Source organism: Pagrus pagrus, assembly GCF_965226575.1.
Source record: "Pagrus pagrus genome assembly, contig: HAP1_SCAFFOLD_62, whole genome shotgun sequence".
NCBI lineage: Eukaryota > Metazoa > Chordata > Actinopteri > Spariformes > Sparidae > Pagrus > Pagrus pagrus.
Genome location: NW_028175401.1, coordinates 239008 through 311096, shown reverse-complemented (window position 1 = coordinate 311096; position 72089 = coordinate 239008). Strand labels below are relative to the sequence as shown.

At 41.9% G+C, this 72089-nt stretch overlaps 1 protein-coding gene and 2 long non-coding RNA genes across 6 annotated transcripts; 1 reads left to right on the top strand and 2 right to left on the bottom strand.

Annotated features, from left to right (window-relative positions):
* Positions 1-25627: 25627 nt before the first annotated feature.
* On the bottom strand, positions 25628-29421 carry LOC311253894. The gene is made up of 3 exons (XR_014622022.1): positions 29350-29421; positions 27767-27910; positions 25628-25785 (listed from the first exon to the last, which is right to left on the bottom strand). It is a non-coding gene; the product is annotated as an uncharacterized lncRNA (long non-coding RNA).
* Positions 28608-57515, top strand: LOC311253893 (uncharacterized protein). Of its 4 annotated transcripts, XM_084384361.1 has the most exons (4): positions 52193-53533; positions 54685-54830; positions 54953-56007; positions 56370-57515. In XM_084384361.1, exons 3-4 carry the CDS (start codon positions 55912-55914, stop codon positions 56895-56897), a joined length of 624 nt encoding a protein of 207 aa, XP_084240487.1. In that variant the 5' UTR covers positions 52193-53533; positions 54685-54830; positions 54953-55911; the 3' UTR covers positions 56898-57515. The 4 variants fall into 4 exon arrangements, 3 of the variants coding, with proteins under 3 accessions (XP_084240486.1, XP_084240487.1, XP_084240485.1); XM_084384360.1 differs by lacking the exon at positions 52193-53533 and adding an exon at positions 28608-28620 and having other exon boundaries at positions 54685-56007; XR_014622021.1 differs by having other exon boundaries at positions 52174-53533; positions 54685-56064.
* Positions 32799-34276, bottom strand: LOC311253887. Its single transcript, XR_014622006.1, has 3 exons — positions 34179-34276; positions 33767-33838; positions 32799-32936 (listed from the first exon to the last, which is right to left on the bottom strand). It is a non-coding gene; the product is annotated as an uncharacterized lncRNA (long non-coding RNA).
* Positions 57516-72089: the final 14574 nt, after the last annotated feature.

Genomic DNA, 72089 nt, shown 5'->3' with positions numbered 1-72089 from the left:
TTTTTCAGTGAAATGCAGCTTAGCGCAAAAACAGGCTGCTCTCGCTCTGAAACGCTCATTTTTCACATAAGCCACTTTTCAGCCTTAGGCGACTGTACAGTGCTAAAACAGCCTCCTATCGCTCTGAAACGCTCATTTTTGACATAACCCTCTTTTCAGCCTTAATGAATGAAATTCCAGGTAAAAACTCCTTTGCCATGAAGAAGATCCAAATTCAACCAGTTCAGGCTAGTAAACCTGTTTGAAAGACCTTTTTTCAGTGAAATGCAGCTTAGTGCAAAAACAGGCTGCTCTCGCTCTGAAACGCTCATTTTTCACATAAGCCACTTTTCAGCCTTAGGCGACTGTACAGTGCTAAAACAGCCTCCTATCGCTCTGAAACGCTCATTTTTGACATAAGCCACTTTTCAGCCTTAATGAATTAAATTCCAGGTAAACCTCATTTGCCATGAAGAAGATCCAAATTCAACCAGTTCAGGCTAGTAAACCTGTTTGAAAGACCTTTTTTCAGTGAAATGCAGCTTAGTGCAAAAACAGGCTGCTCTCGCTCTGAAACGCTAATTTTTCACATAAGCCACTTTTCAGCCTTAGGCGACAGTACAGTGCTAAAACAGCCTCCTATCGCTCTGAAACGCTCATTTTTGACATAAGCCACTTTTCAGCCTTAATGAATTAAATTCCAGGTAAAAACTCCTTTGCCATGAAGAAGATCCAAATTCAACCAGTTCAGGCTAGTAAACCTGTTTGAAAGACCTTTTTTCAGTGAAAAGCAGCTTAGTGCAAAAACAGGCTGCTCTCGCTCTGAAACGCTCATTTTTCACATAAGCCACTTTTCAGCCTTAGGCGACTGTACAGTGCTAAAACAGCCTCCTATCGCTCTGAAACGCTCATTTTTCACATAAGCCACTTTTCAGCCTCAATGAATTAAATTCCAGGTAAAAACTCATTTGCCATGAAGAAGATCCAAATTCAACCAGTTCAGGCTAGTAAACCTGTTTGAAAGACCTTTTTTCAGTGAAATGCAGCTTAGTGCAAAAACAGGCTGCTCTCGCTCTGAAACGCTCATTTTTCACATGAGCCACTTTTCAGCCTTATAGGCGACTGTACAGTGCAAAAACAGCCTCCTCTCGCTCTGAAACGCTCATTTTTCACATAAGCCACTTTTCAGCCTTAGGCGACTGTACAGTGCTAAAACAGCCTCCTATCGCTCTGAAACGCTCATTTTTCACATAAGCCACTTTTCACCTTTAATGAATGAAATTCCAGGTAAAAACTCCTTTGCCATGAAGAAGATCCAAATTCAACCAGTTCAGGCTAGTAAACCTGTTTGAAAGACCTTTTTTCAGTGAAATGCAGCTTAGGCGACTGTACAGTGCTAAAACAGTCTGCTATCGCTCTGAAACGCTCATTTTTGACATAAGCCACTTTTCAGCCTCAATGAATTAAATTCCAGGTAAAAACTCCTTTGCCATGAAGAAGATCCAAATTCAACCAGTTCAGGCTAGTAAACCTGTTTGAAAGACCTTTTTTCAGTGAAATACAGCTTAGTGTAAAAAAAGGCTGCTCTCGCTCTGAAACGCTCATTTTTCACATAAGCCACTTTTCAGCCTTAGGCGACTGTACAGTGCAAAAACAGGCTGCTCTCGCTCTGAAACGCTCATTTTTCACATAACCCACTTTTCACCCTTAATGAATGAAATTCCAGGTAAAAACTCCTTTGCCATGAAGAAGATCCAAATTCAACCAGTTCAGGCTAGTAAGCCTGTTTGAAAGACCTTTTTTCAGTGAAATGCAGCTTAGTGCAAAAACAGGCTGCTCTCGCTCTGAAACGCTCATTTTTCACATAAGCCACTTTTCACCTTTAATGAATGAAATTCCAGGTAAAAACTCCTTTGCCATGAAGAAGATCCAAATTCAACCAGTTCAGGCTAGTAAACCTGTTTGAAAGACCTTTTTTCAGTGAAATGCAGCTTAGTGCAAAAACAGGCTGCTCTCGCTCTGAAACGCTCATTTTTCACATAAGCCACTTTTCAGCCTTAATGAATTAAATTCCAGGTAAACCTCATTTGCCATGAAGAAGATCCAAATTCAACCAGTTCAGGCTAGTAAACCTGTTTGAAAGACCTTTTTTCAGTGAAATGCAGCTTAGTGCAAAAACAGGCTGCTCTCGCTCTGAAACGCTCATTTTTGACATAAGCCACTTTTCAGCCTTAATGAATTAAATTCCAGGTAAAAACTCCTTTGCCATGAAGAAGATCCAAATTCAACCAGTTCAGGCTAGTAAACCTGTTTGAAAGACCTTTTTTCAGTGAAATGCAGCTTAGGCGACTGTACAGTGCTAAAACAGCCTCCTATCGCTCTGAAACGCTCATTTTTGACATAAGCCACTTTTCAGCCTTAATGAATTAAATTCCAGGTAAAAACTCCTTTGCCATGAAGAAGATCCAAATTCAACCAGTTCAGGCTAGTAAACCTGTTTGAAAGACCTTTTTTCAGTGAAATGCAGCTTAGTGCAAAAACAGGCTGCTCTCGCTCTGAAACGCTCATTTTTCACATAAGCCACTTTTCAGCGCTAAAACAGCCTCCAATCGCTCTGAAACGCTCATTTTTCACATAAGCCACTTTTCACCTTTAATGAATGAAATTCCAGGTAAAAACTCCTTTGCCATGAATAAGATCCAAATTCAACCAGTTCAGGCTAGTAAACCTGTTTGAAAGACCTTTTTTCAGTGAAATGCAGCTTAGTGCAAAAACAGGCTGCTCTCGCTCTGAAACGCTCATTTTTCACATAAGCCACTTTCCAGCCTTAGGCGACTGTACAGTGCTAAAACAGCCTCCAATCGCTCTGAAACGCTCATTTTTGACATAAGCCACTTTTCACCTTTAATGAATGAAATTCCAGGTAAAAACTCCTTTGCCATGAAGAAGATCCAAATTCAACCAGTTCAGGCTAGTAAACCTGTTTGAAAGACCTTTTTTCAGTGAAATGCAGCTTAGTGCAAAAACAGGCTGCTCTCGCTCTGAAACGCTCATTTTTCACATAAGCCACTTTTCAGCGCTAAAACAGCCTCCAATCGCTCTGAAACGCTCATTTTTGACATAAGCCACTTTTCACCTTTAATGAATGAAATTCCAGGTAAAAACTCCTTTGCCATGAAGAAGATCCAAATTCAACCAGTTCAGGCTAGTAAACCTGTTTGAAAGACCTTTTTTCAGTGAAATGCAGCTTAGTGCAAAAACAGGCTGCTCTCGCTCTGAAACGCTCATTTTTCACATAAGCCACTTTTCAGCCTTAGGCGACTGTACAGTGCTAAAACAGCCTCCAATCGCTCTGAAACGCTCATTTTTGACATAAGCCACTTTTCACCTTTAATGAATTAAATTCCAGGTAAAAACTCCTTTGCCATGAAGAAGATCCAAATTCAACCAGTTCAGGCTAGTAAACCTGTTTGAAAGACCTTTTTTCAGTGAAATGCAGCTTAGTGCAAAAACAGGCTGCTCTCGCTCTGAAACGCTCATTTTTCACATAAGCCACTTTTCAGCCTTAGGCGACTGTACAGTGCTAAAACAGCCTCCTATCGCTCTGAAACGCTCATTTTTCACATAAGCCACTTTTCAGCCTCAATGAATTAAATTCCAGGTAAAAACTCATTTGCCATGAAGAAGATCCAAATTCAACCAGTTCAGGCTAGTAAACCTGTTTGAAAGACCTTTTTTCAGTGAAATGCAGCTTAGTGCAAAAACAGGCTGCTCTCGCTCTGAAACGCTCATTTTTCACATGAGCCACTTTTCAGCCTTATAGGCGACTGTACAGTGCAAAAACAGCCTCCTCTCGCTCTGAAACGCTCATTTTTCACATAAGCCACTTTTCAGCCTTAGGCGACTGTACAGTGCTAAAACAGCCTCCTATCGCTCTGAAACGCTCATTTTTCACATAAGCCACTTTTCACCTTTAATGAATGAAATTCCAGGTAAAAACTCCTTTGCCATGAAGAAGATCCAAATTCAACCAGTTCAGGCTAGTAAACCTGTTTGAAAGACCTTTTTTCAGTGAAATGCAGCTTAGGCGACTGTACAGTGCTAAAACAGTCTGCTATCGCTCTGAAACGCTCATTTTTGATACATAAGCCACTTTTCAGCCTCAATGAATTAAATTCCAGGTAAAAACTCCTTTGCCATGAAGAAGATCCAAATTCAACCAGTTCAGGCTAGTAAACCTGTTTGAAAGACCTTTTTTCAGTGAAATACAGCTTAGTGTAAAAAAAGGCTGCTCTCGCTCTGAAACGCTCATTTTTCACATAACCCACTTTTCACCCTTAATGAATGAAATTCCAGGTAAAAACTCCTTTGCCATGAAGAAGATCCAAATTCAACCAGTTCAGGCTAGTAAGCCTGTTTGAAAGACCTTTTTTCAGTGAAATGCAGCTTAGCGCAAAAACAGGCTGCTCTCGCTCTGAAACGCTCATTTTTCACATAAGCCACTTTTCAGCCTTAGGCGACTGTACAGTGCTAAAACAGCCTCCTATCGCTCTGAAACGCTCATTTTTGACATAACCCTCTTTTCAGCCTTAATGAATGAAATTCCAGGTAAAAACTCCTTTGCCATGAAGAAGATCCAAATTCAACCAGTTCAGGCTAGTAAACCTGTTTGAAAGACCTTTTTTCAGTGAAATGCAGCTTAGTGCAAAAACAGGCTGCTCTCGCTCTGAAACGCTCATTTTTCACATAAGCCACTTTTCAGCCTTAGGCGACTGTACAGTGCTAAAACAGCCTCCTATCGCTCTGAAACGCTCATTTTTGACATAAGCCACTTTTCAGCCTTAATGAATTAAATTCCAGGTAAACCTCATTTGCCATGAAGAAGATCCAAATTCAACCAGTTCAGGCTAGTAAACCTGTTTGAAAGACCTTTTTTCAGTGAAATGCAGCTTAGTGCAAAAACAGGCTGCTCTCGCTCTGAAACGCTAATTTTTCACATAAGCCACTTTTCAGCCTTAGGCGACAGTACAGTGCTAAAACAGCCTCCTATCGCTCTGAAACGCTCATTTTTGACATAAGCCACTTTTCAGCCTTAATGAATTAAATTCCAGGTAAAAACTCCTTTGCCATGAAGAAGATCCAAATTCAACCAGTTCAGGCTAGTAAACCTGTTTGAAAGACCTTTTTTCAGTGAAAAGCAGCTTAGTGCAAAAACAGGCTGCTCTCGCTCTGAAACGCTCATTTTTCACATAAGCCACTTTTCAGCCTTAGGCGACTGTACAGTGCTAAAACAGCCTCCTATCGCTCTGAAACGCTCATTTTTCACATAAGCCACTTTTCAGCCTCAATGAATTAAATTCCAGGTAAAAACTCATTTGCCATGAAGAAGATCCAAATTCAACCAGTTCAGGCTAGTAAACCTGTTTGAAAGACCTTTTTTCAGTGAAATGCAGCTTAGTGCAAAAACAGGCTGCTCTCGCTCTGAAACGCTCATTTTTCACATGAGCCACTTTTCAGCCTTATAGGCGACTGTACAGTGCAAAAACAGCCTCCTCTCGCTCTGAAACGCTCATTTTTCACATAAGCCACTTTTCAGCCTTAGGCGACTGTACAGTGCTAAAACAGCCTCCTATCGCTCTGAAACGCTCATTTTTCACATAAGCCACTTTTCACCTTTAATGAATGAAATTCCAGGTAAAAACTCCTTTGCCATGAAGAAGATCCAAATTCAACCAGTTCAGGCTAGTAAACCTGTTTGAAAGACCTTTTTTCAGTGAAATGCAGCTTAGGCGACTGTACAGTGCTAAAACAGTCTGCTATCGCTCTGAAACGCTCATTTTTGACATAAGCCACTTTTCAGCCTCAATGAATTAAATTCCAGGTAAAAACTCCTTTGCCATGAAGAAGATCCAAATTCAACCAGTTCAGGCTAGTAAACCTGTTTGAAAGACCTTTTTTCAGTGAAATACAGCTTAGTGTAAAAAAAGGCTGCTCTCGCTCTGAAACGCTCATTTTTCACATAAGCCACTTTTCAGCCTTAGGCGACTGTACAGTGCAAAAACAGGCTGCTCTCGCTCTGAAACGCTCATTTTTCACATAACCCACTTTTCACCCTTAATGAATGAAATTCCAGGTAAAAACTCCTTTGCCATGAAGAAGATCCAAATTCAACCAGTTCAGGCTAGTAAGCCTGTTTGAAAGACCTTTTTTCAGTGAAATGCAGCTTAGTGCAAAAACAGGCTGCTCTCGCTCTGAAACGCTCATTTTTCACATAAGCCACTTTTCACCTTTAATGAATGAAATTCCAGGTAAAAACTCCTTTGCCATGAAGAAGATCCAAATTCAACCAGTTCAGGCTAGTAAACCTGTTTGAAAGACCTTTTTTCAGTGAAATGCAGCTTAGTGCAAAAACAGGCTGCTCTCGCTCTGAAACGCTCATTTTTCACATAAGCCACTTTTCAGCCTTAATGAATTAAATTCCAGGTAAACCTCATTTGCCATGAAGAAGATCCAAATTCAACCAGTTCAGGCTAGTAAACCTGTTTGAAAGACCTTTTTTCAGTGAAATGCAGCTTAGTGCAAAAACAGGCTGCTCTCGCTCTGAAACGCTCATTTTTGACATAAGCCACTTTTCAGCCTTAATGAATTAAATTCCAGGTAAAAACTCCTTTGCCATGAAGAAGATCCAAATTCAACCAGTTCAGGCTAGTAAACCTGTTTGAAAGACCTTTTTTCAGTGAAATGCAGCTTAGGCGACTGTACAGTGCTAAAACAGCCTCCTATCGCTCTGAAACGCTCATTTTTGACATAAGCCACTTTTCAGCCTTAATGAATTAAATTCCAGGTAAAAACTCCTTTGCCATGAAGAAGATCCAAATTCAACCAGTTCAGGCTAGTAAACCTGTTTGAAAGACCTTTTTTCAGTGAAATGCAGCTTAGTGCAAAAACAGGCTGCTCTCGCTCTGAAACGCTCATTTTTCACATAAGCCACTTTTCAGCGCTAAAACAGCCTCCAATCGCTCTGAAACGCTCATTTTTCACATAAGCCACTTTTCACCTTTAATGAATGAAATTCCAGGTAAAAACTCCTTTGCCATGAAGAAGATCCAAATTCAACCAGTTCAGGCTAGTAAACCTGTTTGAAAGACCTTTTTTCAGTGAAATGCAGCTTAGTGCAAAAACAGGCTGCTCTCGCTCTGAAACGCTCATTTTTCACATGAGCCACTTTTCAGCCTTAGGCGACTGTACAGTGCTAAAACAGCCTGCTATCGCTCTGAAACGCTCATTTTTGACATAAGCCACTTTTCAGCCTTAATGAATTAAATTCCAGGTAAAAACTCCTTTGCCATGAAGAAGATCCAAATTCAACCAGTTCAGGCTAGTAAACCTGTTTGAAAGACCTTTTTTCAGTGAAATACAGCTTAGTGTAAAAAAAGGCTGCTCTCGCTCTGAAACGCTCATTTTTCACATAAGCCACTTTTCAGCCTTAGGCGACTGTACAGTGCAAAAACAGGCTGCTCTCGCTCTGAAACGCTCATTTTTCACATAACCCACTTTTCACCCTTAATGAATGAAATTCCAGGTAAAAACTCCTTTGCCATGAAGAAGATCCAAATTCAACCAGTTCAGGCTAGTAAGCCTGTTTGAAAGACCTTTTTTCAGTGAAATGCAGCTTAGCGCAAAAACAGGCTGCTCTCGCTCTGAAACGCTCATTTTTCACATAAGCCACTTTTCAGCCTTAGGCGACTGTACAGTGCTAAAACAGCCTCCTATCGCTCTGAAACGCTCATTTTTGACATAAGCCACTTTTCAGCCTTAATGAATTAAATTCCAGGTAAAAACTCCTTTGCCATGAAGAAGATCCAAATTCAACCAGTTCAGGCTAGTAAACCTGTTTGAAAGACCTTTTTTCAGTGAAATGCAGCTTAGTGCAAAAACAGGCTGCTCTCGCTCTGAAACGCTCATTTTTCACATAAGCCACTTTTCAGCGCTAAAACAGCCTCCAATCGCTCTGAAACGCTCATTTTTCACATAAGCCACTTTTCACCTTTAATGAATGAAATTCCAGGTAAAAACTCCTTTGCCATGAAGAAGATCCAAATTCAACCAGTTCAGGCTAGTAAACCTGTTTGAAAGACCTTTTTTCAGTGAAATGCAGCTTAGTGCAAAAACAGGCTGCTCTCGCTCTGAAACGCTCATTTTTCACATGAGCCACTTTTCAGCCTTAGGCGACTGTACAGTGCTAAAACAGCCTGCTATCGCTCTGAAACGCTCATTTTTGACATAAGCCACTTTTCAGCCTTAATGAATTAAATTCCAGGTAAAAACTCCTTTGCCATGAAGAAGATCCAAATTCAACCAGTTCAGGCTAGTAAACCTGTTTGAAAGACCTTTTTTCAGTGAAATACAGCTTAGTGTAAAAAAAGGCTGCTCTCGCTCTGAAACGCTCATTTTTCACATAAGCCACTTTTCAGCCTTAGGCGACTGTACAGTGCTAAAACAGCCTCCTATCGCTCTGAAACGCTCATTTTTGACATAAGCCACTTTTCAGCCTTAATGAATTAAATTCCAGGTAAACCTCATTTGCCATGAAGAAGATCCAAATTCAACCAGTTCAGGCTAGTAAACCTGTTTGAAAGACCTTTTTTCAGTGAAATGCAGCTTAGTGCAAAAACAGGCTGCTCTCGCTCTGAAACGCTAATTTTTCACATAAGCCACTTTTCAGCCTTAGGCGACAGTACAGTGCTAAAACAGCCTCCTATCGCTCTGAAACGCTCATTTTTGACATAAGCCACTTTTCAGCCTTAGGCGACTGTACAGTGCTAAAACAGCCTCCTATCGCTCTGAAACGCTCATTTTTCACATAAGCCACTTTTCACCTTTAATGAATGAAATTCCAGGTAAAAACTCCTTTGCCATGAAGAAGATCCAAATTAAACCAGTTCAGGCTAGTAAACCTGTTTGAAAGACCTTTTTTCAGTGAAATGCAGCTTAGGCGACTGTACAGTGCTAAAACAGTCTGCTATCGCTCTGAAACGCTCATTTTTGACATAAGCCACTTTTCAGCCTCAATGAATTAAATTCCAGGTAAAAACTCCTTTGCCATGAAGAAGATCCAAATTCAACCAGTTCAGGCTAGTAAACCTGTTTGAAAGACCTTTTTTCAGTGAAATACAGCTTAGTGTAAAAAAAGGCTGCTCTCGCTCTGAAACGCTCATTTTTCACATAAGCCACTTTTCAGCCTTAGGCGACTGTACAGTGCAAAAACAGGCTGCTCTCGCTCTGAAACGCTCATTTTTCACATAACCCACTTTTCACCCTTAATGAATGAAATTCCAGGTAAAAACTCCTTTGCCATGAAGAAGATCCAAATTCAACCAGTTCAGGCTAGTAAGCCTGTTTGAAAGACCTTTTTTCAGTGAAATGCAGCTTAGTGCAAAAACAGGCTGCTCTCGCTCTGAAACGCTCATTTTTCACATAAGCCACTTTTCACCTTTAATGAATGAAATTCCAGGTAAAAACTCCTTTGCCATGAAGAAGATCCAAATTCAACCAGTTCAGGCTAGTAAACCTGTTTGAAAGACCTTTTTTCAGTGAAATGCAGCTTAGTGCAAAAACAGGCTGCTCTCGCTCTGAAACGCTCATTTTTGACATAAGCCACTTTTCAGCCTTAATGAATTAAATTCCAGGTAAAAACTCCTTTGCCATGAAGAAGATCCAAATTCAACCAGTTCAGGCTAGTAAACCTGTTTGAAAGACCTTTTTTCAGTGAAATGCAGCTTAGGCGACTGTACACTGCTAAAACAGTCTGCTATCGCTCTGAAACGCTCATTTTTCACATAAGCCACTTTTCAGCCTTAATGAATTAAATTCCAGGTAAAAACTCCTTTGCCATGAAGAAGATCCAAATTCAACCAGTTCAGGCTAGTAAACCTGTTTGAAAGACCTTTTTTCAGTGAAATACAGCTTAGTGTAAAAAAAGGCTGCTCTCGCTCTGAAACGCTCATTTTTCACATGAGCCACTTTTCAGCCTTAGGCGACTGTACAGTGCAAAAACAGGCTGCTCTCGCTCTGAAACGCTCATTTTTCACAAAACCCACTTTTCACCCTTAATGAATGAAATTCCAGGTAAAAACTCCTTTGCCATGAAGAAGATCCAAATTCAACCAGTTCAGGCTAGTAAGCCTGTTTGAAAGACCTTTTTTCAGTGAAATGCAGCTTAGCGCAAAAACAGGCTGCTCTCGCTCTGAAACGCTCATTTTTCACATAAGCCACTTTTCAGCCTTAGGCGACTGTACAGTGCTAAAACAGCCTCCTATCGCTCTGAAACGCTCATTTTTGACATAACCCTCTTTTCAGCCTTAATGAATGAAATTCCAGGTAAAAACTCCTTTGCCATGAAGAAGATCCAAATTCAACCAGTTCAGGCTAGTAAACCTGTTTGAAAGACCTTTTTTCAGTGAAATGCAGCTTAGTGCAAAAACAGGCTGCTCTCGCTCTGAAACGCTCATTTTTCACATAAGCCACTTTTCAGCCTTAATGAATTAAATTCCAGGTAAACCTCATTTGCCATGAAGAAGATCCAAATTCAACCAGTTCAGGCTAGTAAACCTGTTTGAAAGACCTTTTTTCAGTGAAATGCAGCTTAGGCGACTGTACAGTGCTAAAACAGTCTGCTATCGCTCTGAAACACTCATTTTTCACATAAGCCACTTTTCAGCCTTAATGAATTAAATTCCAGGTAAAAACTCCTTTGCCATGAAGAAGATCCAAATTCAACCAGTTCAGGCTAGTAAACCTGTTTGAAAGACCTTTTTTCAGTGAAATGCAGCTTAGGCGACTGTACAGTGCTAAAACAGTCTGCTATCGCTCTGAAACGCTCATTTTTCACATAAGCCACTTTTCAGCCTTAATGAATTAAATTCCAGGTAAAAACTCCTTTGCCATGAAGAAGATCCAAATTCAACCAGTTCAGGCTAGTAAACCTGTTTGAAAGACCTTTTTTCAGTGAAATACAGCTTAGTGTAAAAAAAGGCTGCTCTCGCTCTGAAACGCTCATTTTTCACATAAGCCACTTTTCAGCCTTAGGCGACTGTACAGTGCAAAAACAGGCTGCTCTCGCTCTGAAACGCTCATTTTTCACATAACCCACTTTTCACCCTTAATGAATGAAATTCCAGGTAAAAACTCCTTTGCCATGAAGAAGATCCAAATTCAACCAGTTCAGGCTAGTAAGCCTGTTTGAAAGACCTTTTTTCAGTGAAATGCAGCTTAGTGTAAAAAAAGGCTGCTCTCGCTCTGAAACGCTCATTTTTCACATGAGCCACTTTTCAGCCTTAGGCGACTGTACAGTGCAAAAACAGGCTGCTCTCGCTCTGAAACGCTCATTTTTCTCATAACCCACTTTTCACCCTTAATGAATGAAATTCCAGGTAAAAACTCCTTTGCCATGAAGAAGATCCAAATTCAACCAGTTCAGGCTAGTAAGCCTGTTTGAAAGACCTTTTTCAGTGAAATACAGCTTAGTGTAAAAAAAGGCTGCTCTCGCTCTGAAACGCTCATTTTTCACATAAGCCACTTTTCAGCCTTAGGCGACTGTACAGTGCAAAAACAGGCTGCTCTCGCTCTGAAACGCTCATTTTTCACATAACCCACTTTTCACCCTTAATGAATGAAATTCCAGGTAAAAACTCCTTTGCCATGAAGAAGATCCAAATTCAACCAGTTCAGGCTAGTAAGCCTGTTTGAAAGACCTTTTTTCAGTGAAATGCAGCTTAGCGCAAAAACAGGCTGCTCTCACTCTGAAACGCTCATTTTTCACATAAGCCACTTTTCAGCCTTAGGCGACTGTACAGTGCTAAAACAGCCTCCTATCGCTCTGAAACGCTCATTTTTGACATAACCCTCTTTTCAGCCTTAATGAATGAAATTCCAGGTAAAAACTCCTTTGCCATGAAGAAGATCCAAATTCAACCAGTTCAGGCTATAGTAAACCTGTTTGAAAGACCTTTTTTCAGTGAAATGCAGCTTAGTGCAAAAACAGGCTGCTCTCGCTCTGAAACGCTCATTTTTCACATAAGCCACTTTTCAGCCTTAGGCGACTGTACAGTGCTAAAACAGCCTCCTATCGCTCTGAAACGCTCATTTTTGACATAAGCCACTTTTCAGCCTTAATGAATTAAATTCCAGGTAAAAACTCCTTTGCCATGAAGAAGATCCAAATTCAACCAGTTCAGGCTAGTAAGCCTGTTTGAAAGACCTTTTTTCAGTGAAATGCAGCTTAGCGCAAAAACAGGCTGCTCTCGCTCTGAAACGCTCATTTTTCACATAAGCCACTTTTCAGCCTTAGGCGACTGTACAGTGCTAAAACAGCCTCCTATCGCTCTGAAACGCTCATTTTTGACATAACCCTCTTTTCAGCCTTAATGAATGAAATTCCAGGTAAAAACTCCTTTGCCATGAAGAAGATCCAAATTCAACCAGTTCAGGCTAGTAAACCTGTTTGAAAGACCTTTTTTCAGTGAAATGCAGCTTAGTGCAAAAACAGGCTGCTCTCGCTCTGAAACGCTCATTTTTCACATAAGCCACTTTTCAGCCTTAGGCGACTGTACAGTGCTAAAACAGCCTCCTATCGCTCTGAAACGCTCATTTTTGACATAAGCCACTTTTCAGCCTTAATGAATTAAATTCCAGGTAAAAACTCCTTTGCCATGAAGAAGATCCAAATTCAACCAGTTCAGGCTAGTAAACCTGTTTGAAAGACCTTTTTTCAGTGAAATGCAGCTTAGTGCAAAAACAGGCTGCTCTCGCTCTGAAACCTCATTTTTCACATAAGCCACTTTTCAGCGCTAAAACAGCCTCCAATCGCTCTGAAACGCTCATTTTTGACATAAGCCACTTTTCACCTTTAATGAATGAAATTCCAGGTAAAAACTCCTTTGCCATGAAGAAGATCCAAATTCAACCAGTTCAGGCTAGTAAACCTGTTTGAAAGACCTTTTTTCAGTGAAATGCAGCTTAGTGCAAAAACAGGCTGCTCTCGCTCTGAAACGCTCATTTTTCACATAAGCCACTTTTCAGCCTTAGGCGACTGTACAGTGCTAAAACAGCCTCCAATCGCTCTGAAACGCTCATTTTTGACATAAGCCACTTTTCACCTTTAATGAATGAAATTCCAGGTAAAAACTCCTTTGCCATGAAGAAGATCCAAATTCAACCAGTTCAGGCTAGTAAACCTGTTTGAAAGACCTTTTTTCAGTGAAATGCAGCTTAGGCGACTGTACAGTGCTAAAACAGCCTCCTATCGCTCTGAAACGCTCATTTTTGACATAACCCACTTTTCAGCCTTAATGAATTAAATTCCAGGTAAAAACTCCTTTGCCATGAAGAAGATCCAAATTCAACCAGTTCAGGCTAGTAAACCTGTTTGAAAGACCTTTTTTCAGTGAAATGCAGCTTAGTGCAAAAACAGGCTGCTCTCGCTCTGAAACGCTCATTTTTCACATAAGCCACTTTTCAGCCTTAGGCGACAGTACAGTGCTAAAACAGCCTCCTATCGCTCTGAAACGCTCATTTTTGACATAAGCCACTTTTCAGCCTTAGGCGACTGTACAGTGCTAAAACAGCCTCCTATCGCTCTGAAACGCTCATTTTTCACATAAGCCACTTTTCACCTTTAATGAATGAAATTCCAGGTAAAAACTCCTTTGCCATGAAGAAGATCCAAATTAAACCAGTTCAGGCTAGTAAACCTGTTTGAAAGACCTTTTTTCAGTGAAATGCAGCTTAGGCGACTGTACAGTGCTAAAACAGTCTGCTATCGCTCTGAAACGCTCATTTTTGACATAAGCCACTTTTCAGCCTCAATGAATTAAATTCCAGGTAAAAACTCCTTTGCCATGAAGAAGATCCAAATTCAACCAGTTCAGGCTAGTAAACCTGTTTGAAAGACCTTTTTTCAGTGAAATACAGCTTAGTGTAAAAAAAGGCTGCTCTCGCTCTGAAACGCTCATTTTTCACATAAGCCACTTTTCAGCCTTAGGCGACTGTACAGTGCAAAAACAGGCTGCTCTCGCTCTGAAACGCTCATTTTTCACATAACCCACTTTTCACCCTTAATGAATGAAATTCCAGGTAAAAACTCCTTTGCCATGAAGAAGATCCAAATTCAACCAGTTCAGGCTAGTAAGCCTGTTTGAAAGACCTTTTTTCAGTGAAATGCAGCTTAGTGCAAAAACAGGCTGCTCTCGCTCTGAAACGCTCATTTTTCACATAAGCCACTTTTCACCTTTAATGAATGAAATTCCAGGTAAAAACTCCTTTGCCATGAAGAAGATCCAAATTCAACCAGTTCAGGCTAGTAAACCTGTTTGAAAGACCTTTTTTCAGTGAAATGCAGCTTAGTGCAAAAACAGGCTGCTCTCGCTCTGAAACGCTCATTTTTGACATAAGCCACTTTTCAGCCTTAATGAATTAAATTCCAGGTAAAAACTCCTTTGCCATGAAGAAGATCCAAATTCAACCAGTTCAGGCTAGTAAACCTGTTTGAAAGACCTTTTTTCAGTGAAATGCAGCTTAGGCGACTGTACACTGCTAAAACAGTCTGCTATCGCTCTGAAACGCTCATTTTTCACATAAGCCACTTTTCAGCCTTAATGAATTAAATTCCAGGTAAAAACTCCTTTGCCATGAAGAAGATCCAAATTCAACCAGTTCAGGCTAGTAAACCTGTTTGAAAGACCTTTTTTCAGTGAAATACAGCTTAGTGTAAAAAAAGGCTGCTCTCGCTCTGAAACGCTCATTTTTCACATGAGCCACTTTTCAGCCTTAGGCGACTGTACAGTGCAAAAACAGGCTGCTCTCGCTCTGAAACGCTCATTTTTCACAAAACCCACTTTTCACCCTTAATGAATGAAATTCCAGGTAAAAACTCCTTTGCCATGAAGAAGATCCAAATTCAACCAGTTCAGGCTAGTAAGCCTGTTTGAAAGACCTTTTTTCAGTGAAATGCAGCTTAGCGCAAAAACAGGCTGCTCTCGCTCTGAAACGCTCATTTTTCACATAAGCCACTTTTCAGCCTTAGGCGACTGTACAGTGCTAAAACAGCCTCCTATCGCTCTGAAACGCTCATTTTTGACATAACCCTCTTTTCAGCCTTAATGAATGAAATTCCAGGTAAAAACTCCTTTGCCATGAAGAAGATCCAAATTCAACCAGTTCAGGCTAGTAAACCTGTTTGAAAGACCTTTTTTCAGTGAAATGCAGCTTAGTGCAAAAACAGGCTGCTCTCGCTCTGAAACGCTCATTTTTCACATAAGCCACTTTTCAGCCTTAATGAATTAAATTCCAGGTAAACCTCATTTGCCATGAAGAAGATCCAAATTCAACCAGTTCAGGCTAGTAAACCTGTTTGAAAGACCTTTTTTCAGTGAAATGCAGCTTAGGCGACTGTACAGTGCTAAAACAGTCTGCTATCGCTCTGAAACACTCATTTTTCACATAAGCCACTTTTCAGCCTTAATGAATTAAATTCCAGGTAAAAACTCCTTTGCCATGAAGAAGATCCAAATTCAACCAGTTCAGGCTAGTAAACCTGTTTGAAAGACCTTTTTTCAGTGAAATGCAGCTTAGGCGACTGTACAGTGCTAAAACAGTCTGCTATCGCTCTGAAACGCTCATTTTTCACATAAGCCACTTTTCAGCCTTAATGAATTAAATTCCAGGTAAAAACTCCTTTGCCATGAAGAAGATCCAAATTCAACCAGTTCAGGCTAGTAAACCTGTTTGAAAGACCTTTTTTCAGTGAAATACAGCTTAGTGTAAAAAAAGGCTGCTCTCGCTCTGAAACGCTCATTTTTCACATAAGCCACTTTTCAGCCTTAGGCGACTGTACAGTGCAAAAACAGGCTGCTCTCGCTCTGAAACGCTCATTTTTCACATAACCCACTTTTCACCCTTAATGAATGAAATTCCAGGTAAAAACTCCTTTGCCATGAAGAAGATCCAAATTCAACCAGTTCAGGCTAGTAAGCCTGTTTGAAAGACCTTTTTTCAGTGAAATGCAGCTTAGTGTAAAAAAAGGCTGCTCTCGCTCTGAAACGCTCATTTTTCACATGAGCCACTTTTCAGCCTTAGGCGACTGTACAGTGCAAAAACAGGCTGCTCTCGCTCTGAAACGCTCATTTTTCTCATAACCCACTTTTCACCCTTAATGAATGAAATTCCAGGTAAAAACTCCTTTGCCATGAAGAAGATCCAAATTCAACCAGTTCAGGCTAGTAAGCCTGTTTGAAAGACCTTTTTCAGTGAAATACAGCTTAGTGTAAAAAAAGGCTGCTCTCGCTCTGAAACGCTCATTTTTCACATAAGCCACTTTTCAGCCTTAGGCGACTGTACAGTGCAAAAACAGGCTGCTCTCGCTCTGAAACGCTCATTTTTCACATAACCCACTTTTCACCCTTAATGAATGAAATTCCAGGTAAAAACTCCTTTGCCATGAAGAAGATCCAAATTCAACCAGTTCAGGCTAGTAAGCCTGTTTGAAAGACCTTTTTTCAGTGAAATGCAGCTTAGCGCAAAAACAGGCTGCTCTCACTCTGAAACGCTCATTTTTCACATAAGCCACTTTTCAGCCTTAGGCGACTGTACAGTGCTAAAACAGCCTCCTATCGCTCTGAAACGCTCATTTTTGACATAACCCTCTTTTCAGCCTTAATGAATGAAATTCCAGGTAAAAACTCCTTTGCCATGAAGAAGATCCAAATTCAACCAGTTCAGGCTATAGTAAACCTGTTTGAAAGACCTTTTTTCAGTGAAATGCAGCTTAGTGCAAAAACAGGCTGCTCTCGCTCTGAAACGCTCATTTTTCACATAAGCCACTTTTCAGCCTTAGGCGACTGTACAGTGCTAAAACAGCCTCCTATCGCTCTGAAACGCTCATTTTTGACATAAGCCACTTTTCAGCCTTAATGAATTAAATTCCAGGTAAAAACTCCTTTGCCATGAAGAAGATCCAAATTCAACCAGTTCAGGCTAGTAAGCCTGTTTGAAAGACCTTTTTTCAGTGAAATGCAGCTTAGCGCAAAAACAGGCTGCTCTCGCTCTGAAACGCTCATTTTTCACATAAGCCACTTTTCAGCCTTAGGCGACTGTACAGTGCTAAAACAGCCTCCTATCGCTCTGAAACGCTCATTTTTGACATAACCCTCTTTTCAGCCTTAATGAATGAAATTCCAGGTAAAAACTCCTTTGCCATGAAGAAGATCCAAATTCAACCAGTTCAGGCTAGTAAACCTGTTTGAAAGACCTTTTTTCAGTGAAATGCAGCTTAGTGCAAAAACAGGCTGCTCTCGCTCTGAAACGCTCATTTTTCACATAAGCCACTTTTCAGCCTTAGGCGACTGTACAGTGCTAAAACAGCCTCCTATCGCTCTGAAACGCTCATTTTTGACATAAGCCACTTTTCAGCCTTAATGAATTAAATTCCAGGTAAAAACTCCTTTGCCATGAAGAAGATCCAAATTCAACCAGTTCAGGCTAGTAAACCTGTTTGAAAGACCTTTTTTCAGTGAAATGCAGCTTAGTGCAAAAACAGGCTGCTCTCGCTCTGAAACCTCATTTTTCACATAAGCCACTTTTCAGCGCTAAAACAGCCTCCAATCGCTCTGAAACGCTCATTTTTGACATAAGCCACTTTTCACCTTTAATGAATGAAATTCCAGGTAAAAACTCCTTTGCCATGAAGAAGATCCAAATTCAACCAGTTCAGGCTAGTAAACCTGTTTGAAAGACCTTTTTTCAGTGAAATGCAGCTTAGTGCAAAAACAGGCTGCTCTCGCTCTGAAACGCTCATTTTTCACATAAGCCACTTTTCAGCCTTAGGCGACTGTACAGTGCTAAAACAGCCTCCAATCGCTCTGAAACGCTCATTTTTGACATAAGCCACTTTTCACCTTTAATGAATGAAATTCCAGGTAAAAACTCCTTTGCCATGAAGAAGATCCAAATTCAACCAGTTCAGGCTAGTAAACCTGTTTGAAAGACCTTTTTTCAGTGAAATGCAGCTTAGGCGACTGTACAGTGCTAAAACAGCCTCCTATCGCTCTGAAACGCTCATTTTTGACATAACCCACTTTTCAGCCTTAATGAATTAAATTCCAGGTAAAAACTCCTTTGCCATGAAGAAGATCCAAATTCAACCAGTTCAGGCTAGTAAACCTGTTTGAAAGACCTTTTTTCAGTGAAATGCAGCTTAGTGCAAAAACAGGCTGCTCTCGCTCTGAAACGCTCATTTTTCACATAAGCCACTTTTCAGCCTTAGGCGACAGTACAGTGCTAAAACAGCCTCCTATCGCTCTGAAACGCTCATTTTTGACATAAGCCACTTTTCAGCCTTAGGCGACTGTACAGTGCTAAAACAGCCTCCTATCGCTCTGAAACGCTCATTTTTCACATAAGCCACTTTTCACCTTTAATGAATGAAATTCCAGGTAAAAACTCCTTTGCCATGAAGAAGATCCAAATTAAACCAGTTCAGGCTAGTAAACCTGTTTGAAAGACCTTTTTTCAGTGAAATGCAGCTTAGGCGACTGTACAGTGCTAAAACAGTCTGCTATCGCTCTGAAACGCTCATTTTTGACATAAGCCACTTTTCAGCCTCAATGAATTAAATTCCAGGTAAAAACTCCTTTGCCATGAAGAAGATCCAAATTCAACCAGTTCAGGCTAGTAAACCTGTTTGAAAGACCTTTTTTCAGTGAAATACAGCTTAGTGTAAAAAAAGGCTGCTCTCGCTCTGAAACGCTCATTTTTCACATAAGCCACTTTTCAGCCTTAGGCGACTGTACAGTGCAAAAACAGGCTGCTCTCGCTCTGAAACGCTCATTTTTCACATAACCCACTTTTCACCCTTAATGAATGAAATTCCAGGTAAAAACTCCTTTGCCATGAAGAAGATCCAAATTCAACCAGTTCAGGCTAGTAAGCCTGTTTGAAAGACCTTTTTTCAGTGAAATGCAGCTTAGTGCAAAAACAGGCTGCTCTCGCTCTGAAACGCTCATTTTTCACATAAGCCACTTTTCACCTTTAATGAATGAAATTCCAGGTAAAAACTCCTTTGCCATGAAGAAGATCCAAATTCAACCAGTTCAGGCTAGTAAACCTGTTTGAAAGACCTTTTTTCAGTGAAATGCAGCTTAGTGCAAAAACAGGCTGCTCTCGCTCTGAAACGCTCATTTTTGACATAAGCCACTTTTCAGCCTTAATGAATTAAATTCCAGGTAAAAACTCCTTTGCCATGAAGAAGATCCAAATTCAACCAGTTCAGGCTAGTAAACCTGTTTGAAAGACCTTTTTTCAGTGAAATGCAGCTTAGGCGACTGTACACTGCTAAAACAGTCTGCTATCGCTCTGAAACGCTCATTTTTCACATAAGCCACTTTTCAGCCTTAATGAATTAAATTCCAGGTAAAAACTCCTTTGCCATGAAGAAGATCCAAATTCAACCAGTTCAGGCTAGTAAACCTGTTTGAAAGACCTTTTTTCAGTGAAATACAGCTTAGTGTAAAAAAAGGCTGCTCTCGCTCTGAAACGCTCATTTTTCACATGAGCCACTTTTCAGCCTTAGGCGACTGTACAGTGCAAAAACAGGCTGCTCTCGCTCTGAAACGCTCATTTTTCACAAAACCCACTTTTCACCCTTAATGAATGAAATTCCAGGTAAAAACTCCTTTGCCATGAAGAAGATCCAAATTCAACCAGTTCAGGCTAGTAAGCCTGTTTGAAAGACCTTTTTTCAGTGAAATGCAGCTTAGCGCAAAAACAGGCTGCTCTCGCTCTGAAACGCTCATTTTTCACATAAGCCACTTTTCAGCCTTAGGCGACTGTACAGTGCTAAAACAGCCTCCTATCGCTCTGAAACGCTCATTTTTGACATAACCCTCTTTTCAGCCTTAATGAATGAAATTCCAGGTAAAAACTCCTTTGCCATGAAGAAGATCCAAATTCAACCAGTTCAGGCTAGTAAACCTGTTTGAAAGACCTTTTTTCAGTGAAATGCAGCTTAGTGCAAAAACAGGCTGCTCTCGCTCTGAAACGCTCATTTTTCACATAAGCCACTTTTCAGCCTTAATGAATTAAATTCCAGGTAAACCTCATTTGCCATGAAGAAGATCCAAATTCAACCAGTTCAGGCTAGTAAACCTGTTTGAAAGACCTTTTTTCAGTGAAATGCAGCTTAGGCGACTGTACAGTGCTAAAACAGTCTGCTATCGCTCTGAAACACTCATTTTTCACATAAGCCACTTTTCAGCCTTAATGAATTAAATTCCAGGTAAAAACTCCTTTGCCATGAAGAAGATCCAAATTCAACCAGTTCAGGCTAGTAAACCTGTTTGAAAGACCTTTTTTCAGTGAAATGCAGCTTAGGCGACTGTACAGTGCTAAAACAGTCTGCTATCGCTCTGAAACGCTCATTTTTCACATAAGCCACTTTTCAGCCTTAATGAATTAAATTCCAGGTAAAAACTCCTTTGCCATGAAGAAGATCCAAATTCAACCAGTTCAGGCTAGTAAACCTGTTTGAAAGACCTTTTTTCAGTGAAATACAGCTTAGTGTAAAAAAAGGCTGCTCTCGCTCTGAAACGCTCATTTTTCACATAAGCCACTTTTCAGCCTTAGGCGACTGTACAGTGCAAAAACAGGCTGCTCTCGCTCTGAAACGCTCATTTTTCACATAACCCACTTTTCACCCTTAATGAATGAAATTCCAGGTAAAAACTCCTTTGCCATGAAGAAGATCCAAATTCAACCAGTTCAGGCTAGTAAGCCTGTTTGAAAGACCTTTTTTCAGTGAAATGCAGCTTAGTGTAAAAAAAGGCTGCTCTCGCTCTGAAACGCTCATTTTTCACATGAGCCACTTTTCAGCCTTAGGCGACTGTACAGTGCAAAAACAGGCTGCTCTCGCTCTGAAACGCTCATTTTTCTCATAACCCACTTTTCACCCTTAATGAATGAAATTCCAGGTAAAAACTCCTTTGCCATGAAGAAGATCCAAATTCAACCAGTTCAGGCTAGTAAGCCTGTTTGAAAGACCTTTTTCAGTGAAATACAGCTTAGTGTAAAAAAAGGCTGCTCTCGCTCTGAAACGCTCATTTTTCACATAAGCCACTTTTCAGCCTTAGGCGACTGTACAGTGCAAAAACAGGCTGCTCTCGCTCTGAAACGCTCATTTTTCACATAACCCACTTTTCACCCTTAATGAATGAAATTCCAGGTAAAAACTCCTTTGCCATGAAGAAGATCCAAATTCAACCAGTTCAGGCTAGTAAGCCTGTTTGAAAGACCTTTTTTCAGTGAAATGCAGCTTAGCGCAAAAACAGGCTGCTCTCACTCTGAAACGCTCATTTTTCACATAAGCCACTTTTCAGCCTTAGGCGACTGTACAGTGCTAAAACAGCCTCCTATCGCTCTGAAACGCTCATTTTTGACATAACCCTCTTTTCAGCCTTAATGAATGAAATTCCAGGTAAAAACTCCTTTGCCATGAAGAAGATCCAAATTCAACCAGTTCAGGCTAGTAAACCTGTTTGAAAGACCTTTTTTCAGTGAAATGCAGCTTAGTGCAAAAACAGGCTGCTCTCGCTCTGAAACGCTCATTTTTCACATAAGCCACTTTTCAGCCTTAGGCGACTGTACAGTGCTAAAACAGCCTCCTATCGCTCTGAAACGCTCATTTTTGACATAAGCCACTTTTCAGCCTTAATGAATTAAATTCCTGGTAAAAACTCCTTTGCCATGAAGAAGATCCAAATTCAACCAGTTCAGGCTAGTAAACCTGTTTGAAAGACCTTTTTTCAGTGAAATGCAGCTTAGTGCAAAAACAGGCTGCTCTCGCTCTGAAACGCTCATTTTTCACATAAGCCACTTTTCAGCCTTAGGCGACTGTACAGTGCTAAAACAGCCTCCTATCGCTCAGAAACGCTCATTTTTGACATAACCCACTTTTCAGCCTTAATGAATTAAATTCCAGGTAAAAACTCCTTTGCCATGAAGAAGATCCAAATTCAACAAGTTCAGGCTAGTAAACCTGTTTGAAAGACCTTTTTTCAGTGAAATGCAGCTTAGTGCAAAAACAGGCTGCTCTCGCTCTGAAACGCTCATTTTTCACATAAGCCACTTTTCAACCTTAATGAATTAAATTCCAGATAAAAACTCCTTTGCCATGAAGAAGATCCAAATTCAACCAGTTCAGGCTAGTAAACCTGTTTGAAAGACCTTTTTTCAGTGAAATGCAGCTTAGTGCAAAAACAGGCTGCTCTCGCTCTGAAACGCTCATTTTTCACATAAGCCACTTTTCAGCCTTAGGCGACTGTACAGTGCTAAAACAGCCTCCTATCGCTCTGAAACGCTCATTTTTCACATAAGCCACTTTTCACCCTTAATGAATGAAATTCCAGGTAAAAACTCCTTTGCCATGAAGAAGATACAAATTCAACCAGTTCAGGCTAGTAAACCTGTTTGAAAGACCTTTTTTCAGTGAAATGCAGCTTAGGCGACTGTACAGTGCTAAAACAGCCTCCTATCGCTCTGAAACGCTCATTTTTGACATAACCCACTTTTCAGCCTTAATGAATTAAATTCCAGGTAAAAACTCCTTTGCCATGAAGAAGATCCAAATTCAACCAGTTCAGGCTAGTAAACCTGTTTGAAAGACCTTTTTTCAGTGAAATGCAGCTTAGTGCAAAAACAGGCTGCTCTCGCTCTGAAACGCTCATTTTTCACATAAGCCACTTTTCAGCCTTAATGAATGAAATTCCAGGTAAAAACTCCTTTGCCATGAAGAAGATCCAAATTCAACCAGTTCAGGCTAGTAAACCTGTTTGAAAGACCTTTTTTCAGTGAAATGCAGCTTAGTGCAAAAACAGCCTCCTATCGCTCTGAAACGCTCATTTTTCACATAAGCCACTTTTCACCCTTAATGAATGAAATTCCAGGTAAAAACTCCTTTGCCATGAAGAAGATCCAAATTCAACCAGTTCAGGCTAGTAAACCTGTTTGAAAGACCTTTTTTCAGTGAAATGCAGCTTAGTGCAAAAACAGGCTGCTCTCGCTCTGAAACGCTCATTTTTGACATAAGCCACTTTTTACCCTTAATGAATGAAATTCCAGGTAAAAACTCCTTTGCCATGAAGAAGATACAAATTCAACCAGTTCAGGCTAGTAAACCTGTTTGAAAGACCTTTTTTCAGTGAAATGCAGCTTAGTGCAAAAACAGGCTGCTCTCGCTCTGAAACGCTCATTTTTCACATAAGCCACTTTTCACCCTCAATGAATGAAATTCCAGGTAAAAACTCCTTTGCCATGAAGAAGATACAAATTCAACCAGTTCAGGCTAGTAAACCTGTTTGAAAGACCTTTTTTCAGTGAAATGCAGCTTAGGCGACTGTACAGTGCTAAAACAGCCTCCTATCGCTCTGAAACGCTCATTTTTCACATAAGCCACTTTTCAGCCTTAGGCGACTGTACAGTGCTAAAACAGCCTCCTATCGATCTGAAACGCTCATTTTTCACATAAGCCACTTTTCACCCTTAATGAATGAAATTCCAGGTAAAAACTCCTTTGCCATGAAGAAGATCCAAATTCAACCAGTTCAGGCTAGTAAACCTGTTTGAAAGACCTTTTTTCAGTGAAATGCAGCTTAGGCGACTGTACAGTGCTAAAACAGCCTCCTATTGCTCTGAAACGCTCATTTTTGACATAACCCACTTTTCAGCCTTAATGAATTAAATTCCAGGTAAAAACTCCTTTGCCATGAAGAAGATCCAAATTCAACCAGTTCAGGCTAGTAAACCTGTTTGAAAGACCTTTTTTCAGTGAAATGCAGCTTAGTGCAAAAACAGGCTGCTCTCGCTCTGAAACGCTCATTTTTCACATAAGCCACTTTTCAGCCTTAGGCGACTGTACAGTGCTAAAACAGCCTCCTATCGCTCTGAAACGCTCATTTTTGACATAAGCCACTTTTCACCCTTAATGAATGAAATTCCAGGTAAAAACTCCTTTGCCATGAAGAAGATCCAAATTCAACCAGTTCAGGCTAGAAAACCTGTTTGAAAGACCTTTTTTCAGTGAAATGCAGCTTAGGCGACTGTACAGTGCTAAAACAGGCTCCTCTCGCTCTGAAACGCTCATTTTTGACATAAGCCACTTTTCACCCTTAATGAATTAAATTCCAGGTAAAAACTCCTTTGCCATGAAGAAGATCCAAATTGTCGGGGTTCGATACTTTGAAACGCTGGTTTGGAAAGATGATGGCCCAGTCGGCAAACTTTAGTTTGGTGATTTTCTTTTTATTACACCAACAACCCAAAGACAAAAATACCCACAGGTGGCAAAGCAACAAAAAAAACGCAGGAATATTTACAATATGACAGAGTAAAAAAAATATTTACAAGGAACAGGCAGCAACTGTCATCCACATGCCACTCAGCCGAATCCTTCCTTCAAGTGAGCCGAGCTCTCTTTAAATACCCCCTTGGCCCCTCCCCCGGGCAAACCAATTAACAAAACACAGGGGTTAAGAAACATAAACTGGGAAACAACCCAGATAGCAAAATTCTTTTGGCCCATATCTGGCCCACACCTGACATGTTCATCCGGTCCACATACCGCATGGAATGCTGTCACTTGGGAGGTCCGCTCCTGTTTGCCAAAAGTGGGCCACAACCAAGCCATCACAATGCCAGATGTCAACCAAAAACAGGCCAAATAAACCAGCAATCAACCGAATGTGGGCCACTGTACACTTTTATTCTGGCCCAAGTACGGCATGGGAAGATGGCACAAGGGTGGTCCACAGTTGTTTGCCAGAAGTGGGCCACAACCAAACCAACACAGTGCCAAATGTCAGCCGACACGCAATAAACCAGCACTCACCCAAATGTGGGCCACCACTGTACATTTTTATTCTGGCCCACATCCCACATGGAATGATGGCACATGAGTGGTCCACAGCTGTTTGCTAGAAGTGGGCCACAACCAAACCAACACAGTGCCAAATGTCAGCCATGACCAAATAAACCAGCACTCACCCAAATGTGGGCCACCACTGTACATTTTTATTCTGGCCCATATACCACTTGGAATGATGGCACAAATGTGGTCCACAGTTGTTTGCCAGAAGTGGGCCACAACCAAACCAACACAGTGCCAAGTGTCAGCCAAAAATAGACCAAATAAACCAGCACTCACCCAAATTTGGGCCACTATGCATTTTTATTCTGACCCACCTACCACATGGAATGACATGAGTGGTCCACACTTGTTTCTCACATATGACCCACAGCCTAGTCATAATGCTACATATTAACCAAGAGCTGAATACATCAGAACTGGTTTACAGTCTATGATCTTGTCTAGCCTGTACACATTGGAGTCACAACCAAACCATGACAAAGTTCTATGTCAAATATGAACACATCATATAAATAAACCAGAACTGGTCTGAATTTGTGGCTACTGTACATGTCATTATGGTACCTCCAGATACTGTGTTAAATGGTGGCAATGGTCCAGTCTTGTTGGTCTCAGTCAAAGATGAAGATACCTACTGAAGAATTGAAGAAAAAACCAGACACGAGAAACAACTTGTGAACAGTAGAGAACTATTTTATTTTTTTAACATGTGCCACAAACAACAACACAACACAAACAAAACAAACATGAAGATGAACATGAAAATTCTGACTGCGGAACACTGTTGCGGAACACGCTCACTCATGGCCCCACCATTGTCTCCTCTTCATCTGGCCCTTTAAGAAATGCACAAAAGAACATATTTTGTTGACTCAGTAAAGCAGTACTGTGGTTACTGTATATGGTTGCAGTGCAAAACACAAAACCTTATCAGGAGACCAAACAAAAAAGGCCCTGTAAAGTGATATAAAGTTATACAATATTGTGTTCATCAAACACTCTGACAAACTTCACATTTAACCTGAAGTTACAGTAATAAAACATAATGTATATTTGAGTTTGTCTTCATGTTAAAGGGGAATAGTGCACAGCCATTTGATTTTTTGCTATTTTGCTAACCTTTCCTCAGCATTTGTTGGTTCACTGAAGCCAGCCATAATGCAATTAATGGAGCATATCATATACATGTTGCAATGTGTGTATTTGTGTGGTTCTATCCTTTCATAAAAAGATAATGGATACAGGGTGTTTTGGTGTGTCATGATGCTGCCAGCACGAGAGCTGGGATACTGGGTCGGAGGGTCTGATCTTACAAGGTTGGTTTTCAGCCAAGTGACGCTAGGTGGAAGGCAGAGAGCCTCCATTCTCCCTGGAACAAGCCAGCAACATTACTCTGAAGCTGTTTCATTAAAGCATAAGTAAGCGGAATGTTTGTGTTAATATAAGTCTTATATAGTTATATCTTCCGACAGCAATCACTTATATAGAGTGTTTGGTCCGAAACACGGGTCTGTCAGTCACCCTGCTCTGCTGTAAGCCGAGGAGAAAACTTTCCTTGTATCCTACAACCTTTATCCAATGAGGAGAGAGAACGGCATAAAGGGGCGGTCCTCTCTGTGTGTGCAGCCAAGGGATGCACGCGCATGTGTTGACGTAGGGAAGAGGGCGGGGACTGCTAACTCCATCCGCTGACAGGAAGTTAGCCAAAACGACCGGATCGCTTACTTCTGCTTTAAGTAAAAAGTAGGTAAAAATCTTGAATATTTCCTCTTTAATGACTCTCCATGGGGACCCCCAAGATAGCTGTCAGTCTGGTGGTGCGTAATAGGTATCCACAAAACTGGACATTTACTGGACCAGAGGTCTGTGTGCTATGGCACGGTGCTCTGGCGGAACACTGGGGCCATACTCAGATCTAAAAGTCCTCACAAGAGGAGAGAGTTGGGATAAAAGTTGAGGTGAGGTCTCTCTGTCCTGGTTTATTCTTTATATATTATGCCAAGGTAAGTATTATATTCCATTGCAACATGGCTGAGGCTCTCAGTTGGAAGCAACTCCATCCTACATATTAAACCTATCACATATCAAGTCTGAGATGACAATGAGTCAGCTAGCCTCACTCACACAATCGCTGTGTAGTTACATCAGACCTGCCCACATGGTGGAGCGGAAGACCATGAATGCAGCAGTAAAGGGAAAAGTTTGAGGTTAGATAAGACCACATCTTAAGACTCAAAACTTCATCCACTCATGTTAACATTAGAAGTATGTTTTTGTGTTTGATAGGGGGTTCTTTCATTCCAGCTCAATTTAGCAGGGAGATGGCATGTAATATTAATATATTTAAAAATATATTTCAGCTGTTGCTTCATATTCATTAATTTATTTTGTAGATAGAATATTATACTAAAGTCAAATACAGTTTTCATTAAAGATGTGTTTCTAACTGAAATGTGATTTCCCTACTTTTCAGACCCATGTACTGGCTTTTAAGAAAGGCAATGGGTGACAATTCCAGTTACAGTTTACATTACTGTCCCACCACTGCCAAGTGAAATCTTTACATTTACAAGAAAATGGCTATGCTTGCTGCATGGTGGCTGAACAAGCTTCTAATTCCTAAGTGACCATAGCGGAAAAAATGGCAAAAATCACAACACTGCCTTTTTTAATTGTATTTGCTCATTTAGAATTGGGGAGATTTGTTCTGTACTTTGAGCCCGTTTTTTTTTTACATATGCTGACAGCTTCATCTTGATTTCTGCTGTAGAACAGTATCACACATATATTGCAAAATAGGTATTGTAGCTGACTTACGTGCGAGCTGTGTGGCACGCCTTTTCTCCTCTCTCTCTCTCCTCCCACCATCCCTGTCTCCAGCGAGATGAAGCCACCTTTTTATATAAGCCTCCACCTCCTGGTCTGTTGCAGTGGCCGTCAATTGATTGTTTCTGACCGTTCCTAAAAATTGAGAAAACTGTAAAGCTTTGGATAGATTGCACACAATGGTGAGAAATGGCTAACTGCATGACATGCTATATCCTGCCCATAGTTGGGCAGCAATGAATGTAGTTTGAAAACAGTCTAGCCATGACCAGCCAATTACTAAAATTGTAGGAGGAAAACTCTCGCCTTCAGCTGACGAACTGATTGCAGACTGGTGCATCTTAGAGCAGGGGGCAGATAAATAGCTGGAGAAGATGGTGAAGCACATAGTTTTAGATATTTTTATTATGGTGCAGGTTGCTGACATTTCGGCACAGAGTATGTCTTCTTCAAAGCAAACAGAGCAATTTAAGAATGGCAGCTTTAAACTGGTGCCTTATAAAATGTGATTGGGTGTATATGTTGTTGTATTATAAGTATTTTATAACGAGTATTAGACTATCAGCATTTTTAATTAATTGTATTACTTAAAGCTATGGTCTAAGGTCTGAAAGACGATGAGAAGCCGCCATTAGCAGCACCGTGGAGAGCTCCAGAGCTGGAGGGAGACTCGTCGCTCTGGGCGACCCAGCACAGGGTGCTGTATGTGGGGGAGAGGAGTAGGAAGACCGGGGCCTGTAGCTCCGCGGCGCCGTAGTTCGCAGAGCGACCCCGCTCAGGTTGCCGCTGCGGCTAGAAGCGGCTGTGTGTTGGGGAGAGGATCAGGGAGACTCGACGCGGCACCGGTACCAGTAATAACGGCAGCAACACATTCTGTGCTTCTGTACTGTGCTTCTCTGAATCCTAGTGGGGCTTTCAGCGGCATGTGTTTAAACATGTACCCTCTGACTGTTATAATCATATGGATGCTGTTATAATGTGTTGTGATTGAGATCCTGACCCACCAAACAGCCTGGAAAGTGACAAAGTTACGTTTTTCGTACAAAATTACATAATCACCATCAGTAAACAGGACGCTGTCTGACTATTTCACTCGCGGGGAGGGATGCTGTTTTCTGGAGGGAAAGTTCACTGCCACAGAGATTTATTTTTCTTGTCTCACACAGAGTCGTTGAACATGGGTCGGCATGTTCTCTGACCACTTTGCCACCACTTCTCAACTGCCTGCTCTGCATTATAGTCCTCAACCTCAGGGAAATGCAATGATATACGGAGGAGGGAATTGAGCATTTTGTTTGAGAGTGAGCGTTTGACATTTTTTTTTTCACTGTCCCGTAATTGTCCCGGACAAAATATAAGTGTGTCCCAGCAGGAATTTTTATGGTCCCCGCCGGGACATCGTTAATTTCGAGCCCTGCTGCCTGGTCATATTAACCTTGTATAAAAACTGAATGTTAACTAGCTAACATTTTTCGCAGCACTGGCAACCTGACAAAACAATGTGAAGTTCCAACAATAAGAACTGAATGTTTCCCACAGAAATTCATTCATTTATTTTTCGTTCAGGGACTCACCTCACCGTGACTTCTCTCCTCGATCTCCGGCTCGCGCACTTTTTGCTCCCTTGCTCCCTTTCGTCAATTCGAATATGATGCATTCAAAAGACTCGTAATTTGGAAAACTCCAACTTAAAGCGGAAAAAAACATAACGGAAAGTAGAGTTTGAATAAAGATACGATCCTTACAGACTTAATAGCGTTGACTTAATAAAAAAAAAATAAAATAAAAAAAACACTGTCACTGTGGGTGATATGTTCAGGTAAATGTAGGTCAATACATTTTCCAATGTCGACCTGCCAGTCATTTTCTATGTGACACAGAGAGCAGGTGGGAGCGGTTTCTGTTCACAAATGAACTGTCACTCTTGGCCTAGGCTATGCTCTTATTGGCACACTCGGTCAAGGAATGTACAGTATGTTGTGAATTTAATGAATTGAATTGAATTTATTTATTTAAAACAGGGACAATGCACAAAAAAACATTAATCTTGTAAGACAAGAAGAGATGCTTTGAGCCAGGTTATAGTTCCGCCTGTAGTCCCTGGGCAGGTAAAGTTAAAGCAGATACAGTATTAAAATCATTGAAATATGAGTGACATGATGACCATAATATTTTAAAAATAGACAGAATACACTAGTAAAAGCAGGGAACAAGAGCACCAAATCATGAAGTGCACAACAGCACATACTCTCTTACTCTTATCACACATTCAAACAGATAACAGTCCAACTATCCTCCTCTAATAACCACATTCATACACATATTAATAACCAGACACGTATACACACATGTAACTCAACAATGTGTGCAAACTCGCTTCCTCAGTAACCAGCGCTTTGACAAGCATGAGAACATGTAGGGATTTGTACATACACTGAAAAAAGGAACATGTTGGATTAACTTAATTCAATGGTGGACATTGGTTGCACACAGATGTTTTGCTTTGGCAGCAACTTAAACAATTGAGTTAAATTAAGACAAGTTATTCATGTTCAATAAACCTGTATATTTTGTGTTGATACAGTGTGATTAAAACATGTTTTGATAAAGTAATTTGAGCTCTTGGAACATTTAAATCCTTCACAATTTCATCACTTCATTTCAACACTATTCAATAACTTTTACTCCAATACTATTTGGTAGCGTAAATACTACACGTTATTTTCATTTTACATGTTCGTATTATAGTCTAGTGTCAATTACACAATTTTACAATGGAGGCCTAAAAACAGATTGTTTGTATTGTTCTCTGAAGATGGTTGCCTGTACCACTAGTAACCTTTCAAAATAAAATGTCTAATTTCACTGCAGTGACAGTAGGTAAAGAATTGAACTGACATTACTGTTCTACTGTAATACAAATCAACAGTGAACAAGTAATGTCAGTTTTTCAGTGTTTTACCGACTCAGCCACAGAATGGAAATTAGACCTTTTCTTTTGAAAAGGCTACAGGCAACCATCTTCGAAGAGAACAATACAAACATTATGTTCAAGGTCTCTATTGTCAAGATTAAATTAAATAACAATTGTAACTGTAAACAATTCGATTCAACTATAGAACTGATTTGAAATGCAAAAACGTTAGTTGCCATTGCCATTTCAACAATCATTTATTTTAATGCCTAATACCTTTCTATTAACTCTCTTAATCATTGACATTACCCATTTTTACCCCAATTAAAAACAGAAATGAACAGTTGCATGTCAAAGCCTTTATTCAAGAGCCATAGGATAAACAGCAATGACTGACCTCATTGTGACATCTTGGTTCAAAACAGAACAGTATCTTAGAAGTATTTAAAATTCCTTACTACAACTGAAACATCCCATGCTGTTGCTGATTGTTCACCTGGAAATTCAACCTCCAAAATGCAGGAGAGCAAGTGTGAGCTTTAATTGTCCTCCTACCTGGAGCTTACCGCCTCACGTGCACAACAACAGTGAGCTCTCCTTACTGGAACAGTTTTGTCTTTAAGCTTTGGGCTTTCCTCGAGAGTTGAGCCACATCCAACTCCATTACCACCTTTTGAATCACTTCAAAAGTATAGCGGAGCTGTGACGGATACCTCATGTTCAAAGAGTAAAAAAGTCCAAACAGGAAGGCTGTTGCAAGGGCTACATTATCCAGATCTTGAAGAACCACCACACCCTCGATGATGATGCCAACATCAGAAAAGTCATTGCCTGGCGTCTCTCTGGTGACATATTCCCACTGTCGTTTTCTCAATGGCACTCAGTGCAGTGGCCTCAGTCATGTCCTGGTTAAAGATAAAACATTTCTTGAAGCTTTTTAAAAATAAATAAATAAAATAAAAAAATTGATGCTTTTGAATGCAGCAATTCTAATGCAATAGTTTATTTAAACCCATGTAAGCAGCATAGCAGATTACTACAGCCAAAGATTGCCCTGCCATGCTGCCATTCATGGTCAATTTCTGAGAGAAAAAATAAAATACAGACATAACAAATTCCAGATAAAATGAAGAAGAGCCTTCAAGCTAATGTAAAGACTGAATTCTCGTCCTCATTTCTTCTGGAAGTTGTTTTCATGTTCCTGGATGATTTTTTATTATTAACCTTGATTTACTCCAGGGCTGTATCCCAGTCCCAATTCTGCCCTTGTCAGATGAGGGTCAGTGCAGTGTAAGAAGATGGTGGATTTTTCCTTCTTTCACTAGATTCACAAATTTGAAGTGTTTTCACACTAGTGTAATCCCTAATGTAAGAGAAACAATATTTTTTCACTCTGTGGCAGAGGGGTCAATATAGGTGGTTTTTCACTTTCATAATGGGGGATTATGGAGAAAAAATGGACTGTTTGGACCATTTGTTTTTAATCTCAGCACTGGAATCACTTTGCCAAGGTGATAAAGATGGCAAATGGACCTAAACGGTCCAAGTAGGATCACAGGGTTAACTGAATACGTTTGGAAATGTAGCAAAGCCACAATCTACTCACAAAACACCCACCATGTACTCCTGCACCAAGACGTCGGGATTCTCATTCAGATAGATGCAGAGTCCTTTAATGAGGGACTCCCTTCCGGCATCAATGTCATCCTTAAGAATTATAACAAAGACAATAGAGATATTTGAACTCAAATTTTCAGTAGCACAGAAGAAAGTGATCAAAGACAAAAACTCTGACTTTTTTAAACAGTCAGCATGTGACACCAGTATCTAAAAACCAACAGTAAAACTACCTGTTTGGACCTGACCTTTATGGACTGGACGTTATATAATCTCCGGAGATGATATAAAAAAAGATACATTTCTCATAGTGCAGTGCAGTGACAGTGAATGCATGATAAAAATGACTGGGTCCTTTCAGTGGAATCAGTACTCACAGGTAAAGGGAGTTGAGCTTTGCAATGGATGCATCTTTTCTGACCTAATGCAATGCATATACACTTTATAGTTAAACAATTTAGAGTTAAAAGTTCTTACTGTCATCATGGCAGCTATGTCTTTCAGCTTTTTGCCCTGCTCCCCCGATCGCTTTGCAAACACTCTCAGCAGACGTTCAGAGAGAAGGTCAAGCTGTGACAGAAACCTTGATTGTAGAGGCAGGGTTGTGATGCGCTTAAACTCCGCGTTTATCTGAAACAACATGAAATTATTTTTAAATAACGGCACAGCCCACAGATTTTAGAAGACATTTCTAACATCAAAACTACACCTGCCCGCCATATCATGGCATGCACTGTTCATGGTTAATCATCTGGGCTCTGCTATGGACTTTTTGGAAACGCATCCTAATGAAGTCAAGCATTACTTTTACACATGAACACCATATCTATGACACAACTAGTCAGGGCATCATTTTTTAAATTACCTCCATTGCATCAAAAAGAGCTGGCCATCTCTCTTGTACATTGCTGATCATGGGAGCATCACAAAAAAAACATAAAAGCTGCTGCCAAACTGTGCTCGATTACATCTGGGTGGTCATTTAGAACACCAGTACTGCTACCTGGTTGAGCATCCTCACCAATGTCATCATCAGACGTATTTGAAGCAGATTCTGGGGAAGCGAGGGTGGCTGATACTACAATTCCTGGTTTAAAATCTTTTAGTGAAAAAGACCTGTGTTTTCTGCTCTTGTGGGATTTAAAAGATCCTAAGATGTTTGTTTGAAATTTGCAATCCAAGAACATGCACGTTACAACCTCATTTATCTTCAAATGTGCATTAACGTGAGTCCAGTAATCCCTCTCAGACACAAGATCCTTACAAGGACACAAATGGCAACTAAATGTACATTTCTCTGACTGATGACGACTAGTTTTAATAACATCTATTCAAATGAATTAACAATGCATTCCACGTTCTAAAAGTGCATGGGCAGCTTGCATGCACACATGGAATACGATTGTTATTCCCATAATGTCTATGTCTGACTCGATAGTACTTCAGAATATGGGACCTACTTGGAAAAACTGAAGGGCAGGTCTTGCATTGCCACATTCACTCTGTCACTGGAACACTTCTAGCACCATTCACTGTGGAAGTAAAAACAAAGAAGGATTAAAGGTAGGGTTGGAGATCCTGGAAAAACAGTTTGAGCAGGACACATTTTAAAAATACACAGACAAAAGTCCAAGCCTAAATTAAGGCTTTAGCTAAATTAATTACATTAATCACCTGTCTGACAATATATACAGGTAAAAGTTGAACCTATGACAGAGTTGTCGTATAAGATACCACAGATGTATTAATGAGGTGGCCAGTGTCTGTGTATGCATGTGCTGAGGGATTCATTAAAATCTGTAATGCATTAACTACTACTAATTACTACTAATTACGGTAATAATAAGAGCAAATACAACATCCTGGTCTCACCACAAAAACTTGAGCCCATGATCCATCAGCTGACTCCAGGTGATATGCAGACTTGAGTTTGCATTATGAGGCATTATCTAGGCATTATGAAAACTGTATTTTAATAAACATACATTAGATGTACTCTCACCGGCAACTTTATTTAGGTACACTGCATAAACCATTGTAAAATATCAAATAATTAATGTGATTCTTCTCTGATGAGAACAGAGACTAATCATGTTCCATGTTCAAACACTGGGCTGACTGTGCAAAGCCAGCAGCTTGTATCCAAGAAAAAGTTAAGTTGCCATTATGAACATTAGGCAGTGGCAGGCCATGGCTACGTGATTATTGCTACCACTGCTCAGACAGAGCAGACGCACACCAGTTAATGTGTCCTTTTTTGTTTGAATTTCCTCTCCTTCTGCTCATGTTCCCATTACACGGTGTTTGGGGGGAGGGGGGTCGCTAACTTAATGCCGCTGATGACATTAGCTTTGTCATCAGCGGTGTTAGCTAGTGTGTTAGCTAGTTAACACAATGTAACTGAACAGTCAGTTGGCAAACCAATTCAAACAGAAGACTAAGGAGCGCCGCAAAGTTAAGTTGAATGTAACATGGACGGCTCCCGCTCAAAAAACAAATTCAAATAAAACATAGTGATAAAATAGCGCGAGCAAATAAGCTCATGGGACTTTACCGAACTCACTTAGTTCAACGTTAACGTTACGTAGTGACTCTCAAGACATTAAACTACATTTGGCTGAGATTTCGACAATATTTAATCAGAAAATCCAGACTTACCGACCGAATCGTGGCGTGGCGTGGCGGACCGTACGGCGAGCTCTTGGACGTGACTGTAAAGTGCGCAAGACGAAATCGCGTGCGGTATCGCGATAATTAACATCGCTACTTTATTGACTCACTTCATCCCAACATGATCTGAACAAATTAATGTACCCTCTCTGCATATTATGTAGTTTCTACACTATATAGTTACGTTTAACTTTAAAACATGAGGCAATTGTGTTCAATACACCCAAGATGCTGACATAAATCCAAGAGTTGGCCAGTCTCCTTTTTTCAGTGTAGAATAAGTTCTGGAAGGACATTCCATTGGCCACACATGAAAATGCATATACTCAAATCAGAGAAAACACAGAATTGTTGGTCAATATATATATATTTTTATAAATTAACTTTCATCAACAAACAACAAATTCATCACAGTCAGCATATTATTTATACTGACAGATAATATTGCACTAAGAGAAGAACAAGTTAAACTTGACTATGCCTACTGTATGTAATTCCTGCTGGTATCAGACGGATAACAACTCTCAGAATTCACCATCCGCTTGTTGTGTTAACTTTTTTCTCTCAGATTTTTATGAACGGTTTTGTTTCTCTTTGTATCATGGGTGCAACATCCGGGCTTGCCATGGGGATGTGTTGTTCATGATAGACATTAGCTTGGATAAAATTCTCACCTCCATAGTGGAGAACACAATTAAGGCAGTTCAGGCCTAAAAGTCTTCAGTCCTCTAACTGCTTCAAGCTCCAGCAAAGAAGCTGGACGGGGGCTCCATTAGTGGCGAGCTTCTTCCAGAATGAGTGAAGGATCAATATTGCAGGTCGTTCATGCTGCAACATTGCCAATCATGCCCATCATGGAACATTTCCACCGAAAAAGGAATATCTACTTGCACTTTGCACTTTGGATTCCTTGTTTTTTCCCCTGTCCGAGACTTAGGCTCGTTGACTCTTTTGTTGCTACTTTATTTCTGTTGGACTTTGATTACCTGTTTATTTACCTCTTTCTAAAATAATAAACTGTTCCATTTGAGTCTGCATTTGGGTCCTGTTATCCCCTATACCCTGAATAGTGGACAGCGGTTCAATGAGAGAAGCAAACTAACTTAACTTAACTTGTCTTGTCTTTTCTTGTCCTGGCACATTTGTACTTCACAAAGTATGGACCCCACAATGTTACTGAACCATATGTGGGCCACTTTAGGCTCACATCCAGATTAGTCGATGCTAACTTGCCGTCTTTCGGCCAAAAATGGCCCAAATGTGTTTCAACAAAGGTGGGCCACCTGTGTGGAACCACATGTGGGCCACTTTAGGCTCACATCCAGATTAGTCGATGCTAACTTGTCGTCTTTCAGCCAAAACTGGCCCAAATGTGTTTCAATAAAGGTGGGCCACGTGTGTGGAGCCATAAGTGGGCCACTTTAGGCTCACATCCAGATTAGTCGATGCTTACTTACCGTCTTTCGGCCAAAACTGGCCCAATTGTGTTTGAGCAAAGGTGGGCCACATGCGTTTTCTCATAAGTGGGCCACATAGGCTCACATCCAGATTAGTCGATGCTAATTTGCTGTCTTTCGGCCAAAACTGGCCCAATTGTGTTTCAGCAAAGGTGGGCCACTTGCGTTTTGTCATATGTGGGCCACTTTAGGCTCACATCCAGATTAGTCGATGCTAATTTGCCGTCTTTCGGCCAAAACTGGCCCAAATGTGTTTCAACAAAGGTGGGCCACGTGTGCTAAACCATATGTGGGCCACTTTAGGCTCACATCCAGATTAGTCGATGCTAATTTGCCGTCTTTCGGCCAAAACTGGCCCAAATGTGTTTCAACAAAGGTGGGCCACTTGCATTTTGTCATATGTGGGCCACTTTAGGCTCACATCCAGATTAGTCGATGCTAATTTGCCGTCTTTCGGCCAAAACTGGCCCAAATGTGTTTCAACAAAGGTGGGCCACGTGTGCTAAACCATATGTGGGCCACTTTAGGCTCACATCTAGATTAGTCGATGCTAATTTGCCGTCTTTCGGCCAAAACTGGCCCAAATGTGTTTCAACAAAGGTGGGCCACTTGTGTTTTCTCATATGTGGGCCACTTTAGGCTCACATCCAGATTAGTCGATGCTAATTTGCCGTCTTTCGGCCAAAACTGGCCCAAATGTGTTTCAACAAAGGTGGGCCACGTGTGCTAAACCACATGTGGGCCACTTTAGGCTCACATCCAGATTAGTCGATGCTTACTTGCCGTCTTTCGGCCAAAACTGGCCCAATTGTGTTTCAGCAAAGGTGGGCCACTTGTATTTTCTCATATGTTGGCCACTTTAGGCTCACATCCAGATTAGTCGATGCTAATTTGCCGTCTTTTGCCCAAAACTGGCCCAAATGTGTTTCAGCAAAGGTGGGCCACGTGTGCTGAACCATATGTGGCCCAGCCTTGGTTCACTTAAGGAATAACCATTCCCTACTCTGCCACGTATTTGCCAAAGATGGGCCATATCTGTTTTGTGATATAAGGGCCGAATGTAGCATTTACCACATGGGCCAGTTTAGGCTCACATCTGTTTTGTGCGGGCCAGAAGAATGCCTACAGTGCCGGATTGTTGCCTGAAGTGGCCCACATCCGTATGCTATCTGGGAAAGCACAAAACTAACAGAACCCCTTTAAATCTAACCCCAGTACTGTGGCACTAATAACCCCTCATATAGCTGTGCCACTTTTCCCACAGAACACATACATTAACAATATTTCAAAACAATTAACACACATAGTTTAGTCCATGGTCACCTGACCCATGGAAGCGCGCCACAGTGCGCTACTTATGACGTGGCCCGGAACTGCCTCGGTTCGGCCCGTGAACCCGAGACAGACCTCTGCAGCAACAGCAGGTGAGCGTGTGTGTAGGTGTGTGTGTGTGTGTGTGTGTGTGTGTACGTGTCGTGTAGGCGCCGAGTGTGCACCCTCGACGACCCACGGAGGGGAGAACAGAGTTCAGGGTAAAAAGCTTATGTCACTGCTGGACCGCGAGATGCGGCCGGCGGGGAAACAGGTGATAAGGAGCTTGGCTCCGCCGGAACAATGAGGGCGCAGCGCGCCCCACCGGCACTCTCTGACAGAGAGAGCGCGCCGGTCAGGAAATGACGGGCGTTCAACAGCGCTCCGCCACATTATCCCCCTCCTCCCCGAGGTTGACGATGTGCGGCAACCTGGAGAGATAGTCTGCCACAACATTGGTCTTGCCCGCTCGGTGTCGGATCTGGAACTGGAACGGCTGGAGAGAGAGGTACCAGCGGGTGAGACGACTGTTGTGGTCTTTCATGGAGTTAATCCAGGTCAGAGCCCTGTGATCAGTCTCTAAGTCAAACTCTCTCCCCAGCAGGTAGTACCTCAAACTCTCCAGGGCCCATTTGATGGCCAGGCCCTCCTTCTCCACAGTGGAGTACCTGGTCTCCCGTGGCAGCAGCTTCCGGCTCAGGTACAGCACCGGTCGCTCGTCACCAGGCTCACCTTGGGCCAGGACTGCCCCCAGTCCCACCGCTGAGGCATCGGTCTGAACCAGGAACCGCTGGCTGAAGTCAGGGCTCCTCAGAACTGGCGAAGAGCACAAACAGGCCTTGAGAGCTTGGAACGCCACCTCGCAGTCCTCGTTCCAGATGACCGGGTTCCTCTGGTCCTTCGCCGTCAGTGCTGTCAGAGGTGCTGCGAGGGTGGCGAACTGTGGGACGAACCTCCTGTACCAGCCGGCCAAGCCCAAGAAGGACCTCACCTCCTTCTTCGTGCGAGGGCGTGGGCAGCTACGGATGGCCTCGACCTTGTCCACCTGTGGTCGGACCTCCCCTCGTCCAAGCCGGTACCCCAAGTACTTCGCCTCCTCCCAGGCCCATTGACACTTGGCTGGATTCAGCGTCAGGCCTGCCTGCTGGATCTGGCCCAGGACTCGCTCCAGATCATGCAGGTGCTGCTCCCAGGTGGCACTGAAGATGACCACGTCATCGAGGTAGGTAGCACTGCAGTCCTCACACCTCCGCAGGACACGGTCCATCAGCCTCTGGAAAGTTGCTGGTGCTCCATGTAGGCCGAAGGGCATCACCGTGAACTGGAAGAGGCCAGCAGGTGTCTGGAACGCTGTGCAGGGACGACTGGACGCTTCCAGGGGTACCTGCCAGTACCCTTTACAGAGGTCCAGGGTGGTGATGAACCTAGCCCGACCAATCCTCTCCAGCAGGTCGTCGATCCGGGGCATCGGGTAGGCGTCGAACTCTGACATGGCGTTGACCTTCCTGAAGTCCATGCAGATGCGCAGGGAACCGTCCTTCTTCCCCACAATGACCACCGGGCTACACCACTCAGACTGCGACGGCTGGATCACCCCCAAGCGCTGCATCTCCTCCACCTCCTTCTGAAGTTTGGCCACCAGGTGCTGGGGCACCCGGTAGGCCCTCTGACGAACCGGCCCCTTGTCTTTCAGCCGGACCACATGCTCCACGAGGTCAGTCTTCCCCGGGTTGGCCGCGAAGAGCTTGGCGACCCGCTGGAACACCTGGCACAGCTGGCTGGACTGGGCGGCAGAGAGGTGCCCGAGAGCAGGCTCCGCAGACTGGCTCAGGTCGGCGAGGGTAGACTCCTCCTCCCCCGCGCTGTCCACCGCCGTCACCAGCAGAGACGCCACGGGAACCCGAGCCTCCCTCCACTCCTTCAGCAGGTTGACGTGGTAAACCTGCTTTGCCCTTTTCTTGTCCGGGTGGTGGATCTCGTAGGTCACCGGGCCCATCTTCCTGAGGACGGTGTACGGGCCCTGCCATTTGGCCAGCAGCTTGCTGTTGGAGGATGGCAGGAGGAGTAGGACCTTCTGGCCAGGCTGGAACTCTCTGTGCCTGGCCTGTCAGTCGTACCACGCCTTCTGGGTCTGCTTGGCCTCACGAAGGTTGACCTCGGCCTCGTCTCGGTACCTTGCCAACCGGTCCCTCATCTCCAGCACGAACTGGACCACACCACGGTCACTGGTGCCGGTTGCGGGAGACTCCCAGGTCTTCCGCAGCAGATCCAATGGCCCCTGTACCTCCCAGCCATACAGAAGCTCAAACGGGGAAAACCCTGTGGACTCTTGGGGAACCTCCCGGTAGGCGAAAAGCAGGTAGGGCAGCCACTGGTCCCAGTCTCTCCCAGTGTCGGCCACAAACTTCTGCAGCATCTTCTTCAGGGTCTGAATGAAGCGCTCGACCAGGCCGTCCGTCTGAGGGTGGTACGGGGTGGTCTTGATCGCCGAAATCCCCAGTGCCGGTGGAAGAGCTGCAGGAGTCTGGAGGTGAAGTTGGTCCCCTGGTCTGTGATGATCTCGTCCGGTACACCAACCCTGGAAAACAACTGAACAAGACAACGCAGAACAGCAGGAGCAGTGACCGTGCGCAGGGGGAAAGCCTCTGGGAACCGTGTGGCGTAGTCACAGAGCACCAGGATGTACTGGTGCCCCCCACTGCTCTTCACCAATGGGCCCACAATGTCCATGGCCACACGCCTAAACGGAGTGGAGATCATGGGCAGGGGTTGTAGGTAGGCTCGGTCGGACTGGCAGACATAGCAAGTTTTCTGACAGGTGGGACAGGTTTTGCAGAAGGTTTGCACATCAACATACATGGAAGGCCAATAGAACCTGGGGGATATGCGCAAATAGGTTTTGTTGCGGCCAAGATGACCTGCCCAAGGCAAGGTGTGTGCCAGGTGCATTATCATCGGCCGGCATGACACAGGAACCACAAGGCGTTTGACCCCCTCCGCCACTGCATACAAAACATCACTGTCAACAACAAAACATTCTTTCTCCCCTTTTGACATATCCAGCCCCCCAACCACCTTGGCGAACAAGGACTTCAGAGTCCCATCCTCCCTTTGCAGGGCCCCAATGTCCTCTGGCACCTCCCACATGCCCTTTGCCAGTCCCTTTGCACAGTCCGGCTCCCGGGACTTCAGCCCCTTTTCAAACCGCCGCTGGCGGCGAGACTTCCTGGGCCCCTTCATGGGCCCCTCAAACAAACTGCTGTCCAGGGTTGAAAAGAGTTCTGGATCGGGCCCCTTTTTCGGCCCTGGGTCGGCTGTCACCCCCGCCCTGGCCTGGGTGCGGGTGATCACATAACCGGACAAACCCTTCCCCAGGTCACTGTCTTTGGGGCCGGCCTCCAGCAGCACGTCCAGCAGCACAGGTAAGTCCCACCCCAGGATAGCAGCAACAGGTAACCTTTCCACCACCCCGACCGTCAGCAGGTAAGGTTGCTCATCCACCACCACCGTCACCTCAGCTGTGGGGTAGGAATGGCTGTCCCCGTGCACACACAAAATGTCTTCCTGTCTGCTATAATCCACCACGCCCGTTGGCACCAACTCCCTTCGGACCAGCGTCAGGAAGCTCCCCGAGTCAACCAGAGCAGTCACAGACTCACCATTAATGGTAACGTCCTTAAAACGCTGTTGCCCTCCCCCAGCACTTGCAACCTCAGCCCGAGGAGTGTAGCATGCCCCGCTAAGCTTAGCTTTTCTGATGGGGCACAACGAAGCCTTGTGCCCTGCTTGCTGGCAGTAGAAACAGATGAACTCCTTACCGGGGCTGCGCTGGCGAGGTGTGGGCCGGGATTCTCCAGGCGGATGCTGGCTGGCTCTGGCTGCTGGTCTGGGCTGCGACGAAACCTGGCGACTGGGACCACCGTGATAAGCAGGCGGGCCTCCCCTCCGTGCGTTGAGGTACTGCAGCGCTAGCTTGCCTGCAGCTAACCCATCCGTTGGCTTGTGCTCCTTCACCCAGGTGCGGATGTCTGTTGGGAAGACTCGCAGCAGCTGCTCCAAGATGACCTGCTCACCGATCTGCTCCTTGGTATGCTGCTCTGGCCGAATCCATCGACGGTAGAGACCCTTTAAGCGGTGGTAAGTTTCTGTTGGGTTCTCTCCCGGTGGAACTGCCATGGCCCGGAACTGCTGGCGATACGTCTCCGGTGAGACGTCAAACTTGGTCAGGAGTGCCGCCTTCAGGTCCGGGTATGAATGAGCCCTCTCCTCGTCCATAGCGGTGTACGCCTCTAGCGCCTTCCCAGTGAGTAGCTGCACCAGGCGACACGCCCACTCACCATCTGGCCAACCACACGTTCTGGCAATCCGCTCGAAGCGAAGCAGGTAATTTCCAATGTCCTCCCCAGCCAGGTACTGGGGAATCTTGGGGTCACCAAAGGGTCTGCTCTCCGGCCTCGGAGGTTCTGTCCCACTGCTCACCCCAAACCTTGCCGCCCTTAAGGGTGAACTGCGGCGCGGTGCAGCAGGTGTAGGTAAGTCCATTCTAAGGCTCATCAGCGACCTCTCAGATGGTGATAGGGACCCAGGTGCAGGGACAGGTGCTACCGGCCTCGGCCCTGCCACTGCCTGATCCAGTTGCGGGGCTGGCCACGAAGCCTGGAGTCCCCTGAGCTCTGCCAGGAACCCCTCCTCTCTTCTCTGCTGTCCCTCCAGGAAGGTCCTCATGACCGCCACCAGCTCCTCTCCTGGACTTGGAGCTCCAGGGCCGGCCTGCCGGACTGGGGCCGCCGCACCCCCTTCGTCCTCCTCGGCTGTGGACCAGGCTCCCTCCTCGCCATCTTTGTCCTGCACTGGTTCCTCCTTTTGTGAGCGCAACCCAGTACCCGTCTTCCTGTGTACCGGATGCGCCCTCGTCGACTGGCCATCCCACTTCTGACACCAAATGTCGGGGTTCGATACTTTGAAACGCTGGTTTGGAAAGATGATGGCCCAGTCGGCAAACTTTAGTTTGGTGATTTTCTTTTTATTACACCAAAAACCCAAAGACAAAAATACCCACAGGTGGCAAAGCAACAAAAAAAACGCAGGAATATTTACAATATGACAGAGTAAAAAAAATATTTACAAGGAACAGGCAGCAACTGTTATCCACATGCCACTCAGCCGAATCCTTCCTTCAAGTGAGCCGAGCTCTCTTTAAAAACCCCCTTGGCCCCTCCCCCGGGCAAACCAATTAACAAAACACGGGTTAAGAAACATAAACTGGGAAACAAAGCACAAAACTAACAGAACCCCTTTAAATATAACCCCAGTACTGTGGCACTAATAACCCCTCATATGGCTGTGCCACTTTTCCCACAGAACACATACATTAACAATATTTCAAAACAATTAACACACATAGTTTAGTCCATGGTCGCCTGACCCATGGAAGCACGCCACAGTGCGCTACTTATGACGTGGCCCGGAACTGCCTCGGTTCGGCCCGTGAACCCGAGACAGACCTCCGCAGCAACAGCAGGTGAGCATGTGTGTAGGTGTGTGTGTGTGTGTGTGTGTACGTGTCGCGTAGGCGCCGAGTGTGCACCCTCGACAACCCACGGAGGGGAGAACAGAGTTCAGGGTAAAAAGTTTATGTCACTGCTGGACCGCGACATGCGGCCGGCGGGGAAACAGGTGATAAGGAGCTTGGCTCTGCCGGAACAATGAGGCGCCCCACCGGCACTCTCTGAGAGAGAGAGCGCGCCGGTCAGGAAATGACGGGCGTTCAACAGCGCTCCGCCACACAAATTCAACCAGTTCAGGCTAGAAAACCTGTTTGAAAGACCTTTTTTCAGTGAAATGCAGCTTAGGCGACTGTACAGTGCAAAAACAGGCTCCTCTTGCTCTGAAACGCTCATTTTTCACATAAGCCACTTTTCACCCTTAATGAATTAAATTCCAGGTAAAAACTCCTTTGCCATGAAGAAGATCCAAATTCAACCAGTTCAGGATAGAAAACCTGTTTGAAAGACCTTTTTTCAGTGAAATGCAGCTTAGGCTACTGTACAGCGCAAAAACAGGCTCCTCTCGCTCTGAAACGTCTATTTTTGACTTAAGCCAGTTTTCACCCTTAATGAATTAAATTCCAGGTAAAAACTCCTTTGCCATGAAGAAGATCCAAATTCAACCAGTTCAGGCTAGAAAACCTGTTTGAAAGACCTTTTTTCAGTGAAATGCAGCTTAGTGCAAAAACAGGCTCCTCTCGCTCTGAAACGCTCATTTTTGACATAAGCCACTTTTCAGTCTTAATGAATTAAATTCCAGGTAAAAACTCCTTTGCCATGAAGAAGATCCAAATTCAACCAGTTCAGGCTAGAAAACCTGTTTGAAAGACCTTTTTTCAGTGAAATGCAGCTTAGGCTACTGTACAGTGCAGAAACAGGCTCCTCTCGCTCTGAAATGCTCATTTTTGACATAAGCCAGTTTTCACCCTTAATGAATTAAATTCCAGGTAAAAACTCCTTTGCCATGAAGAAGATCCAAATTCAACCAGTTCAGGCTAGAAAACTTGTTTGAAAGACCTTTTTTCAGTGAAATGCAGCTTAGGCTACTGTACAGTGCAGAAACAGGCTCCTCTCGCTCTGAAATGCTCATTTTTGACATAAGCCAGTTTTCACCCTTAATGAATTAAATTCCAGGTAAAAACTCCTTTGCCATGAAGAAGATCCAAATTCAACCAGTTCAGGCTAGAAAACCTGTTTGAAAGACCTTTTTTAAGTGAAATGCAGTTTAGTGCAAAAACAGGCTCCTCTCGCTCTGAAACGCTCATTTTTCACATAAGCCACTTTTCAGCCTTAGGCGACTGTACAGTGCAAAAACAGGCTCCTATCGCTCTGAAACGCTCATTTTTCACATAAGCCACTTTTCAGCGCAAAAACAGGCTCCTCTCGCTCTGAAACGCTCATTTTTGACATAAGCCACTTTTCAGTCTTAATGAATTAAATTCCAGGTAAAAACTCCTTTGCCATGAAGAAGATCCAAATTCAACCAGTTCAGGCTAGAAAACCTGTTTGAAAGACCTTTTTTCAGTGAAATGCAGCTTAGGCTACTGTACAGTGCAGAAACAGGCTCCTCTCGCTCTGAAATGCTCATTTTTGACATAAGCCAGTTTTCACCCTTAATGAATTAAATTCCAGGTAAAAACTCCTTTGCCATGAAGAAGATCCAAATTCAACCAGTTCAGGCTAGAAAACTTGTTTGAAAGACCTTTTTTCAGTGAAATGCAGCTTAGGCTACTGTACAGTGCAGAAACAGGCTCCTCTCGCTCTGAAATGCTCATTTTTGACATAAGCCAGTTTTCACCCTTAATGAATTAAATTCCAGGTAAAAACTCCTTTGCCATGAAGAAGATCCAAATTCAACCAGTTCAGGCTAGAAAACCTGTTTGAAAGACCTTTTTTCAGTGAAATGCAGCTTAGGCTACTGTACAGTGCAGAAACAGGCTCCTCTCGCTCTGAAATGCTCATTTTTGACATAAGCCAGTTTTCACCCTTAATGAATTAAATTCCAGGTAAAAACTCCTTTGCCATGAAGAAGATCCAAATTCAACCAGTTCAGGCTAGAAAACTTGTTTGAAAGACCTTTTTTCAGTGAAATGCAGCTTAGGCTACTGTACAGTGCAGAAACAGGCTCCTCTCGCTCTGAAATGCTCATTTTTGACATAAGCCAGTTTTCACCCTTAATGAATTAAATTCCAGGTAAAAACTCCTTTGCCATGAAGAAGATCCAAATTCAACCAGTTCAGGCTAGAAAACCTGTTTGAAAGACCTTTTTTAAGTGAAATGCAGTTTAGTGCAAAAACAGGCTCCTCTCGCTCTGAAACGCTCATTTTTCACATAAGCCACTTTTCAGCCTTAGGCGACTGTACAGTGCAAAAACAGGCTCCTATCGCTCTGAAACGCTCATTTTTCACATAAGCCACTTTTCAGCGCAAAAACAGGCTCCTCTCGCTCTGAAACGCTCATTTTTGACATAAGCCACTTTTCAGTCTTAATGAATTAAATTCCAGGTAAAAACTCCTTTGCCATGAAGAAGATCCAAATTCAACCAGTTCAGGCTAGAAAACCTGTTTGAAAGACCTTTTTTCAGTGAAATGCAGCTTAGGCTACTGTACAGTGCAGAAACAGGCTCCTCTCGCTCTGAAATGCTCATTTTTGACATAAGCCAGTTTTCACCCTTAATGAATTAAATTCCAGGTAAAAACTCCTTTGCCATGAAGAAGATCCAAATTCAACCAGTTCAGGCTAGAAAACTTGTTTGAAAGACCTTTTTTCAGTGAAATGCAGCTTAGGCTACTGTACAGTGCAGAAACAGGCTCCTCTCGCTCTGAAATGCTCATTTTTGACATAAGCCAGTTTTCACCCTTAATGAATTAAATTCCAGGTAAAAACTCCTTTGCCATGAAGAAGATCCAAATTCAACCAGTTCAGGCTAGAAAACCTGTTTGAAAGACCTTTTTTAAGTGAAATGCAGTTTAGTGCAAAAACAGGCTCCTCTCGCTCTGAAACGCTCATTTTTCACATAAGCCACTTTTCAGCCTTAGGCGACTGTACAGTGCAAAAACAGGCTCCTCTCGCTCTGAAACGCTCATTTTTCACATAAGCCACTTTTCAGCCTTAATGAATGAAATTCCAGGTAAAAACTCCTTTGCCATGAAGAAGATCCAAATTCAACCAGTTCAGGCTAGAAAACCTGTTTGAAAGACCGTTTTTCAGTGAAATGCAGCTTAGTGCAAAAACAGGCTCCTCTCGCTCTGAAACGCTCATTTTTGACATAAGCCACTTTTCAGTCTTAATGAATTTAATTCCAGGTAAAAACTCCTTTGCCATGAAGAAGATCCAAATTCAACCAGTTCAGGCTAGAAAACTTGTTTGAAAGACCTTTTTTCAGTGAAATGCAGCTTAGGCTACTGTACAGTGCAGAAACAGGCTCCTCTCGCTCTGAAATGCTCATTTTTGACATAAGTCAGTTTTCACCCTTAATCTATTAAATTCCAGGTAAAAACTCCTTTGCCATGAAGAAGATCCAAATTCAACCTGTTCAGGCTAGAAAACTTCTTTGAAAGACCTTTTTTCAGTGAAATGCAGCTTAGACAAAAATAGGCTCCTCTCGCTCTGAAAGGCTCATTTTTGACATAAGCCAGTTTTCACCCTTAATGAATTCAATTCCAGGTAAAAACTCCTTTGCCATGAAGAAGATCCAAATTCAACCAGTTCAGGATAGAAAACTTGTTTGAAAGACCTTTTTTCAGTGAAATGCAGCTTAGGCTACTGTACAGTGCAGAAACAGGCTCCTCTCGCTCTGAAATGCTCATTTTTGACATAAGCCAGTTTTCACCCTTAATGAATTAAATTCCAGGTAAAAACTTGTTTGCTATGAAGACAAGGGCGCAATTTCCACTGGGGACAGGGGGGACATGTCCGCCCCACTTTTCAAAATCATGTTTTTGTCCCCCCCACTTTTTACACTTTGAAAACTAACAGTAGGCACAGGCTGTAATTGCAAAACAACAAGAAACCCTGCGTAAACTGACCGCTCGGAAGCCCCCCTCACACTACGTGCTCAATCAAAGACACAGACAGGACGCGGCACAGCAGCAAAAAGATGAAAAGGAGCCGACAGCTCAACTTAAAGTCCTTATTTGGAACGGGACTAAAAAGGAAGAAAGAAAATGTGGGTTGATTAGTCATTACTGGTATTTCTAACTTTACTCTATACACTATTGTAGCTAACGTTAGCTAACTAATATGTTAAACCAGGCGCTTAGCCATCTCTGTTTAAAACGTGTATGCAGCGCACTGATCACACAAGGAAGAGAGGAGGTGAAAAGAGACAACAACACCGTTACCTGTTGTATACTGGCCTCAGGCTGTACGATCGCTAAAACGCTGACGACCAGTGAGTAACGAGTTTGAAAGTAGCCTCTAACTTAATCAATCAATCAATCAATCACATTTTATTTGTATAGCACTTTACAATAGCCAGACGGTACCCAAAGTGCTTTACATCAAAACAATAAAATAATACATAAAAGCAATACATAAAAAACACAGGAAAGTGCTACAGTGCTGCAAGAAAACACAAGAAAGTACTACTAGTGCTGCAGGGTGTTAAAGGCCCTCCAAAAGTGCATTAAGTAAAAAACAGGCAAAATAAGTACACCTAAGAGCAGGACTACCCTAGTCAGAGTTAAATGCCAATCTAAAAAAGTGTGTCTTCAGCTTCGATTTAAAAAGGCTGAGGTCAGTAGTGGTGCGAATGTCAGGGGGCAGTCTGTTCCACAGCCTGGGAGCTGTGACAGCAAAAGAACGATCGCCCCACTGTTTAAGTCTTGACCTTGGTACCTCTAACAGGAGCTGGCCGGAAGAACGGAGGGCCCTGCCATGATCGCGGACAGTTAAAATCTCTGACAGGTAGGAGGGAGCCAGGCCATTAATGGAGTAAAAAACAAACAATAAAAGTTTAAAATCAATTCTAAAACGAACTGGAAGCCAGTGGAGTGACGACAGCACAGGGGTAATGTGTTCACACCTGGACGTGCCTGTTAAAAATCGGGCAGCAGCGTTCTGAACAAGTTGGAGACGCGAGATTAAAGACTGGCTTCATGAACGCAGCTCAAACCAACCCGGTGCCTCAGCAGGATGACCAAGCCTTGATAAATACACCGGATCCGCGCATCCTCATGCATTTCAGCCGGGTCGCTACCGGAGCTAAATTTAAAAAATAAATAAAAATAAAAATAAAAGCGCTCCTTGCGGTGGAGCTGAGAACAGCGGAGTTTCCTCTACTACAGCTGAACAGCTGACATGTGGTCAAGACGTACAGACCTGTCACAGTCTCACGGTGCATTTCATAATTATAAACTTCAACCTCAGAGCTCTCTGTCCTCAGACTGTCCTCACCTGTCCTGAACATCACACAGGGACAACATGGAGCCATGGAGCTGCTTGTGTGATTGGTTACTGAGTTGAGTTGATTTGTGTCTGACTGTCAGTCTGTGACCAACACTGTCTATGGTGCTGAAAGCTCAAGCAGGTTGATGTCTGGCTGAGTCAGTAGCTACCATGTCTTTGGTACAACACAAACATTAAATGGACACAGACAGTCTACAATTAACATGGTAGCTACATGGCTTAGACATGGTAGCCACTGACTCAGACAGTGACCTGTGTGTGTGTGTGTGTCAGAGGGGGTGATCTGTGGCATTGTCTTCTGCAGAAATATTTAGTGTGACTAGCATGTTTAAATAATGGAATAAATGCAATGTTTAAATAACTATCACAAGGGCCCATCGAGAATGCTCCTCCCTCTCTGTGCTGAGACCCACGCTCCGCCACTGGCAGTATGGCTAATGACAAAATAGTAGGCTAGGGTTAAATAGAAATGGCATGATTTAAGCTCTACGCAGGCAGAAATCGACCGCACTGTGGTGTAGTGAAGAATGAAAACCAACTTGTAAGCTCAAGGGACTTTACTCAACATCTTCAGCAGGAAGTACAGCTTCATAACAACAGCTCCTTCTTCTTCTCTTCACCTACATACATAGTCCTGTCTTATTCAGTGGTGCCATCTAGTGACACTCCAACGTAACAGCGTTACAGAACACAACACGCGCTATGCGTACACAAATTTGCCGTTCCTACTTGTGTCCCCCCCACTTCTGAAACTAAAGTTTCGCCCATGGTTAAGTATATTTCTCCAGGAAAGTTTCTTCTGCCTCTCAAGTTTATAATTACAGTTTATAATTCAAGAGAAGGTCCGAACAGTCTGATGACATTATTTTGCATATGAATTAGCCATGTGCTTCTGTTCCTTCGCAGACCATGTCAATAACACCCGAAGACATAGTGTAGTCGGATTCTCTGAGCACCGCAGACAGTTCAGTCCTTTTGAATTCTCATTCACATCTTTCTTTGACCTCATGACGCTTTCCAACAAGGTCAAGGTGTGGTTTGGTAAACACTAGGAGGTCATTTTTGACTATGCGCGTTCCTCCCAAAACGGCGCTGACGTCCCCTGCAGAGTTTAATCTTGACATTTTCAATACGTCTTTGTATAAAATCACAATCGAGTAAGTCGACATTAAAAAAAAAAGCGTTGAGCATGGAAATGTAATTTGTTACATACTGGTTGAAATAAAATCCATGGTGACTACAGCTGTGGCTAGTGGTTGTGGCTAACCTTGCATGCCACCATATGCACAAAGGATTGTGCCATGAGAACAGCTCATGGCAGTCTATCACAGATGTTAATCATTAAAATCTGAATCACTTTCACTGTTTGTTTCAATCTCGTAATTTATGTATTTTGTAACTTTACAATCGACCTAATACGGCTTGGCTTTATTCGCGGACTTCATGCTACGAGGATACAATAGACGATAGTAATTAAGGTTTCAAACATTTAGTAAATGGGGTAATTTGAATGTCGACAAGATAACATGCAAAAATTAATTTAAAAAAAATAGTATCGCAAACATACCTCCAGTCCTCAGTCAACTTCTCTGCACGATCCGCTTCTCCGATTGCATTCACAGGCAGTGGGAAACTTCACTACTGTTATGGCCTCAAATTGAAAGGAAACTTTTATCAAATGTTTCAATGCAAAAATACTACAGATTGAGGTAATTACTCCCATATTAAATAATTACTTCAAATATAGTTTTAAGCAGAGTGAATACTACGAAAACTGCCTATTAAAAATGAAATAATCTTAATATTCTCAGTCATGCAAGCCATGGGATGGTTTTGATTAGTAAAAATGAGTTAAAATATTTTTTTATCTTCAAATAATTTCAAATCATAAAGGGATTAAGAAGTTAAACATGTATTAATAATCATTATTTATTCAGTTCCAGGAAATCAGTAATTCCTGCCTGCCTTGAATGCAGCAGTGTTTTTGGAGGGAGTTTGGAGGTGCAGGTGCATTGAAAGCTCCCCTCCCCCACCCTGACTTGCACCTGACCTGACTGTGAACTTTCAGAGGAGCATGTAGTATGGCACTTATTCAATCTGAGATACCGAGCAGCACAAGTCTGAACTTTTTAAATGCTGTTTATCTTTAATAGGGATTTTCACATATTTTATACCAGATATGTATATTTAAATTACTATTGAAAATAAAATAAAAAATACAATTAGAATTTTTCTTTTCTATTAAATTTTGTAACTTGTAAGAAATGACTTATAATGGAAGGCTGAATATTGAGACAATATTTAGGAAAGACTGATATTTTAGCTCTGGCAGCTCATTGTAGTGACACTGAAGGTCAGTTTCTAAGCCTGTTGAGTGGCATCCTATGGTGGCATCCCCTCCCCCACCCTGAGTCCTCTCTTAACAGCCTTAGCTTTGAAGTCTGTCTTCTCCCTCTCACTAGAGAGATTTCTGATGCTGCTCGGGAAATTGCCTCCATACAGAATTGGGGGAGCATACGTCAGTCCGACCACCCAAAAGTCCGACTACCCATTAATCCGAGTTACTTTACAGTGTTAGGGTTAGGCTAAGGCAAATGTAATCAAATAATGCCCTATTTGCATATTTAAATATATATTCATGGAAACCTCCAATACAAAGGATGTTCTTATTCATGTCAGTGATCAACCTGTGAAGTTTCATGGATATATCTCTTAGTTTAAATTTTTGCCCTATTCACCTCAATTATACTGGGGCTAATATTGTGGTGGCCATATTGGATTTCCAGCAAAAAATTAACTTGCTTGTCCATATAGGTTGTAATCCTACTGGGTCATAGATATTTTTCTGGTGGCCAACCTTTTATAACATTGCAAATGCAGCACCCCGGGTGGATCATCTTATTTGTCCTCCAACATGTCAATCATTCTGAGGAAATGCTCACGTCACGCTGTCATGCATGCTCTTTCCTGGCTCGTTTCCACTAGCTGCACGTGCACTTTGATTATTTATGTGTCCCATGAAATGTCTGCGAGGACTTTTACCCCAGTTGGTGTGACAGTGGAGCATTACCGGCGGCCCGGTGGATGGTGCAGCGGGGGCTCCACCGGCCGGGACCGCACAGTAAAGCCGGGGGCATGGAGGGGGTGAAAGGGGAGGCTATACAGTAGGATATACAGTAACATGTTTTAATAAAAGTATTTTAAACATGCACAGAACAGTAACACTCTTGCATAAAAGGTATGCCCCAGTGGTCAGCATAATCCGACTCGAAGCAGACTGGTGCATTTGTGTGCAGATTAAGAGGAATAACAGAGTTTGTCATCCTGAATGTGTACAGAGTGTTTTGAATAGGAAAGCTAAGTAGCTTTAGAAAGCTCTAATCATTATGGGACAAAAATATTTTTGTATGACACTTACAAGTGAGCAACATAAAAATCTGGCTAAATCCCTTCAATCCTGTTTTTTCACCTTTAATACCCCCTGTCTCTTTGGCTGCCATGCAGCCCCCTTTCACCTTAGAGACCCCAAAATTTGCATGGAGGTTGTCTTGGGGCCCCTACACAAGAATACGAAAGCAAAATATAAGTCATTTAGAAAAAAGGTCCTTTTCAAAAACCCAAGGGTGTTACACCCTCTGACATACTGACAAATTTATAGCATTTTTTTTATAGAGGTCGTGGAAGTCTGAGCTTTTGATATGTTGTTCTGTAGCCCCAGATGAGTAGATAAGCATTGGTTTGGCTTTGATTAAACATCTACTTTTTGGTAGGCGGGCCTTCAAACTTTCACATTTTTAAACCAAATGAGGCTCACCATTCCAACAAACTGAATGACTTGAAACTTGTTATCTATTCCAAAAGCTCACAACTGCTGGCCACTAGGAAAACGAAGAACGCTCCAATTATGGGACCAAAATGTTCTTGTATTACAATTTTAGCTGAGCAACATACTCAAATCGTATTCATTTAGAATAAAGTTTTGATATTTTTGTTAAACAGTTTTACATGTCTTTTTTGGCCTTAAATGGCCCCCTTTGACCCTAGAGACCCTAAATTTTGCACGGTGGTTGACCCCCCAATACAAGTGTGCCTAAGGATTTTTCATATTGCAGGTTATACTGGTTTACAAAATAAATGTAATGTGTGAAAAATACCATTTGAAAAGTTGAGTGAGGATTTGAAATGTTTTTTCAAGACACAAGAGCACAAATTTAACCGAAAAAGTGAGCACAGCGCCTAAAAACTCTCTCTGTCTCTCTCTTTTTTTTTTTCCAACATCGCGTCATATTACGTCACAAGAGGGAGTTGTATGCTAGCAGCTGCCATAGCTTAGTGTGGGAGCAGATGGCTATTTGTCAGAGCGGTCGTCTTATCGTGAGTCAGTGTGTTTACAGCAGGTTTGGATTGCGTTATCATGGACATGGTAAATTATTCAGTTTGTGGTGGTTTCACAAACTCCAGCCTGTCACGACATCGAGTCCACCGGTCCACCAGAAAAAAAACGGTGCTATCTTCCGTGCCTGGGTGCGTGTTGTGCAGCTGAAGAGACGGGGCTTGACCTCTGCGTCAGCTACGAAAAACTCGGTTGTGTGTCGCTCAGTTTAAACCAGAGGGTTATCACTCCAGCGATCTGATGGAGTTCAACTGGGATTCCGAAGCAAGAACTGTGCGACCCCCCGCCCCCCTCTCCCCTCCAACCCCCGGTGCGGTGCGGTGCCTTCGGTGCCGACAGCCTCATCCGGACCGCTGTCTGTCAGCAGCTGCTGGTGCTGCCGCCCCGGCAGGAGACAGTAACGGATCAGACAGAGACTCAGCTGAACGTGAACAGCCACTTGTAAGTCTTGTTTTATAACATTTGCGTGAGCTAGAGTGGGTGACATCATCGCTAGAGTGGAGAGCAGCTGCAAAAACTTGAGAAAAAACTCTCTTCATCTTGATTTGGGTCCCACAGCTTTTACTTCACATAGACAATATATACATAGAAATGTAGGAAATCTTGTTGGCTTTCAGGTGATGTTCTTATTTCAGATGTAGGACTTAAACTTTTGGCTGTAGAAGCCCTCGAGCGACAAGCACTCCAGCAACTCCCCCATAAGCTGCAGTGTTAACTTTGAGCCTAAATTTCTGGAGTGGAGCAGACGGTACCGGTTTTGTCTCTCGCTCTGGCTCCCTCATTTTTCACTTTACAGAAATAAAAAAGACATCACATGGTTCAGCAATGTCTCCTGTTACTCACTGTATACATATTTTGGCCATAACCATTACACTTTTTTCTAAACCTGCAGGAGTTTGGGAGGTGTTTTCCCATTCATTCTTATGGGGACATTTTCAACTTTGGTTCTGCTATTGCTCCAGCATATGCAGCTACAGAAACTGTTTGGCTGTCAAACTGTTCAGCTTTTTAAGCTCTTTCAGCCTATTACTTTTCAGCTTTTCAGCCTTTTCATCCTTTTCAAATATTCAGCTTCATGTTCAGCTAGAGAAACCATCCAATTATCAAAATGTTCAGCTTTTTAAGCTCTTTGAACCTATTACTTTTCCGCCTTTGACTTTTCAGCTTTTGAAAAAAGACAGCTTTTTCTGCAAATTCTTGACCATTCATTCTCATAGTTGTATGCATTTTTTATGCATTAGGCAAGTGTTTTCCAGCACATTCAGCAGATTTCCGAAATCACTTCAGCCGTCAGCATTCACGCTGTATTTTCGCAGGAAATACAATTTTTCGAGTTATATATGCTATCTATATGCATACAGGCGGTACAACTCCAACACTATCTGACCTCCATTTTTAACACACTTGAACACATTCTGTGACAGAGCTGTTGTATGGGATTGCAGGTTGGACAAGGGTATATGTAGTAAACCAACCATTGAATGTATTAAGTTACATATTTGTATAAAGATTGACCTCTTATTATCCTAGCTTTCCAGGCACAGCCCAAGATGTGTCATGGTGCAAATTAATAGGTAATTTTCTTTTTTCAGGGCTACTGACAAGTTCATTGTGTGCCAAAGCCAGCTTATGTCTCTATTTACTAACTGCTCAGCCTGTTGTGGAGAAACTGAAGTAAGTAACTCCAACGGAAAGAAACATTGAGACGCAGGAGGGAACTTGTGCAAAAATAAAGCAGGTAAGGGTCTTCTTGTGATTTCTGATGAAAAAGTATCATAACTTGTATTTCAGTTTGTATATCTTGTGTTATTTATGTACTGTAATCTTCTGCCTTTCACATATGTCTTTCATGTCTGTCAGCATTTTTGGCTCCTCATGGATTCTCTGAGAGTGCGAGAGTGCAGCACTGTCCTGTCCTCGTCTGCTGCGGCTCCCCTTTCCAGATCCCTCCAGAAGATCAACAAGGAGGAAGCTGTTGGCATATTCACTGCCAGCATTCATGATTTGATACAGGACATTGATAACTCTGAGGCTTTTCATACTCATAACACTGTTTTTTTTTTTTTTAAATGGGTCAGATGGTATATTTCTTTTGATTATTAATGGATAATAACCGTTTTTTACAATCTGGACCTTATTTCTAGCATAAAATACGATCATTTACTCACCCAGATAACTTTGGTGTCATTACAAGTCGTTCCAACGAAATTAGATCCAGCTGAGAGCCGCGTATATCTGTATAATGCAAGTACACAGGGCAGTGCAATGTAGCCTCTAAATAACACATTATCTGCCGCAAAATTCGTTAATTTCACCAATATTTTGTTATGATACGCTACTGCTATTCCCCTCTGAGTCCGGGGTTAGCTGTTGGTCTGTAGGTTGACCTACTAACCTCTGATCTGGATGATGTCATCTCCGACTGCGGCGCGCCTTGTTGCTATCGCTAATGCTACGGTTCGTTTCTGCGTGTGTCCGACTTGTCTGAACAAAATGAGCAGCTGGACGAAGTTCAGCTTCCTCTCCGCAACCTAGACTTACTAAAGCTCTGGCTAGTTGCACTAAAAATGGACCCGAATGCCGAAGCGGAATGATTATTATCAGAATGAGCCGGGCAGCGGTCGGAGATGATATCGTCCAGGTCAGAGGTCAGTAGGTCAACCTACAGACCCCGGGTGTTGATAACCGCTAACCCCCGGACTCAGAGGGGAATAGCACTAGCGTATCATAACAAAATATTGGTGAATGAAAGAGTTTCGCGGCAATTTTTTATTACTTACTAGTATTACTGTTTTTTTTAAAGAGAGTAATTATTGATAATGGCATTGACATACTGTCATCATATTCTCACACTTTTGATCTGTCTCCCTTCAGGGACCAAAGCTCCTCTCAACAGCAGCAGCAAGAAGCACCAGGTACCACAAGATCAAGGAGAGCCTTATGAACAAGAGTAGCAGAGGCTGTCAAAAGAGGTATCTGCATTCACTACTGACCAATGATGTAGGCATACTCAAGTGTTGGAACCAAGTGATAAAGTCACAATCTCTTTTTCAGTAATTCAGTAATGGATGGTAGTCATTTGTTTTACTCACCCATTACTTGTCCATTATACTCACACAAGGATACAGTAATAAGTCTGCATGAATAATAAAATGCATACTTTGGAACTGTGAGACAGTAGATACAGTAGATCATGGCCACATTCATGCCAACACCAGTAGAATTTTTTTTTTTACAATTGTGTGTTACTGACTATACATTTTTATCATTTTAACAGATCTGTGAAACAATCCTGGGCCATGCCAAAGACAGGTTCTCCTTCACCAGCTACCTTGTGAGTGCCGTGCTGCTAGAGGCAGAGCTGTTTGACCGGCATCTGAAAACATTCCCTGAAGAGGCTCTGAATACCACCATGAGGGCATACCCCATGCTACACAAGGAGAGGCTCAGGACTGAGCTTTCTCTCATCTACGAAAGTCCAGACTTCAGGGGCTCCTGCAGTGCACTGGCTCTGTACCAGGTTCTACAGAGCTACAACCTCCAGGAAACCTTCTCTGAGACTGTGGCGCTGTTGAACATCCTCATAATCACTCCAATGACAACAGCTGAAGCTGAGAGGTGTTTCTCCACCTTAAAGAGGTTCAAGACATTCCTGAGAAATACAATGGGACAGGAACGTCTGAATGCATTGGGCCTGCTTTCCATGGAGAGGGAACTTGTCAGGAACATGCCTGATTTCAATGAGAGGGTGATTGATCGCTTTGCTTGCTTGAAAGAGAGGCGAGCTAAATTCCAATACAAGTGATGAGTGAGTGTGTTCTTAAATGGTGAGTTGTGTTATGTTGTACTCTCCAAATGTTGAATTGTAAATAGTTGTATTGATTGCATATTGCCAGCCAAATATAAACTGAATATGTTCTGGAAAATTTTGATTAATTACAGTTTTGATGATAGTGTAATTTGATTTGATTATCGCTATGGCATCCATGATGGCTATAAATTGTAGACTGTGCTAAATGTGATTTCATGGGCAAACTATTAGATGACAATGTATCTGTTAATGTGTGTTTTATTGTGGAACCAAATTTATTGTATTTGAGACATTTAAATAGCCTAGCTATACCAAAAATACTGAATAGTATGAATATTTTATGTCTGGTGTTGCCATCTAGTGGTTGAACAGGAACACCAAATTAATCAATGAAATGTGACACTGTAAAGCTGGCTATCTGACTTTTATTTATTATTATTTTACCCATTGAATGGGTCACCTTAGCCATCATTGCAACTTTTGCCTAGTGGTGGTGAAACCGAAGCTTTCTGAAGCACTGAACCACTTTGACAAAGTTGCCTGGAAAATGATGCACTGCTTCGAAGCATTCGATACAGTCAAAATAGTGACATCTGCTGGCTGTTGAGGGGAAGAATTGACGTCATGACTTTCATGAGTCAGTTTTTAATAAACTGTATGTTCTCTCACCAAACTTGTGTCATAATGTTACTGTAGTCAATCTAAATATTCTATATATTCTGTCATTGGTAAGTAACAGTACTCCGACATGTATTAGATAATCAATACTAGTTTTTTTATTGCATGATACATGGTAGTAATCTGTACGATGTTGTGATGTAAGCATATCCATAGCTAATGCGTATACAGTAAGCTAAGCCACCAGTCTCTGACCAACTCTGCACTGACTGTCCTGACACCACAGCTCAATTTCTCTCTCCTCTGGCCATCAATTCTCCTCCTGGTGTCTCTCTGCTCTCTAATGTGCATAATGGACTCCTAGTTATACGGTTGTGGTCTGTCGTATTTGTAATTATACACATGTAAAGTTCCCTCGGGGTCAGAACCAGCACCACAATCCATTGTTTTCCTATTGTTCAAACCGACCGCTCTCCCTCTGCCTACGTCACTTCCGTTAAGGGTTTTTCGATGCGGAAGTAAAATTTTCTCCCAAAAACGGAAGTCTTATTTATAAATTTATATTTATAAATATAATTTTAAGAAAAACTTGTTCCTACATTATATTTCTAAGCATTGGTTTAAGGGGGGGGGTCTAACCTGCAATATGCTCTTTAAGTCTTTTAGAATGTGAAAATTTATAAAAATAAAGGGGTTTATTTGAAGACCTCACATGCACCAGGATGACCTTTCAAGTTTCTGAAGGTTGTATGGGCTGGGGACTTTACAAACTGCAGAGGCCATGTCAGGATTTCAGCCTTCTCGGACAAAGCTTTGATCATTTATTAAAGAAAAGGGACTGTCCTGCCTTTTTAAAATTCAAATGTGTTGGGGCGGTGTTTAGTTCAGTTGGTAGAGCACCCGCCCCATGTGTAGAGCAGGCGGCCCTGGTTCGAATCCCACATTCAGCGGCCCTATCCTGCCTGTCATTCCCCCTCTCTGCCTCCCATTTCCTGTCACTCTCTGAACTGTCCTATCAATTAAAGGCATAAAAGCCCCAAAAATATACTTAAAAAAAAAACAATTCAAATGTGTAAAACCTGTCTCTTTTTTTTTTAACCTTAAATAGTCCCCTTTGACCCTAGTCAAAGTCACTCTAGGGTCTAATAAACTCACACACAATTGGCCCATGTATCGCGTACCATCACATAAACGGTATCATCATTGCCAGACTTGGCCCACATCTGGTTAACATACTATTTGCCTTGTCAGAAATAGACAAGAAGTGCCGGCTTGATGCCAGATCTGGCCCAGACCTGTCTGCTACGTATCTGGGCCACATACAACTAACCACAAATGGCCCACATTTGGCATGCCATTACATAAACGGTGCCATCATTGCCAGACCTGGCCCACACCTGGCTAACATACTATTTACCAGGTCAGAAATAGGCCAGAAGTGCCGGCTTGATGCCAGATCTGGCCCAGACCTGTCTGCTACTGTACAGACCTGGGCCACATACACCTAACCACAATTGGCCCACATTTGGCATGCCATTTCATAAACGGTGCCATCACTGCCAGACCTGGCCCACATCTGGCTAACATACTATTGCCATGCCAGATGTAGGCCAGAGGTGCCGGCTTGATGCCGGATCTGGCCCTGACCCGCTTGCTATGTGGGGCTGGCATTTCTAACAAGAAAACGGCTTGAAAACAATCTCACTGCACACACCTCTGCTGTGTGTGTGACTGCGGGCACAGCGGGGTTGGTTGCACCATGAGACATGAGAGGGGGGGATTCAATTACATTTTATAAAGATTAAAACACTTTGTTTTATGCTCTAGTCGACTGCCTATACCCCCTATGCCAAGAGCCGGCCCTGCAACCTCCTCTAGGACAAGTATCCAACATTTTAAACTGCCTCATTAAAACAGGTAACACACAACTGAACACCTGCTAGGCTTGCTAGCACAATGTTTCCTTCTGGAAGCGTGGCAAAGCACATAAAAAATAGGGACCCGCCATTTCTGCTATTTTTTTCGACACGCACCCAAAATACAACTAAATGTTAGTATATTAACAATATATGAACATTCAAAACTTACAGTAAGTCCAGTGAGGCTGACTGTTGCCACGTAGGTCCAACTTTCTGCAGTCCTCCGTGCTGCCTGTCTTCGGTGCTCCCCCCCTTTTATTGCATTTTAGCATGTACAAGGCCTATTATTAAATTCCACCTATTTGAAATAATAGAAATAAGAAGACTTTACCATTCTTATATGTAGGCCTTAATTCTATTAACTTGTACTTAAGTTGTGTTTTTAATTTATGCTTACTTAATAAAGAAATATTTCAATTTAATCAAACATTATTAGTATAAATTACTCAAAAAGAAAGAACATGTTACACAAACTTGACATAATTAAGTTAGTAGAACTTTTTTAAAACTTTGAGTATGCAGTACTTAATCTATTTAATTAATTTGAACGTTCGGGTTTACAGTGTAGCATAAGCTGTATTTGACTGAAAAAAGGTCTTTCACTGAAGTTTCCTTGCCTGAACTGGTTGAATGTGGATCTATTTCATGACAAACAAGGTTTTACCTGATCTTTAATTCATTGAGGGTGAAAACTGGCTTATGTCAATTTTTAGCATTTCAGAACAATAGTAGCCAGTCCAGGCTAGGAAACTTGCTTGAGAAACCTTTTTGCAGTCAAATACAGCTTATGCTACTGTACAGTGCACAGAGCACACAGTACAAATACACATAACAAAGTAGAAATATACAGAAAACTGTAGAAATACACAGTGGAAATACACACCACACAGTATAAATATACAGTAGAATTACACATCACAGCAGAATAACTCCTCACAATAGAAATACTCAGTCGAAATACAGAGCAGACAATAGAAATGCACAGTAGAAATACTTATCACAGTAGAAATACACTGTAGAAATACAGAGCACACAGTAGAAATGCACAGTAGAAATACACATCACACAGTGGAAGTACACAGCACACAGTCGAAATACACTTTAGAAATACAGAGCAGACAATAAAAATACACAGCAGACATAAACATCACAGTAGAAATACACATCACAATATAAAAACACAGTGGAAATACAGAGCAGACACTAGAAATACACAGTAGAAATACACATCACAGTAGAAATACACAGCACACAGTGCAAATACACTAGAAATACCACACAGTCAAAATACACAGTAGAAATACACAGTAGAAATACACAGCACAGAGTCGAAATACACTTTAGAAATGAAGAGCAGACAATAGAAATACGCAGTAGAAATACACATCACAATAGAAATGCACAGTAGAAATACACAGCACACAGTCAAAATACACAGTAGAAATACACAGCACACAGTGCAAATACACTAGAAATACATAGCACACAGTTGAAATACACAGTAGAAATACAGAGCAGACAAGAGAAATACACAGTAGAAATACACAGCACACAGTAGAAATACAGAGCAGACAAGAGAAATACACAGTAGAAATACACAGCACACAGTAGGAATACACTAGAAATACATAGCAGACGGTAGAAATACATTGTAGAAATACACATCATAAAGTCCAAATACACTGTAGAAATACACAGTAGAAATACACATCACAGTGGAAATACACAGTAGAAATATAGATCACAGTAGAAATACACATCACAGTAGAAATACACAGCACACAGTACAAATACTATAGAAATACATAGCACACAGTCAATATACACAGTAGAAATACAGAGCAGACAATAGAAATACACAGTAGAAATACATATCACAATAGAAATACACAGTAGAAATACACAGCACAATAGAAATACACAGTAGAAATACAGAGCAGACAATAGAAATACACAGTAGAAATACACATCACAGTAGTAATGCAGAGCAGACAATAGAAATACACAGTGGAAATACACGTCACAGTAGAAATACACAGTAGAAATACACATCACACAGTACAAATACACTAGAAATACATAAGACACAGTCGAAATATACAGTGGAAATACACATCACAATAGAAATACACAGTAGAAATACACAGCAGACAATAGAAATACACAATGGAAATACACATCACAGTAGAAATACACATCACAATAGAAATACACAGTAGAAATACACATCACAGTAGAAATACACATCACAATAGAAATACACAGTAGAAATACACATCACTGTAGAAACACAGAAGAAATACACAGCACACACTGCAAATACACAAGAAATACATAGCACACAGTCAAAATACACAGTAGAAAAAAGGAGGAGACAATAGACATACACAGAGAAATAGAAATCACAGTAGAAATACACATCACAATAGAAATACACAGTAGAAATACACAGCACACAGTGCAAATACACTACAAATACATAGCACACAGTCAAAATACACAGTAGAAATACAGAGCAGACAAGAGAAATACACAGTAGAAATACACAGCACACAGTAGAAATACACAGTAGAAATACACAGCACACAGTAGAAATACACTAGAAATACATAGCAGACAGTAGAAATACATTGTAGAAATACACATCATAAAGTCCAAATACACTGTAGAAATACACATCACAGTGGAAATACACAGTAGAAATATAGATCACAGTAGAAATACACATCACAGTAGAAATACACAGCACACAGTACAAATACTATAGAAATACATACAGTAGGTACTACTTCAAAGTGGCCATTTCACTTGCGGGGAGCGAGATTCACGCAACGCGTGAAATGTCAGTGACAACTGTAGCCACTAGGTGGAAGCATAGTACTGAATTGCAGCTGAAACGATTTTGGGACAATTCCACATTTGACCACAATGTAGCTGCAATGGAGAGTGGTGCTGTTTTAGGCTACAGGTAGAGTGAATGGAGAGGGGGACTGCTAAACCGTATCATATTGATTCAGACTGATTGTTTCACAGCGGTGGGACACCTCAGTTATCTGGGTGACCTTGGATAATCACTTGTGCTTTCTTTGTTTTACAGTAGAGCTAAACTACATTAGTCGTTTTTTAAGGAACATTTGTTTACTGGTAAAATTGCCGACCTGAATTATTGTCCCAGTCCGCCCCCGTGAGCATATATCACGGCCTGACTGGATGTTGCTTAAATATAAGAATAGCCAATAAAAATATCTGATACCCTAAAGACATCTGAGGTTGTGATTTCGCTTGCTCGCTCGCTGCAGCCATGGCTAATAAGCGGAGGCAGAAACAATTACGCACAGCCTACAGAATTTTCTACGTCCATACAAGCATTTAAGAAATTATTCTTATCAGTTCCATAATTCAGGATTTTTACTCAACGAAAAAATTTATAAAGATCATCTTTTAGGTTGAAGACACGACAGCAGCACGTATGTCCAGACGCTGGTGTGTGTTATGACTGACGTATAGCTCCCCTGGTAGAGCAGCTCCCTCAGAAAGCAGAATCTGCCGCTAGTGTGAGTTCGAATCTCAGTTTAGGCTGTAACTTTAGTTAATGTGTTTTCTTTTCTCATCATCATCATCATTATGATCACATATAGCTCCAAGTTTGAGCAAATAAATGAGCAAATGAGCATTAATTCTCTGCCGGGCCGCGACACCAGCTTTCCTGCTTGTGTACATAAAATACATTAAATTCTGACACCACAACTGTAGCGTACCGAATATCAATAGATGATAACCAGAAAAAAAACGTTCTATTGATCTGATTCACCGGCTTCATGGACGTCGGAACTATTTGTGATTCTCGCGTGATTCACGCGAGAATCACGCGTGAACTCGGCCACAACGAAGTAGTACCTACTGTAGCACACAGTCAATATACACAGTAGAAATACAGAGCAGACAAGAGAAATACACAGTAGAAATACAGAGCCAACAATAGAAATAAACAGTAGAAATACATATCACAATAGAAATACACAGTAGAAATACACAGCACAGAGTTGAAATACACTTTAGAAATACAGAGCAGACAATAGAAATACACAGTAGAAATACACATCACAGTAGTAATACAGAGCAGACAATAGAAATACACAGTGGAAATACACGTCACAGTGGAAATACACGTCACAGTAGAAATACACATCACAATAGAAATACACAGTAGAAATGCACAGTAGAAATACACAGCACACAGTACAAATACACTAGAAATACATAAGACACAGTCGAAATATACAGTGGAAATACACATCACAATAGAAATACACAGTAGAAATACACAGCAGACAATAGAAATACACAGTGGAAATACACATCACAGTAGAAATACACATCACAATAGAAATACACAGTAGAAATACACATCACAATAGAAATACACAGTAGAAATACACATCACTGTAGAAACACACAGAAGAAATACACAGCACACACTGCAAATACACAAGAAATACATAGCACACAGTCAAAATACACAGTAGAAAAAAGGAGGAGACAATAGACATACACAGAGAAATAGAAATCACAGTAGAAATACACATCACGATAGAAATACACAGTAGAAATACACAGCACACAGTGCAAATACACTAGAAATACATAGCACACAGTCAAAATACACAGTAGAAATACAGAGCAGACAAGAGAAATACACAGTAGAAATACAGAGCAGACAAGAGAAATACACAGTAGAAATACACAGCACACAGTAGAAATACACAGTAGAAATACACAGCACACAGTAGTAATACAGAGCAGACAATAGACATACACAGTAGAAATGCACATCACAATAGAAATACACAGTAGAAATACACATCACAGTAGTAATACAGAGCAGACAATAGAAATACACAGTGGAAATACACGTCACAGTAGAAATACACATCACAATAGAAATACACAGTAGAAATGCACATCACAATAGAAATACACAGTAGAAACACACAGCACACAGTACAAATACACTAGAAATACATAGGACACAGTCGAAATATACAGTAGAAATACACATCACAATAGACATACACAGTAGAAATACACAGCAGACAGTAGAAATACACAGCAGACAATAGAAATACACAGTGGAAATACACATCACAGTAGGAATACACATCACAATAGAAATACACAATAGAAATACACAGTAGAAATACACATCACAGTAGAAATACACATCACAATAGAAATACACAGTAGAAATACACATCACTGTAGAAACACAGAAGAAATACACAGCACACAGTGCAAATACACAAGAAATACATAGCACACAGTCAAAATACACAGTAGAAAAAAGGAGGAGACAATAGATATACACAGAGAAATACAAATCACAGTAGAAATACACAGTAGAAATACACATCACAATAGAAATACACAGTAGAAATACACAGCAAACAGTAGAAATACACTAGAAATACATAGCACACAGTCGAAATACACAGTAGAAATACGCATCACAGTAGAAATACACAGTAGAAATACACAGCACACAGTACAAATGCACTAGAAATACACAGCACAGTCGAAATACACAGAGCAGACAAGAGAAATACACAGTAGAAATACAGAGCCAACAATAGAAATAAACAGTAGAAATACACAGTAGAAATACACAGCACAGAGTTGAAATACACTTTAGAAATACAGAGCAGATAATAGAAATATACAGTAGAAATACACATCACAGTAGTAATACAGAGCAGACAATAGAAATACACAGTGGAAATACACGTCACAGTAGAAATACACAGTAGAAATACACAGCACACAGTACAAATACACTAGAAATACATAGGACACAGTCGAAATATACAGTAGAAATACACATCACAATAGAAATACACAGTAGAAAAAAGGAGGAGACAATAGACATACACAGAGAAATACAAATCACAGTAGAAATACACATCACACAGTACAAATACACTAGAAATACATAGGACACAGTCGAAATATACAGTAGAAATACACATCACAATAGAAATACACAGTAGAAAAAAGGAGGAGACAATAGACATACACAGAGAAATACAAATCACAGTAGAAATACACATCACAATAGAAATACACAGTAGAAATACACAGCAAACAGTAGAAATACACTAGAAATACATATCACACAGTCGAAATACACAGTAGAAATACGCATCACAGTAGAAATACACAGTAGAAATACACAGCACACAGTACAAATGCACTAGAAATACACAGCACAGTCGAAATACACAGTAGAAATACAGAGCAGACAAGAGAAATACACAGTAGAAATACAGAGCCAACAATAGAAATAAACAGTAGAAATACACAGCACAGAGTTGAAATACACTTTAGAAATACAGAGCAGATAATAGAAATACACAGTAGAAATACACATCACAGTAGTAATACAGAGCAGACAATAGAAATACACAGTGGAAATACATGTCACAGTAGAAATACACATCACAATAGAAATACACAGTAGAAATGCACATCACAATAGAAATACACAGTAGAAATACACAGCACACAGTAGAAATACACTAGAAATACATAGGACACAGTCGAAATATACAGTAGAAATACACATTACAATAGAAATACACAGTAGAAATACACAGCAGACAGTAGAAATACACAGCAGACAATAGAAATACACAGTGGAAATACACATCACAGTAGAAATACACATCACAATAGAAATACAAAGTAGAAATACACATCACAGTAGAAATACACATCACAATAGAAATACACAGTAGAAATACACATCACTGTAGAAACACACAGAAGAAATACACAGCACACAGTGCAAATACACAAGAAATACATAGCACACAGTCAAAATACACAGTAGAAAAAAGGAGGAGACAATAGACATACACAGAGAAATACAACTCACAGTAGAAATACACAGTAGAAATACACATCACAATAGAAATACACAGTAGAAATACATAGCAAACAGTAGAAATACACTAGAAATACATAGCACACAGTCGAAATACACAGTAGAAATACGCATCACAGTAGAAATACACAGTAGAAATACACAGCACACAGTACAAATGCACTAGAAATACACAGCACAGTCGAAATACACAGTAGAAATACAGAGCAGACAAGAGAAATACACATCACAATAGAAATACAGGGTAGAAATACACCGCACACAGTACAAATACACTAGAAATACATAGCACAGTCAAAATACACAGTAGAATTACATATCACAATGGAAATACACATCACAGTAGAAATACACAGTAGAAATACACAGCACACAGTGCAAATACGCTAGGAATACATGGCACACAGTTGAAATGCACAGTAGAAATACACAGTATTTAATAACAACCAAATTGTGATAAGACAGAGGCCCATTACTTTTTCTCAGTGGGAGAAGAAAGGCATTCACACCTTAGGGGATGTTTATAATGATACTGGTCTTCGCTCATTTCAGGATCTGAAAGACTGTTATGACCTGCCAGGCTCATCTTTCTTTTTTTATCTTCAGCTTAGGGCGGCACTTAAGGCCTATGGAGTCCCGTGGGGTTAGCCACTGAAACAACACCCCTTTCACAAACTTGTTACGAGCAGAGGAACCTCCCGGGGCTTTGTCTCTACTTTTTATACTTTTCTACTGAAGTCCTCTTACAAGGACCTGCTCTTAGACAAACAGTGGAGAAGTGATTTTGATTGGGACACGGTTTGGTCTGACATTTTGTTGACTTCACGTAATCCAAATCACCAACAAATCCACCTGAATTATGCTCATAGAACTTACCTAACCCCACGAAGATTGCACTTAATGGGTCTGGTGGCTGACTCCCGGTGCACCCTGTGTTCCCTCGGGGCTCCTGGTACATTTCTTCACATGTTCTGGCAATGCCCTCCTGTCGCTAGTTTTTGGAGCCGTGTATCTTCTCACTTATCAAATATTTTTTCTTTGACAATTCCGGTGTCAATAACTACTTTACTCCTGAATGATTTATCTCAGTTTTCAACATCTGGACAGCAGAAAAGACTTATTTTTGCTGGCCTTACTGCAGCTAAGAAATTAGTAGCTATGAGGTAGAAACACCCCGATAAGCTGTCAGTGAACAATTGGATCCTCACATTTCTTGATATTATTTACCTGGAGTTGTCCACTGCTCGTGTGATTGGAGTCAAGGAATCCGAGATTGAGCTGTGGGTCTCAGTGGCAGGGAAACTAAAGGAGCGGATCTAGCCACCTAATTTGCTAGTAGCTTTTGGTTCTGGGGGGCCCAGGGGTGGTGGTGGTGGTGGTGGTGGGCGGGTGGGGTGGTTATTTTATATGTTGTTTTTTTTTTTTTTTTTTACTATTGTGGTTTTCTCATTCTTATGTCTGTCATCATGTTTTGTATTTGTTATTAAAATGCACTGCCTTTTTCAAAGTTTGGAAAATAAAATAAAAATTTCATCACAAGAAAAAAGAAATGCACAGTAGAAATACACAGCACACAGTCAAAATACACAGTAGAAATACACATCACAGTAGAAATACACAGTAGAAATACACAGCACACAGTGCAAATACACTAGAAATACATAGCACAAAGTCGAAATACACATTAGAAATACAGAGCAGACAAGAGAAATACACAGTAGAAATACACAGCACACAGTAGAAATACACAGTAGAAATACACAGCACACAGTAGAAATACACTAGAAATACATAGCAGACAGTAGAAATACATTGTAGAAATACACATCACAATGTCCAAATATACTGTAGAAATACACAGTAGAAATACACATCACAGTAGAAATACACAGTAGAAATTTAGATCACAGTAGAAATACACATCACAGTAGAAATACACAGCACACAGTACAAATACTATAGAAATACATAGCACACAGTCAAAATACACAGTAGAAATACAGAGCCAACAATAGAAATAAACAGTAGAAATACACAGCACAGAGTTGAAATACACTTTAGAAATACAGAGCAGACAATAGAAATACACAGTAGAAATACACATCACAGTATAAATACAGAGCAGACAGTAGAAATACACAGTAGAAATACACATCACAATGGAAATACACATCACAGTCGAAATACACTTTAGAAATACACAGCACACAGTGCACATAGACTAGAAATACATAGCACACAGTTGAAGTACACAGTAGAAATACACAGCACAGAGTCCAAATACAATTAAGAAATACAGAGCAGACAATAGAAATACACAGTAGAAATAGACATCACAGTACAAATACACATCACAATAGAAATACACAGTAGAAATACACATTACAGTAGAAATACACATCACAATAGAAATACACAGTAGAAATACACAGCACACAGTACAAATACAGATCAGACAATAGAAATACACAGTAGAAATACACAGCACACAGTGCAAATACACACTAGAAATACACAGCACACAGTGCAAATACACTAGAAATACATAGCACACAGTTGAAATACACAGTAGAAATACACATCACAGTAGAAATACACATCACAATAGAAATACACAGTAGAAATACACAACACACAGTACAAATACACTAGAAATACATAGCACACAGTCTAAATACACAGTAGAAATACAGAGCAGACAAGAGAAACACACAGTAGAAATACACATCACAGTAGAAATACACAGTAGAAATACACAGCACACAATGCAAATACACAGTAGAAATACACAGCACACAGTGCAAATACACTAGAAATACATAGCACACAGTTGAAATACACAGTAGAAATACACACCACAGTAGAAGTACACATCACAATAGAAATACACAGTAGAAATACACATCACAGTAGAAATACACATCACAATAGAAATACACGGTACAAATACACAACACACAGTACAAATACACTAGAAATACATAGCACACAGTCTAAATACACAGTAGAAATACACATCACAATAGAATTACACAGTAGAAGTACACAGCACACAGTAGAAATACACAGCGCAGAGTCAAAATACACTTTAGAAATACAGAGCAGACAATAGAAATACACAGTAGAAATACACATCACAGTAGAAATACACTTCAGAAATATAGAGCAGACAATAGAAATACACAGTAGAAATACAAAGCCTCGTTTGCCATAAAGAAGATCCAAATTCAACCACTTCAGGCTAGAAAACTTAAGTGAAAGACCTTTTTTCAGTCAAATACAGCTTATGCAAATCAAAAATCAAATCAAATAAAATTTTATTTGTATAGCCCAAATTCACAAATCACAGTTTGCCTCAGAGGGCTTTACAATCTGTACAGAGACGACACCCTCTGTCCTTCAACCCTCGATTCGAGTGAGGAAAAACTTGCCCCCCCAAAAAAGGACCTTTTAACAGGCAAAAAAAATGCGGAAGAAACCTCAGGGAGAGCCACAGAGGAGGGATCCCTCTCCCAGGACGGACAGACGTGCAATAGATGTCGCATGTACAGAGTAGATCAACGAGATCACAATGTATTCAATTATAAGCGATGGTTGACAGGAGTGAAAGTACATAAAGATGTATTACAGCAATAATAATGAAATGCACATGGAAATGTGATTACTAGTGATAACAGTAGTAGTGATTAATGGTAAGGATGGTATGTAGTAATGCATTACAATAATAGTAGTGGAACGTATGTAACAGAGATGTGACTAATATTAGCGACAGTAGTGGTGGGTGTCAGGCAGGGTCATGGCAGTAGGCGCATCCACGATCAGGCAGGGCCATAGCAGTAGGCGCATCCACGATCAGGCAGGGCCATAGCAGTGGGCGCATCCAGTGGGCGCATCTATGCTACTGTAAGTGCAAAAAAAGCGACTTTCTCGGTCTGACACGCTGAAAATTGACATGAGCCAGTTTTCACCCTTAATGAATTAAATTCCAGGTAAAGCCTCGTTTGCCATAAAGAAGATCCAAATTCAACCACTTCAGGCTAGAAAAGAAGTGAAAGACCTTTTTTCAGTCAAATACAGCTTATGCTGTTGCCCAGCAGCCAGCAGCCAGTCAGCCCAGCACAGGTGCTGGCAATGATGACGACGAGCAGCCCAGCTGTTCCACATCATCATCTACTCTGCCTGAGTATTAGAGGAGGCTGAGAGGGGGCGCCTGTTGCTTGAACGTCGACTATTGTGGTCAGGTTAGCCGGCTGTGTACTAGCAGCACTCGTAAATCTTCGAATAGACTGTATTGTATATCTTTGCTAATCCTGTTCTCCTCTTTGTTTGTTCCAGGCTCCCTCCGTTAAAACCAGTGTCTCCTCGCTCCGTCCATGCCTTCCAGGCCCCTCACCTTCACCCTCACCTAACCACCACGTGGACCCTCCACCCTCTCTCCTCTCCCTGGATACCCAATCTCTCCCTCCTCTGCTCCACTCCCACGTAAAGTTGTTTAATAAAGTTGTTAAACTTGAAGCACGGTTCTGTGTCTTTGTCTCTGGGGTACCTGGCACATTTGGCTACTGTAACTTTAGAGCCTAACAGAACGTTCAAGTCACCATGAGCCAAGCCGGGTCCCCAGGGGCAGGGAACCAGACTCCTGCAGATTTAGGAGGTTTGATTGCCAAACAGGCCCGTGACCTTGCCGAGCTGCAGCAGGAGTTGAAGAAGGCCTTTCTCACTGTGCAAAGTCAGATAGCAGTGCTTGAAAGTGCCTCCCGTTCCACAGTAGGAACTGTGGCGTCCCTTTCCACCCAAGTGAGCGCCATCTCCGGAGCGTTGGCCGACATTCAGAAATCCCTGGATACCCTTACAGCCCGAACACCGGTCAGCGGACTTCCAGCTCCCATCGCCAACACCAGTCCCAGCCCTCCCATTGCAGCGGCGGGTTCAGCGGCCTCCCCAGCCCAGTCGCACCCCCAAACTGAGCCCAACTTGGTCAGCCCTAGGCCGTTCGACGGAGACTTCATCCACTGTCGGGGTTTCCTCGCTCAATGTGAGTTACTTTTCACTCATCAGCCGTCTAGATATTCTTCCGATGGGTCTAGGATTGCCTTGGTCATGTCTCTTCTGATTGATGAGGCTCTCAGTTGGGCTATAGCTGCAGTTGAAGGCAACCTTTCTCTTGCTACTGACTACGCACAGTTTAAGAGGGAGTTTCAGGCAGTGTTCGATCACCCTGTAGACGGGAAGGACGCCGCCAGTCGTTTGCTGGTAATCCGTCAGGGGTCTCGCTCTGTGGCTCAGTATACCCTGGAGTTCCGAATCCTGGCAGCGGAGAGCCGATGGGACACCAATGCCCTTCTCAGTGTTTATCGCAAGGGGCTGAGTGATGCCATCAAGGATCTCGTTGTCCGTGACTGCCCTGAAACCCTCAACGACTTAATATCCCTGGCCCTCCTAATGGACTCCCGGCTTCAGGAACGTCGCGCAGACAGAGCCCATTGAGGCTCTCCTCGCCAACCCTCCCACCACCCAGCTACGGAGGTTCCAACTCTGTTCTCTGCTAGCCGAGCTGAGCCCCCTCCTTCACCTCTGCGTTCCCCAGCTCCTTTGGCTGATCACGACTCACACCAGAGGAGAGAGAACAGAGACTGAACAACAGGCTGTGTCTCTACTGTGGTGAGTCAGGTCATTTCATTCGCTCTTGCCCCACTCGCCCAAAAGATC

Bases quoted from the DNA above. Each gene is read 5' to 3' on its own strand.
- LOC311253893 (XM_084384360.1), top strand. From the start codon at position 55,912: ATGGCATTGACATACTGTCATCATATTCTCACACTTTTGATCTGTCTC. The intron at 56,008-56,369 runs GTACCACAAGAT...TCATTTTAACAG, and splicing joins GCAGCAGCAAGAAGCACCAG to ATCTGTGAAACAATCCTGGG.